This window comes from Hevea brasiliensis, chromosome 4 (assembly GCF_030052815.1).
Source record: "Hevea brasiliensis isolate MT/VB/25A 57/8 chromosome 4, ASM3005281v1, whole genome shotgun sequence".
NCBI lineage: Eukaryota > Viridiplantae > Streptophyta > Magnoliopsida > Malpighiales > Euphorbiaceae > Hevea > Hevea brasiliensis.
This window is the reverse complement of record NC_079496.1, coordinates 108,883,724-108,955,812: the sequence shown is the minus strand read 5'-3', so window position 1 is coordinate 108,955,812 and position 72,089 is coordinate 108,883,724. Positions and strand designations below refer to the sequence as shown.

The following is a 72,089-nucleotide window of genomic DNA, read 5'->3' as shown; positions in this document are numbered from 1 at the left end:
AGACCGACACTAGGACCTGGGCCAGCCTAAAGCTCCCGAGGCCCGTAGTAAGTCTAACTATTCCTCAACCCAATCCTAAGGCCCATTTGGGCCCAACTTCAAAAATTCAACCGGACAAAGTCCAGCCATAAAATGGACCATTCAATGGGGAGTTTTTTACTCGCCCGACCTGTAAACACAATATAAAATAAATTGGGGAGCTCAGCTCACCCTCCACATGCTCATAATATCAAAAATCCAATGGAAGCTCAACTCCCTCATCCAATCCAGTCATATATGCAATTAATAATCTTACAAATTCAACACCATATTATATTACAGACCCGAATTAATTAAAATACTCCTAACACATACAGAGTCTAAAATTTAACTCAATTATACGAAATACATTAGATACTACTAATTGACCTGCGAAGAAGGATAGCAGGTTAGTCACAATAAGTAATCCTCCTATAGCCTAGAAAAATAGATGAACAGGAGTGAGCGTTCGACTCAAAGAGTAAAATACTAATTTTAACTATAATTTCTATAGCTATCTAAAGCTAATGCATCCTAAGGAATGGAATGCAACATCATCATAAATTTCATACAAACCACATCATAACAGTAAAAAGGCAATTTGGAGCACTCACACACCCAACACTATTCAAACAGTACATATATGGGAGTTGATCCCCTATACAGCTCTCTTAAACCAACCTCTGCCAGTTAGTGTCTCTCAAGCTGGACTTTCGCTTAATAAACCAAATGCGGGTTCCCAGTGAGTGTCTCTCAAGCCGTGTCTACCCTGACTTATCCATAAAGGACCGAGTCCCAACGAGTGTCTCTCAAGCCGTGTCTACCCGTCCTGTCCATAACCAATACCATACCACACGCACGCCAATGCACGCATACTACTCCAAATTACCATAAACAACATCCATGGCACTTCATCAATTATGAATGCAATATAAAACGTGCCTAGTATTTAACTACATAGATACATATTTATAAGTGATGCATGGGCATGCTTGAACATATAATAATATTGAAATTATAATTAAAATTAATATTTTACTCACAGACTTAATCGCGGTCACTACGGTGGCTGAGCGGAGGAGGAAGGCTGTCCCAGCTCACCTGACAAATTTTATTGCAATTATTTAATATATTTGACTTGATACAAGCTTGGAAAAGACCAAAGACACCCTAAGTCGTGCAGAAAATCCTGTAGAGTCTCCCCTATACCTAGGACCTACCCAACCTGAAAAATGGTTCAAAATGCACTTCTATATTCACAAGCCACACATCCAAAACTCAATCACATCACATGGCCCCTCCTGGGCCTATCCAACAGTCAACAACCACAAGTTAGAAAATTATAATTTAAACCCTACAATTACCCCTTTTGCAAAAACTAACCAAATGAGCTCTAAAAATTTTAAAACTTTGCCTCGCGGTCCTTAACAATATTATAGAGCTAACGCAAAAGGAATTATATTTTTCTAACCTACCACAAATATTTTATAGATTTTTAATCAAAATCAGGCACTAGATAAGTAAGAAAAATGAGGGTTCTAGTTTACCTATGCCAATTCTGACCCTGAAGACGCGTCCAGTATGTCTAAAATCGGTGGGGTAGCCTATAGCCTCGGCCCAATTCAGAGACTTTTTCGGTAGCTTGTTACCCGGCTCGAAATTGCAGACCCGAGCAACTATTGAATTTTCGCGAATTGAAGGTACCTACACGAAGCCTACAACACAGTGGTTAGTAAATAATTTTTACGGAATTTTCTAAACTCATTTAATACTCGAAAAAATACTACAAAGTCTCACAGGACACACCGAAAAACGATATCGAAAAAATTTGAAATGGGTATTGTCACGAAGCTCTCGACGAATGGAGCACTCTGGCACTCCCAGATTTTTGGTGGGGTTTACGGTTTTCGAGAAATCTAGCCCAAAAGTCAAAATGGGCTAAAATTTTCCAGATAAAAATTGGGCAAACCGCTAGATGAATTTTGGTATTCTTAGTGTCTATGGAAAGCTCTCGAGGTGTAGAAGTGTTTTGAGACAAGACCAGGTCCGATTAGTGGCTAGATTGGCCAGAATCGGCCCGAGAAGGTGAAGCGGCGTGCTGCCCTTGTAAGCTTCTCTGGGCACGCTTTTTCGGCACTTCAGGCGGCGGCCGGAGACGGGGAAGGGCCGAGGTGATGCGCCGGCGTGTGGGGGACGGCCAGGTGGCAGTGGTCGGCGTAGAGGGAGAGGGAGGAGAGAGAAAACGCGAGAGAGAGGGAGGGTGTCGGGGGCGAGCGAAGAAGAAGAAGCAAAAAGAAAATGGGCCGGTCGGATTCGGCCGGTCTGATCTGATCTGGTTCGATTTAGCCGGTTCGATTCAAGATATCTGAATTTGAATTTTTACTCTGCCCTGGGACCAAAAACGAGGCCTAAAAATTTCAAAAAAATTCTAGAAAACTCAGAAAAATTCATAGAGTCCAAATATATTTTTAGTTTTGTCACGTGGTCTTTAAATTAATTTTTTGAAAATCATCAAAGTTTTATACTTTCGAAAAATTGAACCCGATTTCTAAAATTCAAAAATTTTTAAATAATTTTTTAAAATTTAAATAAAATAAAATATTAATATCTACCCATAAAATAATTAATTTAAAAATTAGGGTGTTACAAAATAGTCAAAATTTGCATGAGTGGTAACATGAATAGTAAACACAATGACACAAAATGCAAGAACTAAATTGCTAGAGAAAATTGAGGTATGAAATTTGAAATCCATGAAATGTTCATGGATTACTTAGATTAGGAATGATAATTCATATAAATTTTGTAATGAATAAATGAATCACATGAATGTGTGAATGGGACATTAGTTCTCATTATGAGAGAAAGGAAGAATGTTTTGAGTACAATGGTATGTGAAACAATTAATGTGAATTGTGATCAATGTATATAATATGATGAATGTATAAATTACGTAAGAATGCGATTTGAAAATTTTGCTTCCATCAGAATTAAAATTAAAATGTTATAAAATAGAAATAGAAATTATAATGAAATAATAAAACATATTAATGCTTAATGGTACCTATGTGCCCATGTATTACCTAGACACATGTGTCAGATTTGATAGATTGACATGCCAATAGAGTATTGTTTGAGTAGTACTGCGTAAGGCTTTATGCCTGTATTTATGGCTTTATCCCCTCATTCATGACTTGTATGCCCGATTATCTATTACCATGGCTTTTTAGCCATATTGATTGCATACGTGGTTGACGTTCTGTATTTCACGTCCCATGGTATAACGGCCCAAAATACCACAGTGTCTAGTGCCCAGTGGCCCCGCTTATCCAGTTTAGTCAGCCTGTCATAGGTTACTTAGGCAGTGAAATAAATTAAGAATATTAGAAATTAAATAAATGAGTTAGAAAGACTTGAAAAGATTTAGTTAGAATTAAGAATATTAGTTATTATGAAATGATCCAAACCACATAAAAATTGTTAAGTGATGAAAAATTAGCAAAAGTAGGTATAACTTAAATAAATATTACAAATGTACCTTCTATAACCATATGAATATAAACTTAGTATTTTTATTAATTTTGTATATTGTATATTATTACTGTAAAATTAGGAACTAAACGCTTCTAAAGAGGAACAAATTAGAACAAAAGTTAGTTAATACTAGAAATATGATATTAAATTAAATTAAATTAAATTCCTGAGTATCCAAATGATGCTTTATTTCTTTCTTTATTTGTATATATTATTTTCTTATTATATTATTGTACCACTAAGCAGCAATGCTTAGCGCGATGGATTGTTTCCTTTGCGCAGGTACTGAAGCTAAGACCCAGTGGATATTAGACTGTGATTTTTGGAGTCCGGATCTGTAGATGTCTCAGAAGTGTTCAAAGTTGTCACCTCTTCAGTAATGCATGTAGATAGGGCTCACAAAAGTCATATTATGTATTTTATGCATTATAATTACTTATTATGTCGAAATGTTAATTAAGGAATTGTAATTAATTTGTATATCATGTAAATTGTGAATTTATGTAATTGGTTTGTAAATTATGTAAATTAATGGAAATATGAGAATTTTGATATATGAATTAAGCATGAAAATGAGTTGCAAGAATTGAATGTGAAATGATTATGATGAGCATGGATGAGATTTTTATTGTAAAATATTATTGAAAATTTCAAGCGGGTGAATAGTAAAATATGCCAACTAGAAATAAAATAGGAGAAACTTCATTGGTTTCTCCTTAGAAAAATAATTAATATTAAAATATAATGAGAACAAAATTATTAAAGAAATAAAGTAAGATAAGATAGGGTGCTCCGGCACCGAGTGTGACATGCCTTGCTCGGCTACATGTAAACGGATGAGGGGTGTCACACCCCTAGCCAAAAGAAGAAGATCATAGCTACCTTTACCAGTTTTAATGGTGGTTTTCTATGAGAGCAAGAGGAGAGAGAAAATGGTTGTGGCAATGGCTTCCTAGCTAATTTCCTAGCGATTCAACCATCGAATCGATGATATGAGGCCACCGTTGAACTTAGCGTAACAAAACCTTCAAGATAGGACCAATCCTGCCCCAATCGGATACCTTTTGAAAAAGACGATTATCGAATGGTCAAGATAGATCGGTGAGATTTTCGAACCTTTTCAATCACGTGAATTAAATATAATTATATGATAATTATTAACAATTTATGGGCTTTATTTAGGTGAACCTATATTAGGATTCTTATAGTGTAATAAGATAGAAAATTTTTAAAAATAGATAATTTATAAATTAGACTATTATAATATTATTTTATTAAATAAATATATTCTATGAGATTATTTTTTTAAAGTTTTAAAATTTAACTTTCGAACTTTTAATTAAAATTTCTTTGATTGTGAAATTCTATAATTTTATGTTTTAGATATCTCAAATTTGATGTTATTATTATTATTATTATTATTATTATTTAATTCTAAATATATTAAATTAGAATTGGACTTAGTTGAAAAGAATTTTTGGACTTGTTTGAGAAGATTTAAAAAGTTTATGGATCAATTTATAATTTTACTTTTAAATTAAGAAAAAAAAACTCATAAGTTTAAAAAAAGGAACCACAATCCCCCCCCCCCCCACTCTCTCTCTCTCTCTCTCTCTCTCCTTCTTTTTCTTTTTCTAGCCATAACTTTCTTCTCCAGTCACTGTTTTCGGTGTTCTTGATATCAAAATGCTCCTCTCTTCATGGGCATCATGTAGATATCAAGTTTGCGCAGTATCATTTCCCGGTTTGTGCAAATCGAGTATACCAATTTTAGCCTATTTTGACTTCCGAACTAATCACTCAAACCAAAATTTTTCTCAAAAATCCGAGTATACCAGTGCATTATACACTTTGAAAGCTTTGAACAATATCAATTCGAGAATTTTTTGACACTAAAAATTTTCGAGACCCGCGAGCTTATTGGTGAGATTTTGGTTTTTAAAGTTGTCTTTTGAGTTAAATAAAAATTTTTGCTAACTCTTTATGTTGTGGGCTTCATATAGAACCTTTCACTTTAGAGGAATTTCACTGACACCCAGGACTGTAATTATAATCCAGACACGCAAGCTCCGAGACCTACCTAGAAAGTAGGTCAATATTACAGTTGTTCCTATCATTTTCAAATGCCCCGGACGCATTCCAAGTGTCAGAATTAGCGTAGGTAATCCCGAATGCAAATCACTCTTTTTACCTTAAGTTGAGCTATAGTTCGATACTCAACTCAACTCAACTCAACTAAGCCTTTATCCCAAAAATTTGGGGTCGGCTATATGGATTCGCTTTTTCCACTCTGAACGATTTTGGGTTAAATCCTCAGAAATGTGTAATGCTTCTAAGTCACGCTTTTTCCACTCTGGTCGGCTATAGTTCGATAATTAAAAAAATATTTGTGGGTGTTGAAGTGTTGTAATTTTAATTGTAATATTAAGATAATATTATTAAAGACCTCCATGAATATTTATAGAATTTTTGAAAGTGAATTGGATATTTTTGGACAATAATGAATTTTAAACCCTTGAGCTAAAGTTGAGCAATAACACTAGTTAATTGATTTTGGCAAGCCTTGAATGGGCATTGTATTGTGTTGTGTTGTGGACCTAAGATATTTGAGTTGTTGAGATATAAATTGTTTTTTCTTGCAGGGAGGTTAGGTCCTAGGTATAGAGGAATTTTCAGCGCGAACCTAAGAATTCTTTTATTTTTTTAATTAATTATTGTTTGTCTATTCTTAATAGTTCTTTGGTATGTTTGCTTAGGTGATCCAAATCAACCGTTTTCTTTTTCTCAGCAGAACTAATAAGCATTGGGTTGCACTGTGAGTTGGACATTGATTATATTTTATAATTTCAATATTATTTATATATTTTTAGCATGCTCATACATTTTATAAATATATTTACATGCTTATTTAAATAAATTAAGAGCACTCTTATTGCTGCATATTTATTTATTGATATTTACTTTTGTTTGCTACTCTGGGGATAATCTGGAGCTCTGTGTGTGTTATATATAGATATATATGGCATAAGATGGATATGGATTGGACAGGTAGTCACGGCTTGAGCTAGTCTCGCTGAAACCCTGTCCTTATGCATATAGAAAGTCAGGGTGAGGCACAGCTTTGAATTGATCTCGCTGGCCCCCGCACTTGGATTTAAGCGAAAGTCCAGTTTGAGTTGAGCTCACTGGCGGGTCTTGAATTAGGAGAGCTGAATAGGGGACCAGCTCCCATAGTTATGAATGAAAACACTTTACTGGGTGCGTGTTTGATGATTTACTTATTGTATATATTCGGTTTGCATTTCATACTTAGGGATGCATTAGTTGTAGATAGCTATAGAAATTATATTTATAATCAATATCTAAACTCTCAGAGTTGAGTGCTCACCCTTGTTCCATTATTTTTTTCTAGGTGACAGGTAGATATTATTTTGGAGTTAACCTGCTTTCTTTCTTGCAGGGAACTCGAAATGGTTAATGTATGAATTGTAAATTTTCTTATTTAAAACTAGAATTCTACATGATTGTAATGATATTCTTGTAATGCAAAACTAATGTATTTGGCTTAAGGTGCTTATGTGATGTTGTATTTAGGATGAGCTGAGCTCCTTATTTTGACATTGAATGTTGATTTGGTTTGTGAGAGTAAGCTGAGCTCCCCAATTATAATTTTGTTTGTGATACAGGTCGGGTGAGTTTTCTCCCCGTTGGATTGTCCATTTCATGGCTGGACTCTGTTCATTTGTTTTCTTGATTTTGGGCTTTGTTGTTGGGTCGTAGACTGCTTAGGCTTATTACGGGCTTCGGGAGCCTTATATAGACCTAAGGCCTAGTGCCACCTGTGGGATCAATACGTGTGTTATATTATCACTAAACTCTCTGAATCAAATACTCATTTCTGTTCAATATTTTTTCCCAAGTTGCAAAAGGAGCAAATTTTATTTTCGAATCTAACTTGTATTTTTCTCTGCAATTTGCGGTGCCTCATAGTTAGAAATTTTACTTTGCTTATTTGTTATTAATTAATCAATTAATTCTTAGAATTTTGTTGTAACACTGGTGTATAAATATATTATTTTAATTAATGGCATTAAATGGATTATTTATATTGGGTATAAAGGTTGAGCTGGACTCCTCTAGTTGTGTATGTATAATAGCTATTAGTGTGAGATGACCCAATTTTATTTATATTATTTTATTTTATCTAGTGTGATGGGCTCTAAATTTGGGTCTAGTTATGATTTGTAAACAACAAGACTTATTACGAATTTCGGAGACTTTATACTGGCCCAAGATCTAGTGCCCGTCTGGTCCATAGACTCGGATTGTGACAATTTACGTCATTGATTGATTCTGACTCCAAATTCATCACTAATTTTCATCATTTCCATCGCTATTTTTTATTATTTTCTAGGATTCCATCACTATTTTTGGTTATCATTTTACAATTTCATTGCTAATTATGTTGTCCATCAGTAATGTGTCCTTTATCCAGACAAATGTAGGGGTGAGCATGCAACGTTAAAACAAAAAAAACAAACCGAACGAATTTATTCAGTTTTTTAGTTTGAATTTTTTATGGTTCAGTTCAGTTTCAATTAGTATTTTTAAAAATATTTGATTTTTCAATTTATTTCGATAAATTCAGTAAAAAAACTGAATTAACCGAACCAAACTGATTTACTCTTACATAATACACTGTCATTTTAACATTTAACCTTAGATTTAAATATTAGGTTTTACCTTCCTAATCTCATCCAGCCACCCTCCCCTCTCATTCTACGTTCTACTTCTCCTTCCCTTATTCTTTCTCCTTCCCTTATTATTTCTTCTTCTTCCCTAATTCTTTTTCTTCTTCTTCATTCTTACTCACCTATAGAGACCCGATTCCTCTCGATTTTTGTCACAGAATGAATGATTCATGCTTGTTGATTCGTTATGTTGTTCAACCATGAGCCATGACGCTAATATTTGATTTCAGATCCTTCTGATTTGCTCACCCACGGGATTGATTTTTGCAAATACATGTATAACCCAGGACCAACGTTGATTTGCATCCCTGGTTCTTGATTTGGCATTTGACCCACGGCATCCATTCTCATTCTCTGTCTAGTTTAGTAGTTTGTAATTGATTTCAATTTGTAGAAATAGTTTTCTGTGAATTAAGATAATGGTTTAGACATGTCAATTTTGGGATAATTTTTTTCAATTTGTATAACAGTTGTGTAGTGTGTTGTGTTAAATATGGTGTAAATTTTGGGGACATGCAAATAGTTTGTATATTATGTTTTGAAAATTTCTGGAGAAATGTTGTGTTGCAAATTTCTGTATTTTTATTCTTAGATGTGGTGTTCTATATTTATAAAATGGACAATGAAGAATAGATAACAGAACAGACATTGGGAAGGGAACTGGGGAAGGGTTGAAACTTGAAAACTAGTAAAGTTTGGCTTGCATAAAAACCTACAGTTTAAAACTGAACTGAATCGAACAAATTTGGTTTGGTTTGATTCAGTTCTTTTTCAACTTCGATTAGTTCGGCTCTTATTTTTTATTTTTCCCATTTGGTTCAGTTTGGAATCGAACCAACCAACACCCCCACACAAATGTGTCACAACAATTCACAATTAAAGATAATACACTAATTACAACAGTCATTATTCTACATCATTAAAATTTATATATTATTTAAGTTAAATACTCTATATAAAATACTTAATGTCTGTTGAAAAAATAATTAAATTCACATTAAAAAAAAGTACAATTAGTATTTCACACATCATAAAAAGAAAATATAAAATATGAAAAAATATAATTTAATACCCTATGGTTCACATGTTTCATTAATAGCGATCTAAAGTTTTTTTTTTTTTGTTTACTTCAGGACTTTGTATTATCATACCGTTAACACTTAATAACAAAATTGCTAAACGACATCAATGTATGCTGAGGTGATAAGTCTCTTTATACTCTTAAACTGGAGTGGCAAGTGGGCTCACTTATTTGGGAATATATACGAGTATGCCCACTGATTTCTTCACAGCAAGGAAAAATGTCAGCATATTTTGCTTTCTTCCATTCTTCTCGCCTTGGCACTGGATGGATAACATAATTATATATAGCCAAATATATGAAATCCACTTGCCATACTAGCTTAAGAGCATAGGGAGAATTACCATGTCAATATAAATTAGCTCCATTTAATAATTTTTCCTTAAGTGCTAAAGGCATAATAAAACATGCCCTTAAATGCCAATAAAAAAAATCCTCAAACTCCTATTTATAAAACATGGATATTAAAATATAGTTTTCCTTGTAAAATAATATCTGATTCTAATCATCCTATGGAAGTGACAGTGAAGATGTGGTAAACTATCAATTATGGACTTGAACTCCTTACACACTTCCTCAAGTATTTTTAACCCTCATTTTACTTTTATATTCTTCTAGCAGCTGCTTTACTTGCTCCTATGTCATGAGAGGCTGTGCATGATTCATGTCTAACTATAAAGACTCCATATTTATTTTGATAAATTTATAAGCATGATTCATCTCTAATTTTTCCCAGCCACATCCTTTCAAGCAATTAATTAATATCTACCTATTTGCTTAATGTGGAAAATGAATGCCAACGAGACCTACTAATTAATTAATTTATTATATTCACACTGTAAAAGCACATAGAAAGGAAGCAAATAAATATGGATAGGAACAATAAAAATTTTTAGTTTTAATGTTCAAATAAAACTTCAATTAATTTAAAATTAAGATTTAGTTATTATTGTTCTTAATTATTTAAATAAAATTTAATATATATTGATAAAACCTGAAACTGTTACTTCATTAATATGGTTCCACTTTTATCGTCTTAGCTATAAGTAACTTACAAGCAAAGGAAAAATAATAAGAGATCCACTAGAGAGGTCCTTGATGAAGACTCTCCTGCACCCAAATTAAAGGAGTATTAATATGGTAAAGAAAGGAAAAAGAGAAGAGGTTTGAAAAAGATGAACCCTTTTCCATCCTTACCTACTCCTACTTATAAGAAAAAGTAATAGGAAAATATTCCTTGATATGTTCTAGAAAATATTTCTTAAGATGTATATTTTTAAATAAAAAGAATATATATTATATGTAATTATTTTATAGTGTATCATATATATATAAATGAAGTATAAATAAGTTTCCTCAGCACAGAGTTTCCCATTTCTTTCAGCTTCGCTGCTTGGAAAGCAACTCAAATGAGATTACCACTAGACTGTCATACACAAATAGATGGTTGTAATTTTTTTAAAAGTATTATAAAGACACCTGAAATCTGAAATTATTACAGGCAATAGAGAAGCTAAATTTTCAAGTTCCCTGAAGCAACAGAACCAATATATTTAACCTAATCACATGACATGATATCGGTTACAGTGGCTTGTCCAGTCCATTTGTCTAGATATAACTACAGTTTGAGAATAGTTGTTTGTCGTACATGAACTGTGTAATAATTAATTTCTGATACGTAGCCAAGGGCTGATGCCTGCAGGGAGTTGAAGAAATAATAGCCACAGATCTGTAATCACGAGGGAGAGGAAGCATAAAGAAAAGAAATGAAAAGAAAGAATTAGACTTGGAGATTGACTACAGCCCTTAATCTGTTGCAGAAATAATAATTGTAACATAAAAATGGAGATTGCATCTGTTGAGTTCCAAGTTCAGGCTTATAGTTATAGACTCCTGAGCATGGCTTGTAATAATTTAAATTTCCAGAGTATCTATTCATGCATGTTAGGGAAAAAAATGTGTCAATACCAAAGTGATGAGGTCTGACAAAACCAAAAACTCAACTCTCTGCCTAGTTTTGTTTTATTAATGTTATATTTTGTGACTTAAATTTTGAATATATTTTTCATGAATCCGAATTATGATCAGACCCAAAAGTTGGTGGAGGGTACGAGTATAAATATTGTAATATTCTATCCTTTGTGGTAAAGTTGTAAGATATTCGGGAAATACACTGAGGTTAGGGTCTGAGAGTTCTGATTGATTGTATCTTACTCTTTTCATCATAGTGAAACTTTTTCTCTTGCCTTGCCCGTGGATGCAAACCTTACGGTTGAACAACATTAAATCATGTATTATTCTTTTTCTCTTTTCAATACTATGTGATTGTACAATTTGTGTGTTCCTTACATTTATGTGTTTGTTATAACAATTAAATTTAAATTATATTTAATATTTTGATGCTTTAACTTAACTTATTTTAATTTAAATTTAATTTAATTTAATATGATAATATTAATAAATTTAAGTTGAATTCAAATTAAATTTAAACTCAAAAAGAGTTGAGCTTTATACAAACTCATCTAATTTGTAATATAAATGACTTTGAAATGAACCGGGCTCGAATCGAGGTTAATATATTTAGGTGTTTGTGCTTTAATTAATTGTTTTTATTATTTTGATCTAAATTATAGGCATGATTCTTTTCTGACATCTCATCATTAGAAAAGATAGAATTATCTCTCTTGATTGTGCATATCAATTTGAAAGACCTAGAACCACAAGACCATAAAATTTTATTGGTATCATGGATTCAGGTTGTCACGACCCAACCTATGGGCCGGACCGGCACTAGGACCTGGGCCAGCTTAAAGCCCCCGAGGCTCGTAGTAAGCCTAACTATTCATTAATTCAACTCTAAGGCCCATTTGGGCCCAATTTCAAGAAATCAACCGGACAGAGTCTGGCCATAAAGTAGACCTTTCAACGGGGAGTTTTTGACTCACCCGACCTGTAAACAAAATATATCATCAATTTGGGAGCTCAGCTCACCCTCCACATACTCATATCAACATAAAGATAAATGGGAGCTCAGGTCCCTCATCCAGTCCATCAAACATGCATATAAAAATTTTACAGGTCCACATAACAATTTATATTACAGACCCGAATCATTTAAACATTTCTAACACATGCGGAAATTCTATGAGTAAATAAAATTACACAAATATTGATAAACAACCTGCGAAGGAAAAGCAGGTTAACCACAATAAAATCCTCCTGTAGCCTGAAAAAAATATTGAACATGAGTGAGCGTTCGACTCAGAGAGTAAAATATCAATTTTAACCATAATTTCTATAACTATCTAAAACTAATGCACCCTGTGGAGTGAAATGCAGCATCAGCAATAAATTCACATCATAACAGCAATAAGGTAATTTGGAGCACTCACACACCCAATAATATTAATCATAATATATGGGAGCTGATCCCCTATACAGCTCTCTTAAATCCAACCTGGTGCCAGCAAAGAACTCAAGCCGGACTTTCGCTTAATAAACCAAATCGGGGTTCCAGCGAAAAACTCAAGCCGTGACTACCCCCGAAGGATCGGGTCCCAGCGAAGAACTCAAGCCGTGACTACCCGTCCTATCCATAGTCCACACCACATCACACGCACGCCAACGCACGCACACTGCTCCAAATTATCACAACAACATACATGGCATTTTCACAGTTATGAATGCAACATAAATCGTGCCTAAGATTTATCTACATAGATATATGCATATAAGTAATGCATGGGCATGCTTAAATATATAATAATATCGAAATTACAATAAAAATTAATATTTTACTCACAAACTTGACAACGGTCACTATGGCGGCTGGGCCGAGGAAGAAGGCTGTCCCAGTTCACCTGACAATTACATTACAATTATTTAATACAATTGACTCAATACAAATCATGAAAAGACCAAATACGTCCTAAGTCGTGCCGAAAATCCGACAGAGTCTCCCTTATACCTAGGACCTACCCAACCTGCAAAATGGCTCAAAACACACTTCTATATTCACAATCCATATATCCACAACTCAATCACCTCACACAGTCCCTCCTGGGCCCATCAAATCAGTCATCCATCACAATATGTAAAATTTCAATTTAGTCCTTATAATTGATCATTTTTGCAAAAACTGTCCAAATAAGCTCTAAAAATTCTAAAACTTTGCCCCGCCGTCCTTAGCAATATTACTAGGCTATTGCAAAAATAATCATAATTTTCTGAGCTACCACGAATATTTGATGGATTTTTAATCCTATTTAAGCACTAGAAAATTACGAAAAAGCAAGGTTCGGGTTTACCTTTGCCGATTCTGACCCTGGGGACGCGCTTAGGACGTCTGAAATGGAGGGGTAGCCAAAACCTCGGTCCAATTCGGAGACTTTTCCGGTAACGGGTCTGTCTGGCCGGAAATTCATAAACCAGGTCAACTGTCGAATTTCCGTGAATTGAGGATACCTACACGAAGCCCACAACACGGGGGTTAGTATATAAATTTTTCAGAATTTTTGAAACTCATTTAATGCTCGGAAAGACACTGCGAAGTTTCGTGGGACCCACCGAAAAAGGGTGTCGAAAAAATTTGAAATTTATGTCGCCGCGAAGCTCTCGACGAGTGGAGTGCTCTGGTACTCTCGATTTTCTCGTGGGATTCACGGTTTGCGAGAAATCTAGCCCGAAAGTCAAAATGGGCTAAAACTTCCCGGGCAAAAATTGGACAAACCACTCGATGGATTTCGGTGTTCTTGGTGTCTATGGAAAGCTCTCGATGAGTAGATGAATTTAAACACAAGACCCGGTCCGATTGGTGGCCGGATCGACCAGATTTTGGCCGGGAAGTCAAACGGTCGCCCGCGCGCGTCGCTCCACCTCAGGCGCCGTTTTCCAGCGTTCCAGGCGGTGGCCGGTGAGCTAGGATGGCTGGGGGTCGGCGCCTGCGAGCTGGAGTGGCAGGGGAGGCGGCAAGGGGAGGAGGGAGGAGAGAGAAAAAGAGAGAGAAAGAGAGAGGGGTCAGACGCGCGCGGGAAGGAGGAAGAAAAAGAAGAAGACAGGTCCGATTCGACCGGTCCGATCCAGTCTGGTTCGATTTCGCCGGTTCGATTCAGAATACAAAATTTTGAATTTTTACTTTGTCTCGGGACCGAAAACGAGGTCCAAAAATTCTGAAAAAATTTCAGAAAACTCAGAAAAATTCGTAGACTCCAAATATATTTTTAGTTTTGCCACGTGGTCTTTAAATAAATTTTTAAAAATCATCAAAGTTTATATTTTCAGAAAATCGAACCCGATTTTTAAAATCCGAAAAATATCAAATAATTTCTTAAAATTTAAATAAAATTAAAATATCAATAATATTCATAAAATAATAAAAAATTTAAAATTTTGGGGTGTTACACAGGTACGCTTCCGCATCCAGTTTAATTTCTTGATGATTTGGCATGATAGGTTATGGCTAGATGAAATTTAGGGTTTCTACAATAATTTGAGTTTCTACAACAAATTGGTATCAGAGCCACCTTTATGTTGATTCATTGAGATTTGATTTTTTGGGATTTGGTTTTCATGGCTCCCTTTGGTATATTTGTTATTGGTTATATATTATGTTTTAATGGCCATGAAATTCGTTGTTTTTTGTATAGCCTTGGACTTTGATATTTATGGTATTGCGGCATGTATGTATATATATATTTTATTAGTTTGTTATTTTTGAGATTTGCAACAACCATCTATTTAAGGTACAATAAATTTGGTTGGCCTTCTAAATGTTGTGACTGCAAGGATTTTTTTTTTTTTTTTTGGTTTCCTTCCTTTATAAAAAATAGAGGGCAGTAGGTTGAGTTTTTATATAAAGTGTAATGAACTTTTAGATTTTGTTTGGGATTTAAATTTGAATATAGGTGCGTGTGTGTGTGTGTGTGTGTATATATATATATATATATATATATATAATTTTTTTTTCGAGATGAATTAATTGATTCAATATGTTGCCAAAGTGATCTATGTGGAAATAAATTAATTTATTTTGAAATATATAAACGGTTGAGTGTATGTAATTTATGTGAATATTGATTGGCTCAAAGGAAAATCTATATTTAACATTATTGCATATGCACTTATGACAATAAACACCTGATAATTATTTAATTTTTATATGTGAATAATGAATTAGCCCAAAAAAAAATTTATTATTCAAAATATTATCTTATTATTAATGTTTAATTACTACATCAAAATATTACATATAATTAATATTTTATCCAAAGATTAAATATCAATAGCGTGCCCGGTATCTTGAGATAGGGGTGTGCAAACGGTCGGTTCGGTTCCGAACCGAACCAAACCGACAAAACCAAAAATCGAAAATCGAAAATTTTAAAAATCGAACCGATTGAGAAGATAAAACCGAACCGAATTGAACCGATGAATTTTGGTTCGGTTCGGTTTTAAACCGATCAAACTGAAATTTATAAAATTTCATATTTTTAACATTAAATCTAAATAATAAAAACATAAAAACAAAAAAAATTAGAAATCAAAACTCAAAAATCTAAAGGTTTGGTTCGGTTTTCTTTGATTTCGATTCGGTTCGATTCGGTGCGATTCAATTTGATTCGATTTTTTTTTCCTATATATATTTAATAATTTCGGTTCGATTCAATTTTTTTAATTTTTTTATAAAAATAACCGAACCGAATCGATTAATCGAAATTATCAAAATTATAAATCAAACCGATTAAATTTTAAAATCAAACCTATTAAACCAAATTAATCAATTCGATTCGATTTTTCAGTTTAACTTCTCTCCCCTATCTTGAGATAAGGTTTGCCATTATTTGAGTTTATTATTTCCTTTTTTTTTTATATTTTGGTACTTCTGTGAGTTTATTTGTTTTATTTGTTTTGTTCTTAATACAGTTTTATTCTGCTACTAATATCGCTGCTGGTATCAACTCCAGGTTCCATGCCTCGAAAGTCGAAATTGTTGATTGTCCGTCGGCGAGCACCGCCGTTGTGCGCTCCTCTCTGTGACTTTACATTCTCATCGGAGCTTATTCCATTTTGAGATTTCTTAAGTGTTTTAGTCAGAAAAGGAGAAGCTGAATTATATGGGAATTTCAAGGAACGCCCAATTGAGTTCTGACCCAGGGCCGAGTAGAGAATCGGTGCCTCCTCCTTCTCCTCCAGCGGTATTTGATCCCGGAGTTTCCCTTTGGCAGCTCTGCCGGAGATCATGAGAGCCGCCGAGAAGGACGACCAGTACGCCTCCTTCGTTTACGATGCCTGCCGCGATGCCTAATTGGTCCCTCTTCACCTTTTACCTCCTCCATTTCAACTAATTATTTTGTATTTTTGTGAAAATTTAATCCGTCCCTTTCCTGATTTTGTTATAGTTACAAGAATCGCTGTGCCTTATTAGAGTGAGGTTGAACAGATTTTGATAATTTATCGTTGAAAAGACCTCTTTTTCGTGGAACGATGATGAACTCAGATTTATGGCTCTGTTTTCATTCGTTTTAGCAGACAGCTTCTCGGGCAGATGCTTTATTACTTATTAACAACAGGTTCTGGGCAGCAAACGCTTGGGGAAAGATTACTGTGACGTTACTCAGGTTTTTTTGCTTCACCCTTTGTTTGTTTCGACCTTAATTTGGCACGGAAAATGAGAAAAAATTAAAGAAAAAAAATAAAAATAAATAAATTTAATTTACTCGGTGTTATTTGGATAAGTTATTATAATAGAGAAAAAAATATAATTTCTCCCATGGGAGAAATATTATATTCTCATTCTTTTTCTTATATTTATATTTATATTGTTGAAGGATATTGAAGTACTTTAATCATCATTTTTCTCCATTTATCACTAATTTGAAGGGAAATATTTTGAGTTAAAATTTCTATTCATTTCTCCTCATTTTTCTTCCTTTCTCTTCAATTCTTCCTTCTATCTGATGTCCAAACAAAAAATTTAAAGAAATCAAATTTCTTTTTTTTTTTTTCTCTCTCTATTTCTTTCAATCCAAACAAATGGTTAGATTTAGCTTTCTATTGTCTACAAATCAAATTTAAAATTCCCCCTGAATGTTGTACAATTCCATGTTTCTGAATTCTCTGTTCAACACTAATAAACTTCTATTTGTTTGGAAAAAAAAAATTTAAATATTTGTTAGAGATATTAAAAAATAATTTAAAATTACTCATTTAAATTCTAAAATAACAAATCAGTTTTTTTTAAGCATTTTTTACTCTCAGGCCACAATGCCAAACAGCACTAATAGATTAGGATTTAGGAGGTCAGTTATTATGCATCTGTCTATCTTGTGGCAAATAAAACTTACAAAGCGCTTGAATTTGTGGACTAGATTATTAGATTGTTACCATCTTGTTAAAACTTTGAAAACTATTTTGACATTGTGTTTGGAACAAATAGATATTTGAATCATTCGACTTGCTTATGAATTTTATTCAAATAAATTTGTTTCTGTATGAGTTCTTATCTTATGTTTTAAATATAGAATTCATTTGCAAATGCTGTCAGGTTTGGTAGACTTTGGCTCAAGTGTAGGTAATTATGTAGAATTAAAAGTGTAGAATTCTAATGAGTTTTTTTGCATACTGAACATATTAAATGTGGATTTATAAATAATTCCATAACTTTTCCTGAATTCATTTATATCGAACAAGCTTGAAGTTTTGCACTGTAAGACACAATTCGGGGGGAGGTGGGTTGGGGGGGGAAGGGGTTGTGGGATGAGTGAATTCTCAGTGCTTTGTTGTATTTTCGTCAACATTTTACCATTTCATTTGTTTGCTGATACTGATGGTGGTTTTGCTAGGTTGCAGGGCCACATGGACTTCCTCCAACACCTGCAAGCCATACTTTTTTCATTTTACGCCAGACGGCAGTTCCTTATATTGCAGAAAGAACAAGGTTCAATACTGCTTTCTTAGCTATTCTGTTCTCATATTCAGTTTTAACACTCATGAACATTGTTTTACTTATTGCTATGAAGCTTCCTTGAAGTTCTTAATTCTTTCTGCAGCTCAAGAGTTGCATCCCGTGGCATCACTCTTACTAATTCAATTTCGGATGAGCCTGACAGCAACTTTGCTTCAGGGAGCCGTCAGATCCAATCTTCTATAATGATTGACCTCTCATCTTTCTCCACAACGGGGGCATCAGTTTCTTTACTGTCAAGGATTAGGCAGAACTATAGTGGACAATGGTTGCATGCAGCTCAATGATGGCATGCGGTATACTTATGTTTAAGATTCTTTAGTCATGAAAGCCTTAGAAATGATCTTTTTTGTTTTTTGACCTCTAAAATAATATATTAAGGATATATGATGATTTTGCAATGAAGTCCTTTTATTTTTCTTGAAAATATTTTGCTACTCTTCTTTGAAAATTAAATAGTTAGTTGTTTTCTTAATCTTTACATCAATGAATTCTTGCCTGGAGCAATGTCCTTGTTTTCACACTTGATGCTTTGCATTACAACTGCATGGCATGGACTCCAATTGGTTCTGTGAACTCTCTGTTTAACACGTAATTTTAAGTAAAATTTCTTATCTTTGTTGCATTTAGGCGCTTCCCATAGCTCGTGAATAAAATTGATTCTACGAACCAACCTCATGTTTTTCCTTCTTTGAAGGTGATTCCATGTGTCAGATGATTGTATATTGCAATAGAAGTTCTAATAAATGCTTAGTTGAAAATTTTATCTCATAATCATTCTTCTTTCTGCAGGCCTATTATTATCATTTATTGAAATTTGTTTCTGGCATTCGTTATGTTTTCAATGGAAAGCCATCAAATGGAAGGCCCAGGTGAAGCTCTCATAATTGGTTATAAATTAAAATAAACTTATTTATTTTGAGGGTGTGTGTTTTTCTGCTGTCTCTTGCAGCTGGGTGCCACTTTTTGGTGTAGTCTCCTTTTTACCATTTAATGCTAAATATATGAACCCTTTGAATTTTCTTTTACCATCAGACCTCGTTCAAATATCAAAGTTCAGGTTACTACTCTTAAACATTTGCAAAATTTCATTATTATTTTTCTTTACAGATTAGACATATGACCTGATATTGTGGTTTATGATGGCACTTGTGCCTACTTTATGTTGTGCATTCTGCACGGCATTTGTGCTATAACCATTGTGCGTATAATCAAATGAAATGGGGTTTTGAGAGGAAGACTTGAACAAAGTCTGAGGATATTATGCCTCTCCTGCAGAAATGTTCCATTAATTTGGTAGCTGAAATTGCTTGCCTTAAAGAAAACATCTAAGTTAACCCTACCTGCAATTAGCAGTGTACATGGCTAAACAGGATAGACAGGATAACTGCATAGTACAACCGTGGCCTATGGCAATGCTGGAGGAGTAGCAGAAGTTGGATTCTCAACTTCTCGTTTTTGTGCGTTGGTTCTTTTTATGAAGTGTCAATGTTAGGTGAAATAAAACCCAAGATATGATGGAGCCTTTGTCAAAGATACATTCACCATACATTATACAAAAAGTGGGTCCAAATGCAAGTATTTATGTTGCATCTTATTTTCTCAATACATAGTCTTTTATCAAACTATATTATAATAGAACTCTACATGTGGGCTTATAGGGCAAGGTTTGCCTGTCTTAAATGAAGGTAATTTGATACCTATGGAAGCTAGTAGGGGAGGTTGGGTTTCAGATTCCACATCAACTTCAGAGGTAAATTTTCATTTTTCTCATTGAGCAACATATTTTCTTTGTCTTTGAAGCTAATATCTTTTTTCCCCTGATTCTCTTATTTCTATGCAGAAGTGCCTGGTTCTCAGGTTGTGGGTACTAGCAACCAAAATATGTGAAGAGAAAATTTTGGTAAAAGGAAAGTACAAAGATAATGTCAGTATAATGTTGAGGACCAAAGATATTTTTTTCATTAACCTCTTGCAAGAATATGGATGGATGTAATTGATAAGAAAGCTTAACCAACATGGAGTTTGCATTAATTTATCCAATTCAGATACAACTTAAAAAGACCAAAATTCTAGGAGTCTTGTCCTTAAAGCAAGGCACCACATAGGCCTTGCTATTTATGGTTTAAAGAGCAATTAAGTTCAGTGTTATCAAGGCGAAAGGCGACAGAGTATCCTATGACTTTTGACGAGAGGTGAGGTGAAAGCCTTTTTGAAGTAAGGCGCCATAGCCATGTTTGCATTAATTTATCCAATTTAGATACAACTTAGAAAGACCAAAATTCTAGGAGTCTTGTCCTTAAAGCAAGGCACCACATAGGCCTTGCTATTTATGGTTTAAATGGCAATTAAGTTTAGTGTTATCAAGGCGAAAGGTGACAGAGTATCCTATGGCCTTCGACGAGATGCAAAGTGAGGGCCTTTTTGAAGTAAGGTGCCATAGCCATAATTGCCTAAATTATATATATATATATATATATATATATATATATATATATATATATATATATATATATAATCTTAATTGGTTTGATAAGTAAAAAGGCATATTGAAAAGAAAAGAAAAAACATTATTTATACTATGTCTATATATAATATAAGAGAAATTGAAAATAGTGCGTACCTGCATTTTCAGCGTAAGTATAAGATGAAGTGTGATTGTGAAATTGTAAAATTGAAATATATAGCATAAGTAACAACACAAATAATAATAAGAGATGTTAGAAAAAGAAATAGTTTACACCTGCATTTTCAGCTTATGTATAAGATAAAAGTGATGTTATAAAATTATACATAATAAACAGAAAATTAGAAATTAGTCATAAGTCATAAAATAGAAAATATAAATTATAGAAGTTCAGACTTTAATAAATAAAAATAAGTTATAAGTTATAACAAATAAAATGCAAGAAGTACATAAAAAAACTTGCAACTAAAATTACTTATAATCAAGATTTTCAAAATCATCTTCATTTTCAACATTAGTCATCACAAATTTTTTCTCCTCTTCATCGTCATCAACTTGCGAAGAGGATGCACCTCTCATTGGACAAGGCCTTTGAAATGATGGAGTTTTAACTAGTGTTGATCTTGCTGCCGATCTCGATTTATAATGAGATTTAGAAACTCCAGTTGCCCTACCAACATCACTCCAGGTCAACACGTCATCCATGAAAACAAGATAATCATCATCATCATCATCCCCATCGCCTTTTTCTAATTCACCAAGCAACTACTCATTACTTTCAACAATATTTGCCAAATCAATAGGTGTTGTGATATCCCCGGCATAGCAACGTTCTATTGTACTTTATATACACCAAATTGTCTAAGCGTTCTTGAAGTAGCTAATTTCTTTTCTTATTATGAAGCTGCCATTAATTTTATAGTATATATATATATATATATATATATATATATATATATATATATATATATATATATATATTACTTACATGCTCAAGCACATTCCAATTTCTCTCGCAATCACTTGCACTACATGTGAAGTTCAGAACCTTTACAACAAACTTTTGTAAGTTTAGAGTTGAAGAATCATATGTTTTCCATTAAGCAACTATTAAAATATAGAATATATATACATTAGTTACAAGTACATTCCAATTTCTCTCGCAATCACTTACACTATATGTGAAGTTCAGAACCTTTATAGCAAACTTTTGTAGGTTTAGAGTTGAAGAACCATATATTTTCCATTAAGAAACTATTAAAATATAGAATCAATGATTGTTAAATTCATAATATAATTTAATAAATGAGCAAGATGAAAAATTAATAAGAATTTAAATTAATAACCTGAAGATTTGATTGTTCTTTCTCTAACACCAGAAGAAAAACTAAAAGTTTCCGTAGCTGCCTTGTATCTCTCAATTTCATCAAGAATCATGTTAACTTTTGCTGAATCTTTTTCCATTTTATGAATGCAAGAATGCAATCTTATATTCACCTCTTTATCAAACTCAATTCTCATCTTATTTAGATAAAAAAAAATTCAGAATTCAGAAAGTATCTGGCAGCATGCAAAGGACAATGCAATTGAAGTGACCATCTCACATCAATAATCTCAAAAATATTCTTGTATTTCTCTTCATTGCCATTGAGTGAGTTGGCAATGGCTTCTTAGCCCTATCCATGGCTTTATAAATATATCTCATGGCTGGTTTTTTTCAATATCAACTAGTCGAAGCACACGAACAAGAGGACCAGTAACCTTAAGAGCATAAACAAAATGATTCCAGAAGGCAGGACTCAAAATCGTCCTTTCATATTTCTTGCCTTTCACCTCTTTAGCCCATCTACTAGTTGTCTAGCTTTCCAAAATAAACATTTTTCTAATGTTGGTCTTCTAAAGATGAATCCTTCTCAGTGTAATAAAAGTAGTAGCAAATCTAGTTTGCCCTAGCCTTAGCAATTCTACTGCATTAATAAACTTCTGCAATATATTTAGAACTCCTGAAGAGCTGTATATGAAACCAATATGCTCAACAGTTTTGCGGAATATTTTTTTGAAAACACGGATCTTAAAAATATCCTCCAACATCAAATCTATACAATGAGCTGTGCATAGAATCCAGTATAGATGAGGAAAACTTGCTTCCAACATTCTCCTTGTCATAAACAAGTAGAAAATTCATTTAATTGATAATACAAATAAAGTGATATATTTTTTTTATTATTAGAAAATATTAGATAAAAATTTTACTTGCTACAACATTATTTGATGCATTATTTATAACCACTTGAACCACTTTTTTCAGGACCAATTTATATTAATTCTTTTTCAATTAAACTAGCCAACAACGCCACTGTCTTTGATTCTCACTTGCATCAACTGATTTAATAAATACGTTTCCCTTTGGACTATTAGTCAAGAAATTAATCAAGCTTCTCCCTTTTTTATTCGTCCATCTATCACACATCAATGAACATTGATAATTCTCTCATTCTTTTTAATGAGACTCAAAAAGATCATTTATGGTCTGCACTTCCTTTTTAAGTAACCGAACTCTAACCTCATAAAAACTTGGAAGTTTCATTTCACTCCTATAATTTCTAAATGCTTGAATCATTTCTTCGAAGCTATCATAATTCACAACATTAAAAGTTATTCCCATATCATATATCCATTGTGCTATGGCAACACAAGCACACTTCCTTAACTCCTTCTTAGCTAAACTATTTTCATTAATAGTAGTTTGCCTCATTTTTTCTTATAACAGCTGGTTTAGGGGAAAAATAACTATCAATAGGCCCTTGACTACTTTGTGTTGATAGAACTTTTGGCTTTTTTGAAGCACTGATATTAGTGCCACTAACATTAATTATTTGCCTTCATTTTTTACTACCAATTTCTTGCATCAACTCTTCCTCTTCCTCATTTTCATCAAATCCCAGTACTTCAATATCATCAAATTTAGGTGGTCTCTTCATATTTATAACTGATTTCTGCTTTTTTTTTTTTAGTAATGAATTTATGCATTTGATTCCTTATATCTTCTGGACATTTTGGACATTGAACTACATTTTTGTAACTTCCAGTAAGGTGTTGCTTGATTCTATTAAGTCTCCATTTATAAACTTTCATATAGTACATGCATTGAAGATCATTGGTATTATTTTCACTAACTTGAATTACATGTGCCCATCCTGGGTCTGTTCTTCTATTGCTAGTAGAAGATCCAGTTGTATTACCCTTATCACCTATCTATAATATAATAAAAAAATTAACAAGAATAAAAAATAAATTAAACAATTAATTAACAAAAAAAATAAGGTAATCAAATTAACAATCAATTAATAATACCCATATAAAATAAACAACTAATTAACAACTAATGTCTAACTAACAAGAAAAAAAAAAAGTAACACTAATCAAACTAACAACTAATTAACAAAAATAACAAGTAAAAAGTAAATTAATTAACAACAAATTAACAATGCCATATAAATTAAACAATTAATTAACAAGAACAATTAAACAACTAATTAATAACTAATGCCTAATTGACATGACAAAAAGTAAAACTAATCAAATTAACAAGAATAACAAGTTAAAAAGTAAACTAATTGCCAACAAATTAACAATTTCCATATAAATTAAACAATTAATTAACAAGAACAAAAAGTAAAATAATCAAATTAACAATAAATTAATATTTCCCATATAAATTAAACAACTAATTAACAACTAATGTCTAATTAACAAGACAAAAGCAAAACTAATCAAATTAACAAGAATAACAAGTAAAAAAGTAAACTAATTACCAACAAATTAAAAATGCCCATATAAATTAAACAATTAATTAACAAGAATAAAAAGTAAAATAATCAAATTAAGAATAAATTAATAATTCTCATATAAAATAAACAACTAATTAAAATTAACAATACCCATATTAATTAAACAATTAATTAATAAGAACAAAAAGTAAAATAATCAAATTAACAATAAATTAATAATTCCCATATAATATAAACAACTACTTAACAATTAATGTCTAAACAACAAGACAAAAAGCAAAACTAATCAAATTAACAAGAATAACAAGTAAAAAGTAAACTAATTACCAATAAATTAACAATATCCATATTAATTAATCAACTAATTAACAAGAATACAAAGTAAAATAATCAATTTAACAATACCCATATTATTTAAACAATTAATTAACAAGAATAAAAAGTAAAATAATTAAATTAACAACAAATAAATAACTAATTAATAATACCCAAGAAGAGAGAAGTAGGAGAGAGAGAGAGAGAGAGAGAGAGAGAGAGAGAGAGAGAGAGAATCTTTGCTATATGTGAGGAAAGAAAAGAATATGAGAGGGAGAGAGATAGGAAAACAGAGAAAAGAAGAAGAAGATAAGAGAGAGAGAGAGAGAGAGAGAGAGAGAGAGAGAGAGAGACCTAGAGTGTTGTGAGGAAGAGAGAAAGCAAGTAAGAGAGTTGTGTTGCCAGGTAAGTGGGCTCTAGGGTTTTACTAGTTTTTGTTTTAAAAAATAATTAAAAAAAAGTTACTGTTACGTTGAAGTAAAGTGCCGCCTCTCGCATCACCGGCCTAAGGCGTTGACTCTCGTAAAGCCAAGCTAGGCATCCCAGTCGAGGCGGCAGAGGGGTGCCTCGCCTCACCTGGCTCCTCGCTTGGGCGCCTCTTCCGCCTTTAATTACACTGATTAAGTTATTATTTGTCTTTGGGCTTTGTTAAATATGTTGATATTTTACAAAATACCTAATTGTGTCACATACATTATACTACTAATACAAGTGTCACCTTGCATACCTAACTTGTTCTGAAAATTTCTTATGCTGTGATGTTTATTTGTTTATTAGTTTTAAGGTTCCCTTATTAACGTTGTTATGCTATTATTTTGTCTGATTAGGTTAAAGGAGCAAATGGGTCGAGGAAATGCACACTTTGCTTTAATTGACAATACCCAACTGCTACAGATTGTGGTCACGTTTTCTGCTGGTTCTCTCTCCAATTTTTTTCCTCTCCATCTTGTTTGTAAGAAATAAGGTGAATTTTCTCATCTTTTTCAATGCATGCTTCGTTTTTTGAGGAATTGCATAATGGGATGGGGTAATCAAAAGCCTGGTTTGCTTATACCATTCAGACTTCTAGCATTTGACGAAAGATGAGTTTGGCCTTAATGAAGTACAGGAAAAGAATGCAATTGAAAGCAACCAGGCAAGGAGCCCCCTTTTTTTCTTCTTTTATTTTTTTTTTTTTATTTTACATAATGCTTTAGAGGAGCAATGAATATCCTATAGAATAAAAGCCGATTGAGATGAATAGTGAATTTTAAATTGATTTTATCAAATTAAATTACCCTTTTGTAAATTAAATTACACCTTTGTACACAGTCAATGAAGGGGTGTTTAGTTTTTAGTGGGGCTTTTGGGTAGGGTACTCCTTTTCCGCATGGGTTGGCTTCTTTTGAAAGGAGTTTTGGGTCTTTGTGATGTCCTCTGCCTAGTCTGTCGCTAATCTGTACCTAGTCCATTGCCACTCACCGAAACCGTTCCACTTCCTTTCTTTTGCTTTTTGCCCTTGCATTGTTCTTCAAAATACTGATGTTTCAAGGGCTGTTCGTCATTTTATAAGAGAATAAAAGAATAAAAGGCTTGAACTTTGCAATGAGATCATAATGTATTGATTCGTTTCAAGCAAGTTGAACCACACAAATCAAGCTTTCGATGATCGTTTTTTGATTTGTAAAAGCTATGATATGTTGGGTTAAACCTTAAATGCTGAATTTCACATTGAAAATGATAAAATGCCATATTGAAGATGGTAAATCAATTAGGATGCATTAACTCCTCAATTCTCGTGTGTATGCATTTGTCTTCTTTCGATAAAAAAAATCAGTTGGGATACAATTTTTCTTTTTGAGATGATAAAAAAAATTAATATTTTGTTTGGTTAATTTGTTATTTTTCAAAAGAAATAAAGTTTTAAAGCTTGTGTAGGTGTAATTGAATTTTATAAAAAGATTTCATGAACAGTTCAACAATTAACATATTTAGAATGTTTAAAAATCCATTTGAATTTTTTTTTTTAATTTTTAACTTTTATGACATTATTAAATTTAAGTTAAATCCTATCAAAAGTTATAAAATTGACAAATATAATGAGCCAATGACAAACATCATAAAACTTGAATGTGATATAATGCGATCCTACCATTGGGGAGATGGCCCATTGTAGCAGCTTGCCAACCTGCTAAACATGATAGGATTATTTGCTAACATTTACTGAAATATTCTTTTTCTAATGATAAGTTTCATTAAATTAAAAGTATTTCACGACCCCAAGACTCGATACACATATAGCAAAAAGGCTCAAGGTTTAAAAAAATATAGGCCACAACTTCACCATTTACCTACTCGAAAGTAGAATGGAGAGGAGGCGAAAAGCTTTAGGATTGCCAAACACTGGTTGTTGCAAGCTTGTACAAGTTAAAGACTCACCATCAAGCCTTCCATACATCAAAACCCTTAACCATCAAATCCCATAACCAGAAACAGCACTGGTAACTTTGGAAGGTGGCATGCGGCAGAGTTCACTACATTCTTCTTTTCATATAGTTTTAAGATTCGGCCTCCACTAGTCGGATAACATAAAACAAGACTATTCACAACTCAACTCGGAGGTGAAGAAGAAAGAACCTATACTTCGAGCTTAAGGAGGAGCTGTCCCCTATCCAGATGACACAGGAGAAATCCATGAAACAGTAACTCAAAGGAGAATGAAAACTTGGTCACATGCTATATAGTTAGACTATTTTAGTAATTTTATGTAATTTATTGTAGAAAAAGTTTGAGAGAATCATAAAAATAAAAACTAATTTGAGAATTTATTTTAATGGTATTAAGCTTCTTTAAAGAGATTAGAGGTTTTTGAAATTATAAATAGAGTTGTTATTAAAAAAATATATATTTGACATATATTAAAAGATATTAAGATTTTTTAAGAAATAAATTTAATATATTTTAACTATAAAATACTAAAATTTAAATAATAAAATAATTTTTAATTAGTTTTTTTAAATATTTTAAATAATATATTTTCTGAATTTTTTTATCATAAAATTAACAAAGATAAATTATAATGAAATCTTGAGGACATAAATTTATTAATAAAAGTAAAATATTGACGAAAATAAAATTTAAAGGTGAAATCGTTACCAAACTTATAAGGATTTAATTATAATTTACCCAACAGAATCACGATTTAAGAGCATCTATAAGGCATTGATGATCCTGACGGTTCAAAATAAAAGCCCCATCATCAACCGTCAGATCAGATCGCCTTTGTGACCCTATATATAATACCAACAGTCGTCGAATACTCGAATTCAATCTCTTCGCCAACGTTAGGGTTTCGCTTGCGAAGAAGCTCTTAAGCGCCGCACGGGTTCACTGCTTAAATTCTCGAAAACATGGCTGCCCAAATCAGTAAGAAACGAAAGGTAAGTCGATTTCTTGCTTCTCTCTCTCAGTTTTGTCTGGTTATATAATAATCCTTAGAAAAGGAAAGAAAATTCCCTGCAAAATTTATATGCAATTCTATTCACATTACGATGATTGATAAAGCTTTAGAGTTATTTTATTTTGTTTTAATCTGCTATATTAACACTTGAGAAACTGTAATCAAGTGTTTGAAATGGTAATCACTTTTGATTGGTTATTGATTGATCCGAAATCCAGTGATGAACTTTCCATGTCTTTAAGTTGCTTATGTGCTTTTTTTTTTTCCTGCAGTTTGTTGCAGATGGTGTTTTCTATGCGGAGCTAAATGAGGTACTGACCAGAGAACTGGCCGAGGATGGCTACTCTGGTGTTGAAGTTAGGGTTACTCCCATGCGCACTGAGATCATTATTAGGGCTACTCGTACCCAGAATGTTCTTGGTAAGTAATCACACCCCGCCAACACCCCCCCCCCCCCCCCCCCCTCTCTTTGCATGTCATTGTCTGTATATGGAATTTGAAAACAATCTAACTGAACCAAGCAATTGAGAATTTTTTTTTTTAAATTGTTATTTGATTTTATTGTGTTATCCAGTAATCTGGTGAGATAGTAAGCTGTTTTTTAATTTGAAATTTGATTCAACATAATGTAAGATAGTCTATTAGTATGGTGGTCTTACCCTAATTGTGGTGCTATAGGGAATGACCAATAGGCTTTGATAGTTTATGACCTTTTGTTTATCAGGTGAGAAGGGAAGAAGGATCAGGGAGCTGACATCTGTAGTACAGAAACGATTCAAGTTTCCTGAGAACAGTGTGGAACTCTATGCTGAGAAAGTTAACAACAGGGGCCTCTGTGCTATTGCACAGGCCGAGTCTCTGCGTTACAAGCTCCTTGGAGGCCTTGCTGTTCGGAGGTATGTTGCAAATATCAGGATTATATGCATAAGTTCTGCTGATGTTACATAAAATTTATCTTTTTATTGACATTTATAACTGTTCTTCGTGATACTTCATGATGTTGTTTATTTGTTGTTCTTTATGCTACTTAAATATTATGCTTCATAAAGTTGTGTTGTTATATGGTCTTTAATGCTATTTGATGTTGTTTATCTGCTTGGTCTGCCTATCTTCAGTGCACCTTGGTGTGCCTCATATGGTTTAAATTATCAACCATTGAGTCTGTTCATTTTCACTTTGTTAATTTTCTGAGGAGTTTCTGGTAATCCACTAACTTAACCTTCGTTGACAATCTTCTCTTGACCAAGTCATCTTTACAGCGAGTTGGTTTTCTACAAATACCATCTCTTGTCTGAGGATGACAATATCTGTGAATCCGATCTATCTTTCAAAACCCAAGGAATAATGGCCATATTCCTTGTATAGTATCTTAGATGGTAAATGTTAATTATCTATCATTGATCATCTATTTCTAGTCTGTATCTCATTATTGGGTGAAATATAAGAGTGAGTTTTTGTTAATGCAATAGATTTTGCATTATTATCTAAGCTACCTAATAAAGTCTTAAGATTCAAGTCGACACACGCAATCAATGACCACACATAGTGCTACATAACAGAAGAGTTTCACGTTTTTTTGTGCATAACTGTTGTGGGCTTGTCTACCTACTCCTGTGCTGAGTGATCTGGATGTTTAAGCATTGTCTTCCCCTCATTGCCTTTCCAAATGAGCCTTGACTTGAAGGTTTTCGTATCAATGCTTATATAGAAGGATGCTCTGGGAGTCTGTCAGACTTCTTGTGCTACTGTTGAGGTGCTTGGAGTTTGGAATATTCTCCCACATGCCCACCATTTTTTCTTATTGGGTGATTGACTTCTATTTGCATAAAACTAATGTTGTCTTTTCCTCGTATTTTTGTGAGGATGCCTTGGTGTATGAGCATTACCTGTCCCCTATTTGCTTCATGGACGACCCTGGGGGGAGGTTCCTTATCAATGCTTATACAAATCATTTGGGAGTTTGAAAGGTTTACTGTGATCCTTTTTAGGTTCTTGGAACTTGGATGTACTTGCCCTCTTTAGTGATTGCATTTGCATGTACTTGCATTTTTACGTTCTTGACTGATCGGATGTTTGAATAAGTTGTTTTGAACTTTGAACTTTTCTGGGATGGCTCTTGGAAGTGGATGTGGGATAGGAAACTATTTATTTATATTCTCTCTTTTTTTTTTTTTTTTTTTTTTTGGTCTTTGGAGAATTAACTGAACTCTATGTGCTTATACATTTGACATTTGAGCAATGTGATTTTGATAGTGGAATTTTTATATATTTCACAGGGCTTGCTATGGTGTCTTGAGATTTATAATGGAGAGTGGGGCAAAGGGATGTGAGGTAATACTCTTAGGCTCTTTATTTCTTTGCTTTCTCTTGTGTGCTTTTTCTTTTTGGTATGCTTACTTTTTCTTTTGTTTTTTTTTTTTTTTTCAATACGTTAATGTTCGTTTTTGTTCTTGCAGGTTATTGTGAGTGGGAAGCTCCGAGCGCAGCGTGCCAAGTCCATGAAATTCAAGGATGGGTACATGATCTCCTCTGGTCAACCTGTCAAGGAGTATATTGACTCTGCTGTCAGGCATGTTCTTCTAAGACAGGTTAGTTACTTCTTGTTGATTGTTATCCTGTATTCCAACCATGTCTGTAGTTGTTTATGTTTATCGTCTTTTGATTTTTTATTTTTATTTTTTGAGCCTTATATATGTTTTAAATTCTTACTTTCTTTGGTATTAGGGTGTGCTTGGTATCAAGGTAAAGATCATGCTTGACTGGGATCCTAAAGGCAAGGTGGGTCCAATGACACCATTGCCTGATCTGGTTACTATCCATCCTCCCAAGGAAGAAGAAGAGTACATTCCACCACCAGTACTAACAGCCAATATTGAGATTCCAGTTGCATAAATCCTGAATGTGGACTAAGTAAGTCTGTAGCACAGGTTTGATTGGTTTTTTGTTTTTTTTTATATATATATTTTTTAGGGGAGATACTAAATGCTTGTATGAACCAAGAGTTGGTTTTTACTCAAGTTTGTCTCGGTGGGAGTAATCATTACTAGTTTTGGACATTTTCTCCTTGTGCTTTGTTACTGTGAATTAGCTAGTTTTTTCATATTGATTATCATGGAATGCCCCATTTTGGTTGTCCAGTCTGATTCAGTGTTTTTAATCTCTAGGATATTTTTATTGAATTCAAGTCTTAGGATAATGACCATCCAAACGGTCTAATATTATTTAGTTGAGAGGTTTTTAATGTGGTCCAAGGGTTTTATGCAGTTTAAAACCTTGTATGCGAATACTCGAGTGGTTTTGATGCTCGAAGACCGAGTTTTTGTTTGGTATTGATTAAGTGTTTTTTTATTTAGTTTTGGGTAAACAGTTGTTGGATTAGCTTTTTATAAGTTGGGGTCAGCTCCAGTACTAATTCAATGGATGGAAGATAGTTTATCGGATTTTTTTTTCCAAAAAATAATTGATTACATGACTGGCGTCAATCGCCTTTGTAGGGGTTGTCGTTGTTCTGTGTTTTGAGGATGGCTGTCATGATGGGCTGAGGGCCTGGTTGATTGTTGCATGTCATCGGTGAAGATGGTTTTTTTTTTTTTTTTTTCCCTTCAAGTATGTGTACCAAAAAATACAAAGACGAAATTTGCGGTCAATCAGACTTCACATTTTAAAACAAACTTATTGTCAACAGAGTTTATTTTTCGATAACTTAAATTTTATGGGGCTCGCTAACACGTTATTAATCTACGAATTGAAATTGAAATTTTTCTTTATGCCTATCTTTCTCGAAAATTCCCTTTGAGATTTGGTGTTTCTGTTGGCAACAAGGTTAGCCATGAACTGATCAATGGCCGGCTGAATAAATTGGTCGGCCCGTTAGTCTCAAATTGGGAAACAAGGAGATCCTAATAAACTAGAGAGAAATTGCAAACAAATTTTTATCTGAGCACCCAATTTAGTTAGTCTTGGTGGAACTTTAAGGAATGTGGATGAGAACTTGAAAGAATGTGGTAAGACTCTCTGATCGTCGCATACATCCAACTGACTATCCATAGAATACACTACTAATTCCCTTAAATCAGCAAACTTCAATGCGTAATCAGATTCCAATTGCAACAACGAGGGTCATCTGTCATTGTTTGGAATTTTCACGCTGCATAATTTTTTCCCGCTCAACATAATTTAATTTTTTTTAATTGAGCATCTCAATGATTGTTGATTTTTAATTTTTGACATCTGCGGTCCAAATTCAAGTCGTTTAGTACAAAGGAAAGCTTTGCACAATCAAATGTGCTTGAGGCTTCAAAGTCGTAATAGAATGAGTGCCTACCATGAGATTTGTGAGGCTAAGTGAGTGACGAATGACGAAGTAGAAATATGCGGACTGGCCACCTCCTGTTGTTTTCTTAGTGAAGCTCCTATATCTTATCATGCATCCATGGGATTGTCGTTGGGTTTGGCCTCTGTCCCTTTGGTATTGTAATACATGGTACTTCCTTTGCATTTTTTGGTGGAGCACCTCCCATATCTTTTTACAATGCACAACATTCTTTTGTCTTTGACTTTTTTTTTTTTATTTACAGTTTGACATATGTTGATTTTATTTGCACTTTGATTAATCATAATTCAAATTAATTAAAAAATTTTTTATATTTAATTTATGTAATAATCAAGATTAATTTATCTTTGTAACGAGTTGATAACTTGTGTATTTATGAATAATTTCTTAAATATCAACAATAAAAATTAAAATTTAAAATAATAAATTAGGCAATAATTCTCATCACCATTTTAATTAGATCCCATGAGGCAAGGATCAAATAAAGAGGGTGATTTCAGTATAATGGTAAAATTACTCCATTTATTATATGAAAGTCATATATTTAAACTATGAAAATAATCTTTCTATAAAATAAAAATAAAATTGCGTATATTAATTCTCTTTTGAATATATAAATATATAATACGCTTTTCCAAATATATAAATATATAATATGCGTGGTATAATGAATTACCTTTTAGGAATAGAATAGAATGTACAAGTGTAATTTCAAAGAGCACATTAGCATATAGAAATGAAGACACATGGTCACCTGGGTAAAGCCTGAAAATCTTATCACGTTTAAGCATAGCCTTAGTTTTCAAGGTCGCATTCAAGCACTAGGAGCACGTGTGCCAGACAAATTTACGGCATCTCACTTGAGAAACCCTTGCTTTTTAGGACACAATGAGTGCCCAAAAAAGCACCAACTTAGCAGAATTGACAATACTTTCATTGTCCCCTACTTTCACTTTCACGTGCTTCATTCTTTGGCAGGGATAGGATTGGGGTGAGTTACCTTGAAAATCAACCTACGCGAATTTAAACCCGAATTTAAACCTGATTAATATTTTTAAAACTCGAATTCATCCTAAATTCGATTAAAATTTATTATCTGAACCAGTCCCAAACTCGATTGTTATTACCCAAAAAATATCTGGAGCAGTTTAATTTTATATATTTAATTAATAATCTATATAAAAAATTATTTTTATTAATAATTTATATTTTAAACATTTAATAATTTCATAAAATATTTCAATTTTATTTTATACAAAATAAAATATATAAAAATTTATAAATATTATTAAAAAATATATATTTTATATTTAATTAAATATTTATATAAACGGATTTGAGTAACGGATACCCAACATATAAAATCCGAACTCGAACCCGTCACGGGTATTAAATTTCAAACTCAATTATATACTATCCAAATCTATTCTATTAGGATTTGATCGGATCAGGTACCCGTAAAAACTCGACCCATTGCCATTCCATTCTTTAGGGTTATAAATGCTAGTGGGGAGCAATAACCACACCCATTAATAACATATGTGATTCGTCTTAGAAATTTATTTATACTAGTTATCTTTTAAATGTATGTTGTATATTTTTTTATATTTGTTGTATGTTTCATAATTATATTATTATAACATAATAATTTTTACTTTTTATGATATATATGTTGTATGTGAATTTATTATTTTTAGATTAGGTTAATAAAAATGAAAATATACCAATAAAAATAAGAAATTATTTTGATGAAATTTATTAAGAAAAATTTATTATTATAATATAGTTTTATAATTTAAGTGTTTTATGAATATGTAAATTTAATTATTTGTAATTTTATTGGTTTATATATTTTGTGTTAAATTTTTTCAATAATAAAATGCATGAATTTATCAAGACTAATTAATTTTTAGCATTATATAATTTTTTATAAAAAATATATAATTAGCATGAAAAATTTAAACTTTTTCCAATACTATTAAAGATTTTATACATATAATAGTAAAATAAATTCAATTTTGTATATTTTTATATAATGTTGAATTTTTACTTATTTTTTATTTTATTTTTTTATTTTGATAAAAATATTTATGGACAGTCATATCAATAAGAATCAATATTATTGATTTTTATTTGATATATAATATTTTTACTCAATTTTATATTTTCTTATAATATGAAGAAAAACTTTAAAAAATAAGATTGATAAATATATTGAACTAATAAATTATTTATAAATAATAAATTAATAACTAAAATTTTCTTTTGTTATAAAAATAAAAAATCAATGCTCATAGAATAAAAAAAATGATTTTAGTATATTATTATTATTAATTGGAATGATTATATTAAAAAATATATAGATAATTATTCAATTTACAATAAAATACTTTATCAGATTAACTTGTAATGTATTTTCAAATTAAATTTTTTATAATTATTTTTCTAAAAATAAACTTCAAATTTTAACAAAAAAAGTTGTTGAATCTAAATAAATAAAAAATTTATTAAATGATGTAATGCTTATATTCATATGACGGTTTTAAATCAAAATATCAATTTAAATTTGTATTTAAAACTAAAATTATTTAATTGAAATAAAAATTCCATAGTCAAAATATGATTCTTAATTTTTTTTTATATGTATTTGACTATTTGATATGCTAGAATAAGATTATAATATTAAAAAAATTAAAAAAAATTTATGTACATACATTAGCTTTTTTTAAAATTTTTAATAATATACTATTTAAAAAAATTAGTATAATAAATTTCAATCATTCTATTAATTATAGAAAATTAAACTAAAGCATAACATATTATGCTAATTATTAATTTTTAAATAATAGATTTATCTATTTATTTTTTTTCTCATATATATAATTTATTTTATATACTTTGTATGTAATTATATATTATTTAAAAACTTTATATTCATATAATTTTATTATATATTGCATACTAATAAAATATTTTTTATAAATCAACAAATATAAATGTTTTTATAATATTTTTCCGTTGTTATATATATATATATATATATATATATATAATTATCAATAAATGTAGTAGTATTTATAAATTTAATTTTAATTAAAATTATGAGATACTTAAGAATTTTGGAAATATATCTACAATTAAAAAATATAAATTTATTTTATATGAGATAATTTTGAAATTAACTTATAAGAAATTAAATTAAAAGAAAACTTAAAAATATTAATAAAAAAATTTATATGTTTAGCTGGTAAAAATTAATTTATTTTTGTTTATTTACATAAATTTAAATATAATTGTATTAAAATATTTTTACATAAATAATTATAAGATGGAAATAGAAATATATTAGGATTCATTAAAAAAGTAATTCATATAAACAAAATACTTTCATATTTTTATAAATAATATAAATCATGAAAGTAATTTTATAAAATTTTATTTTAAATTATATTATAGTAAAAATTTAATTAAGTATAATTTAAATATAAGTACAACAAAGAATTTTAGAGTTATATAAATTCTAAAATTATATAAATAATTAAATTTTAAGACATAAAAATTTTAAATTTATATAAATTATAAAATTAAATTAAATTATAATCAAATAATTGTGAGTGTTAGAAATAATGAAAGGCAATTTGAATAAAACTAATATTTCTTACTTCCTTCACACATTTATATATCATATAGATTTGTAAGGTTTTATGTTAAATAAATTAATTTAACATAATAAACGAAAATTAATCAGTTATATCTCATTATGACAATAAAAATAAATAAATAAATGAAAGAAGGTTGAAGATGAAAGGGGAGCAAATCCCAGCGACAGGGGAGTAAGTTTGGATGAATTTCAAAGCCTAATGGTGAAATTAAATTTCTTGATGCAGAAGAATGGCCATGAAGACTTATAACATCGACTGGTTTTGCCTACGCTTGCAATTTCAAGATTTTATAATTTTTTTTTCTTTAAAAATAATGATTAAAATGGCATAAATCATTATTAGAAGTTGGAAACTTATTGAACACAGACATTAAGGGAGTAAATTACTGTAAGATCCTTGTAATTTGTTAAAATTAAATAATTAGAACGTACTGTATTTTATAAAATTTAATTAATTTATTTTAACATTAAATATTTATACTTTTTAATCTTTTTATTTTTAATTATTCATATTATTTAATTTTTATAATTTTAAATTATTTATACTATTTAGTGCCTTTATTAATGTCAAAATAAATTGATTAATTTTTTTTTTATAGAAATCTAAAAGAAGAATTAAAAATTTTAATTTTATAAAATACGGATACATTTAATTGAATTTTTAAAAAATAAAAATTAAATAATTAATTATAATAAAATACAAAAACTTAATAATAATTTACCTAAATAAGATAGGAAAAAGGGCTTTTGACCCACTTCGGGACGTCACCTTCATAAGATTATTATTTAATCCATTAAAAAAAATAATATAAAGTAAATAGCACACAGGTTATGAAAAAGATAGCGAGCCGCCCTTACAATCGACAATGAACAGAACACCTCACGGATGTGTCGCTCCATTATGGGCAATAAGGTTCCAACAAGTGATCACTTCTTTTTTTGTGCTCTGCTATATATCTTTTCTTTACCCTTTTGCCCCTATCAAGACCTCTTTATTATCCAATTATCCTCAAATTAATCATTTTCATTTATTCTCCTGTAAATGATAAGTTAGTCAATTTGATGGGTTTTACAGTAAGAGATGATTTTATTTTTTTATTATATTATAATAATAATAAATAACCTCAGAAATCAGAAATTTTCCTATTCTTTACAATTTTTAAGAGGATAATTTTTATAATTTATTCTTAAATTTTATTTAGTATTTTATTTTTTTAACTTTAATTTCAAAAAAATCTTATTAATATGTAATACTAGGTTTTCATATTATAAATTCTTTCTAAGTTATATGACGTTTACTATTACAGTTTTAATACTTTCCAGTAAAGGATAATTTTTCTGTCATATAAGAAGTAAATCCTATGATGACATGATAAGTGTTGAAACAATTAATTTTTTTTTAGTTTGAGAGAAAATAAAATAAAAAAAAAATTTACCATTTATTTAAACCTAAAAACATGTTATAATAAATTACAAGAATTTTTATGAAATAAAATTAAAATTTAAAATTTTTTTAATAATAAATTAAAATTAAAGGAGGAAAATCGATTACTCCATTCTGCAAATAATTATTCATAAATCAATTTAGTCTTGTTTGACTTTTCTTCTCATTATTTTTTAGTTTGATTGAAATAAAAATTTAATATTTACAAATTATAAACAAATTATGACTTTAAATTATTTATGTTAATTATATATTGTCAAAATAAAAAATTTATATATAATTTGTTTCTTAAGACCTATGCTAAAAAAATTTATAATTAGTTATTAGTTATTTATTGAAAATATTATTATAATTAATACAAATTTATAAATTATATTTTTATTAAATAATAAACAGCTTTTATTTTTTATAAATAATATATTTTATTAATTTTATATAATAAAAAATTTTAAAAATATTATAAATCATAATTAACATTTGTTACAATAATTTTTCTATTGTTAGTTAGAGATTAGTCTTTAAATAATTTATTTATCGTTTGAGAATTAAATAGTAATGCGTCATAGAGAAATTAAATTAAAATTTCACAATTTAAATGGATAGAAATATTTTAAAACTAATTAATGTTTTAGAATAATAATTTATAATTATTATAAATAATAATTAAAAACTTTAACTTTATAGTGAGAAAATAAATAAAATTAATTTTTTAACTTTAATATTTAATCTATTTTCATAATTATAATAAATTCAATTTTAAATATTAAATTTGCTAAAATTATTTTTTAATTAGGAAATAAAATTTTGAAACGTTAAATAAATTAATTATTAAATTTAAGATTTTTAATAATTTAAATAAATATAAAAAAAAATTAAAAATTTTATATCTAACATTTTTTTTTTGCTTCTTACCAACAAGGTTTTGCACTTGGGTGGAACCTGTATATTTTAATGTGATTATTTTTCTTATGTAACTTGCTATGCATATTATTGATACTAATTATTAGTATTTGTAATTTAATTTTGTTCATATGTAATTTTTTTAATAATTTTAATATATTATATCAGATTAATATTATTTAATTAAAAAAATAATTTATTAAATATAAAAAATTTTAAATTTATAGTATTTTAAAATATTAAATTTTATAATGAAAATTAAAAACAATTTTTAGCTAAAAACTCTACCACATAATAATAACAATAATAATTTTATCTCTACACATTTTCAATTATTCTCTTTATAATTTACATATAAATATTAAATGCTAAATTTCATTATTTAAATTAAAATAATAATATTAATGTTAATTTAACTAATTTTATAAATAAAAATGTTTATTGAATTAAAAATTATAAAATATCTATTAATTTAAAATTTATTATATTTTTAATTAGATTATATTTTAATAGAAAGTTATCTGTTATAATTTAATTTAATTATTAATATGTAATAAATAAATAAATAAATATACCAATTATAACAATGTTATCTCAATTTAGAGGAATTATGAAATTGAAATAAAAATTTTAACATTATTATAATTCTATAACAATATAGTTTCATAATATATGAAGGATTTATTTAATTTTTGTTATCATCAATGTGTTATATGAAATTCTAAACTTTTAAAATTTAAGTTATAATTATGTTAGAATTATAACTATAATTATAGTTATAGAATTATAATTTTACATATGAATATTTTGCCATTAATAATTTTTTGACATAATTTTCAATCACAAATTAATTTGAGCAAATAAATATAATAACAATTATTAAAATAATTAGTATTAAATAAAAAATAAACATAATAATAATTATTATGAATAATCAATCAATTTTTATGATAATTACCAGTATGAAGAATTTTAATTAGAGTTTATTAAAAAAAATTAATAATATACTAATTTATTAAGTAATTAGTGTATAGTAAATTAGAGTTTAATATTTTTCTATGCTTAGCTATATACTTGTATGTTGTAAATAAAATTTAAACTCTCATGATTTTTTGATATATATATATTAGAAGTATAATTTGAAAAATATTAATAAAAAATTATAGTAGCCAACTAAATTTAATTCTTCATTGTAATAATATTAAATTACTAGGGGCATTTTAGCCAATCTTAATGTTCTTTCCTCCTTTATATATTTATATATTATATAGATTTAGGGTATGTTTAGTTTAACTATTAGATGTATCTGATAAACGATAGCTTATAACTATTATTTATAGTCGATAATAACTAATTTATGTTAAATGTTTGATAAAATCATGTTTAACTGTTACTGTTAATGAATAAAATGATTAATAAGGGTATATATAATATTTTTATTTTACTATTGAAATAAATTATTATTAATTTATTATAACATATAATATTTTTATTAAAATAATCATATAATTATTAATTTACTATATCATATTATTTATTTATTATTAAATAAAATATACTTATTGATTTATTATATCATATTAGTTATTATATAAATAAATAAAAATTAAATAATAAAAAATATAATTATAAAATAATTCATTATTTTCATGCACTTAAAATATACATAATCTAAATTTAAAACAGTAGTAAATAACATTTATTAATAAAAATTAAAATTATTGTTGTGGATTCTCATGTTGCGGTGTTCAAGGTATTAAAGATGAATAAATTTTTATATTTATAAATTATATTTAAAGTATGTATCATTAAACTCATTCCAAAATATAATAATTTTTTTCTAATATCTAAAGATTTGGATATAGAATTGCACATCATAAGTTTTATTGAATAAAAAGGTAACAGTTATTTTTGTCAAAAAATAAAAAAATTATATAATTATTCATGAACAGCTCTATAATTAGAGCTAATAAAAACAGTAATTAATAGACATCTTATCGATTATCTATCGGCTAATTATTATGTTTTTTAAATTTTATCAACCACCTAAATTCAATTGTTTAGATGCCTATCAACTGAACCAAACACCCTTTTACTTTCTTTCATCACTTTTTTTTTTAATACTCGTGGTCAGATACTTTTATGTTAGATTTCGCATATCAAAACTTAATTTATGCTTCGGGTGATTTTAATAATGCACTTATCTATATTGACCTTAATAATGCACTTATTCATATTGATCTGATGTATTTAAAATAAATAATTCTGAAATATTTCTTAGTAGAGCCAAACCTTAAATAGAGAAGGAAGGAGAGCTTGGTTAATTAACTAATAAAGTTCTTCATCACTTTAATTCCATTAAAATATTTATTCTATTAATGCATAAAAAAGAATATCTAGGTTAACAAATAAATTTACTCATCTTATTAACAAAATTAATGTAAATTCCACTTCAATTTTCTCATTATTCTTCACACATTTAAAACTCTATTTTGGAAGTATTTCATCTAATCACTATTTTTTTTTAAGTAAGCAGGTTTAAATCATTAACAGATTTCGAAAGCGGAAGATAATCACCTTAAATATTTTAAAAAATCTTTAACAAATATTATATAATAAAAAAAATTCTATCATTTACTATTATTTAACTTTTTTACTTTTTTTAAATTTTTATTCAAAATAGAAAGTATAATTTTTTAATTCAAAATTAAATTTTTAATTAAATCAATGAAGAGTATAATTATCAAATTTTAACAAATATAATATATTTTTAATTATAATAAACTCATAATTGTAGAAAATAAATAATCGTTTTTAAGATAATGTAATGAAATTGTTTGTTCTTGATATGTTTTTAGATTATATAAGTTGATTTAATGCTGAAAATACTTTTATAGTTACAAATAAATGTTATTTTGAAGATTTCTCTAAGTGAAAAATGTTACATGTAAAAGTTTCAGCTAAACTCACTTTTCAAATTTGATGTTGAGCGAAAATTGTACTTTTAAATGGCATCAATAATTTTAAAATTTTATTAAATTTTATTAACGACAAAAAAATTTAAAAAAATCCCTTATTGATAGATTAATCGATTTATACTAACTTTATGTGTATATATATATATACACACACACACAATTTCTATGGTAATAGTCAAAACAAGATTGTGCAACAAGATGAGGGTGATTTTCTTACCAACTCATTGATTAATTACTCGAGAAGGATATTACTAAATAATTTGATATTAATTTAATTATTGATGTATTTGATGAAAAAAAAAATGATAAACACAATTTTAACTATTGGTAGATATACATCAAATTATTATTATTATTATTATTATTATTATTATTATTATTATTATTATTATTATTATTATTATTATTATTATTAAGGGTGCAAATAAATATGGTTTTCTTTGTGATAAAAGGGAGCAGAACACGTAAAACAATTATGCTACACAATTGCAAGCATCATAAATACCAAATAGATCATGAATGTAATATCCTGAAGTTGACGAGGGCGAACATAAAATTAGGCTCTGTAGGCAAGCTTTTAGTTGAAAAAGAGAAGAAATGAACCGTCCCACATGAAAAGGGAGGGGCAGGTTAAGGTACATATAAGGATGAATTATCCCACATTAGAAAAGGAGGAAAAGGTTAAGGTATACATAAGGACGTGACTTAACCTAGCACTCCAAAGTACTAACTTTTGAATTAAAATCACCAAAAAATGGAGACTTCACTAAGAAATATCACTACCATTAATTCGATTCCCTGCACAAGTATTATCAAATTTCAATATAACCTTCTAAAAGCCCTTCCTTTGAGCTAGTTGAAGTACTTCATACACAGTCTGCAACTTTACCCTCATGATCATACAACACCCTAAGTTAGTGACAAATCAACCACACCATTGTCTAGAGGCATCTCTCAATGAATCTCCCATTGAAAGCTATAGATTTTATTAACCTTGCAACCATTGTTAGTATATAATTTGACCCAATTGGACAAAAGTCATTGCCCACTAACCCAAAATTTGCTACGCTCCAACATATAAGTGTTCACGATACTCAACTTCGTATCTACCTTATGAAACTCCACACAATTCAAAATAATTGAAATGATATCACAATATTCAACAAAACCCTCTCTAAACAGAATATGATTATGTCATCACCAAAGGAATTAGCAAGCTACCCCAAATAGAGTTGCGCCAATCACATTGTTCCAATGACTAGAAGGAGAAGATAAATTCTTAGTGAACTAACCAACAAACCTTGATCTATAAACTCATCCCACAATTTAAAAGGGAATAAATAAATCCAAACCTAAATGGTGAGAACATAGTAACGCAAAAATTCACCATAAATTCAACATGCCCTAAGCATAGCTTACACTATGTAGAGAAAACCAAATGCCTCCTATCTCTCTCACAAATTGATTAATAACCGATCATGCATTGCAAGCTAAAGAAATGTCCTAGTATGCTGCATCCATGACTATGTCAAACCAATTTCCACGTAAGAAAAGAATCATTCCACTCAGTATCCACTAACGAAGCATAAGCAAAATGAATAAAGATGAAACTAGATCACTATAACCCTATTAACCTCATCACATATGGTAGTACCTACCATGCTCCACTAATGATGATAAAAGCCAACTTATAAACCATCGGCTCTTAAAGCCTTCAAAGACTTCATCTCAAACAAAGTTTGCTTGACCTTAGCTGCCTTAATTAGTTCACGCAAAGACTCTAATAAACTTGAAGGACAAGAAGGGAGAAAAAAAAAAAAAAAATCCTCTCTATAACAAATGTAGAAATCAACCACTTGGCCTCTTAACGTATCCTGGTTGTCTACTCACTCTCCCACTTTATTATGAAGCATCAAAATTTATTCTTCTTTTATCTATTTAATGTATTCAAATGAAAATAGGTTATGTTCCTATTACTCCCATCAAATCCACTTCCTACACAATTTTTTATACCAGATCAACTCTTCCTATGCCATAAATTGATCTAACTCTAGCCTTAATGCACAGTCAAGATTCTTACTAGGTATGCTGAATATTTGTGCTTAAGAACCTTTTTCATATTTTCTATTTGAGCAAGAAGATTTTTTTTGTCCAAACACATTATCAAAAGCCTATGTATTCCAATCTCAAACTTTGTCAGTGAACTCTCCAATCGTGTGCACAAATAAATGTCCTGACACCCAATTCTCACTAACAAATTGAGGAAACTTACCATTTGTAACCCAACTTGCCATGAATCAAAATGGGTGTAAAGAATCCTTTGGAGTAAAGAAACTGTTCAACAGTAACAAAATAGGCTTATTGTCTGACTTCACCTTAGGAAGATACAGATGCGACGCCTCAAGAAACTCTACCTCCACTATGAATTATATAGAGTTCTATCTAACCACTCATGCAAACCTCCTTTAGACTAAGTAAAGTGAGACCCATTGAATCCAATATCAATTAGACTAGAACTTGAAAACTAGGACTTGAACTTCCCACAAACCTTAGAATGAGCCCGAGACCGCCCTCTATTCTCCACTATTGGGAATCCAAGTCCTACATTAGGAATAAACAAAAATTAAATAGTAAATATAAGCGATTGAATTGTAAAATTAACATGACTAGTCATTTGGATGTATAAAATAATCTAATCATTTATATAAGCCTCAATTGTAAGGAATTATATTGTAATTTGATCAAACTCTCTCCAGATTTAACATCCATCATATTAAGGAGAGCATTAAAATCCCCTCTGAGAACCCGAGGGTTCTTATGATCTAGCTAAAGGTTGTGCAAATAGTACCATAATGATTCCTTTCCATTAGGAACTAGATACTCAGAGACTGATGTAAATTCCATCAATAATAACCCAACCACAAAGATATGAAGATGGACAAAGTATCACTGATTTTGTAATAAAATTCTAATAAATAAAATTCTAGGTTATCAAAAAAAAAAATAGTGATTTTCCACGACCATAACGTTCCAAACTTGGTTCTAGAGAATCCAAATACTGTTTAAAAAAATTCAGCAGCCTCCACTTGATGAGAGAGCTGAAAACCAATATGTTCAATAACTCAGTCTCCATGCATCCCACTAATTATAGGCTACAAAAGAACAATGACTAGAGGTTAATGTTGTTGAATATACATACATAAAACAAGATAAAATATTTTACTATTTGTACCTTGACAATTCAAAATAAAACACAACAAATCAAAATGGGCAATAAGAAAACTACTACCTGCCCATGTGTGTGTATGTATATATATATATATATACACCCACACGTTGTGGCGGATCCACTGCAATAAAAGAGGGTCAATTGACCCCTCTTCTTTCATAAGATACTATTATATATTTATATATATATATTTATTTAAATTGATCCCTCATAAATTTAAATATTGAACTTCTTTTTTTTTTTCAATGGAGAATGTTAGTTGACCTTATATATTGAGCAAAATTATTGTGTATTTATAATATAAGTATACATTCACCCACAAAAGGTATGGATCTTATTTTTCTATATAAGAATGTAGTGCATCAAATATATTATGTCATTTGCTTATATATTGATCCTGAAAAAAAATTTTGTTTTCTAGATCTCTCTCTATATATATATATATAATTAACTATTTTATATGTATTTTTCACCTATAATTTTTTTTTTTTGAAAAAGCAATTAAAAAATACAAGGAACAATTTTAGAAATGGCAACTCCTTCAAAATCAAGACCATAAATTTAAAAAACTGATATACACCACTTACCTAAATTCTTTTTTTTTTTTTTTTTAATGGCAACTTTTGCATTACAAGACCCAATGGGCAAATATTAAACTAGATGTGCAAAAAATATAGAACTTTGAAACCCAAAATACCAGCCCATTACAATATTCTCTAAACCCAAGAAACAAACCCTTTGCAAAACAAAACCAAGTAGCATATTCCTTGCATCACCGACGATCTTTCAAGGTGTTGGAGCTAGTTCAACAAACTGGGAAAGAAGAGAAGAGCTTACACAGCTACACAAGCCCACAAGCTTCCAAATCACAATCTATATCTTTAAACGCAGCTAGCTGTTGGGCTTTAAGAAGCCGCCACATATAGCCTTCAATAGGGATCTCCAGGGAGGGGATGATGGGTAGAGTTCTCAGCATCTCAATCTCTTATAGCTGGGAGGGTTGACAGCCGCCATGGAAGACAGGCTTAAAGACCCCGAGGTACCCACCATCGCCTATGCCATAGACCCTCCAAGGAGATAGCAACCACCATTGACAGCTGGATCTGCTCAATACAATCCCATATCTGCCATCACAATTTGCTCCTAACTTGTAGAGACAACATACAACAAAATCATATACACCAAACCCAGTTGGGCGAGGGCTAACCCTCAGCTAGGCCGTGGAGAACAAAATCTTTACTTGCCCTTCTGGGCAGAGAAAGCCAATGTTGAGAGAAACTTGACGACTTCAAAAGATGAAAAAAAAAGTGAAACAAATTGAGAGGAAATTTCTCTTCCTAAAACCTAGAGAGAGACTATTCTAATGTTTTACTTATGTAAATTCAAGATCTAATAATTTTAAAATTAATATCATTATAAAAAAAAAAAAAAAGAAAGAAAGAAAGAAAGAAAGCTGATTAAGGCTGCCGGTAGTGGCGAGTGGGATATGGTACAATCCACTAAGTCACACTCCAACTTCAACTACTAATTATAAGGAGTAAGGATACTTATTAAAAATTTTTAGTTATAAAAAGAGTAAACAAGAATTCCATTTGTCCAGTAGTAGAAAGCCAAGTGTCATTTCTGTTGTCCACGTGCTCAAAATTATCCCATGCGGACTGCTCTTTTCCACCTTATAATATACTAAATATATTCAACAAAATTTTTACCTAAATTTACTTATTATAAATATTTTTATTTAGTAAAATATAAAATTTATCATAATTAATTATTATATTGAAATTAATATACATATACCAATTTTTTTATATAATTTTTTTTATTATATAATTTAAAAATAATTATATAAAATTTATATATTTAATAAATAAATTACACAAAATTCATAAATCTAACTCATTTATTACCAATTTCGCCAATGCTCTAATTCATCCTTAAAAAAAAAAAAAAAAAAAAAAATTTTCACACGTTCATTGCCTTCCTTTTAGAAAATCTCAATATCCCTTTTTCTAACATCACTTTACTTCTGCCTCTATAAATTGGAGTCTCTTTCTTTTTCTTCCATATCCCATTTTCCTAACATCTTAATTTATTATTAATATCCTTTCTTCTTCATATTTCTTTGTGTAGCATGGGCGAGGTTGCTGAGATCATCTACACTAATGGTTTCTCTAAACTTGGCAATCAAAATCATGATCAATCTTCCTGGCAGGAAGAAACCATTGATGGAGATCTCAAATGGTCTTTTGCTTTGAGCAGGTTTGTTTTGATTCATTAATTAACAACTCTCTCTCTCTCTCTCTCTCCCCATGAAAATAACCAGCCTATTATAGCCATGTTCATAATTTTTATCTGCCAACAGTGTGCTACATAAGGGTACTAGCAAGTTTCAAGACATTGCTCTCTTGGACACAAAGCGCTTTGGCAAGGTCTGCAACTGTTTCCTACTTAATCGTGCATGTGTCTGTGTATATATATATATATATAGAATCTCTTATTGCGAGTAATATTGCAAATATTATACAGGTTTTGGTGATTGATGGGAAGATGCAGAGTGCCGAAATCGACGAATTCATTTATCATGAATGCTTAATCCATCCTGCTCTTCTGTGCCACTCTCTGTGAGTCTTTTGCCGCCGCTCCTCCTCCTCCTCCTCCTCCTCTTGTAGCGGTTGTTTTTTTTTTTTAATAATTGGTGACGTTCGAGATTCGAACTTCAAATTTTAAAACAGTTTTAAAGAAAGAATTATTGAATTAAAATTTATTGCGTATTATGAGTTACTTAATGGCTGATTTATTTATTGCAAACTGTTAAGTTAGTTAAATCTAAAAGAGAGAATCAAATCCAGCCTGATTGTATTATAAATTGATCATCTTAATAAAACAAATCTAACAGCAAATAAAATTCCAAACTTTTACTAGCAACTAGAATGACTCCATTTGGACGTCACTTAATTTTTTTTCCCTTCAAATATGAGTTATTGTGTGCATCGAATGCAATTAATGCAAAACCTCAAGTCTTAGATTTGATAAATTAAATTCTAGCCTCCATATCTAAATAAAATTAATAAAACAAAAAAAATCAATAAATACCATAAATAGATATAATTTACATACAAGGACCCTTCATAACTATATATTGAGACTCCTTAATTATTTATATGACACTTTTGCTTTGAGGAATCAAAACTAATTGTTGTTTCATATTAATTTGAGATAAAATATTTGAACTAAATATGAAACTTGAGTAAACCTACTCTTTTTGAACTAGTTTTTGAGTGGAGTTAAATTTTTTGATCAATTATCAGAGTTTACTTTGCTTTAATATTGAGCTAGTAGTATATATGTTTACTTACAAATTTTACATTTCAGATATTTATATCTAAATGTGAGGGGATATATTATCCCGTATTAGTTTAGAATAAAGTATTTGACCTAAATATAATATTTTTCTATGCTAATTATATAATAGACATATATACTTTATTTTTAATTAATGTCCGAATACTTGAAAGTCATTTCATCCCATTTAATACATAAACTTTTATTTAATATTAAATTCTAAACTTATAAAAATGTAATTATTAAACTCTTGAACTTTATAAAAATATAATAAAAAGTTAAAATGCATGTAAGTCATATATGCGCATTTATCAATTATAAAGATTAAATAATTAAATTTTTATAAAATTTAAATATTAAATAGGACGTAATTAAAAGTGCATAACTTGCATTACAGTGAATTGAATATGATCTCTACCAGATAGACGTAGGCCTTACCTAGTGCATGAAAATGCATATTATAATTTTTTTGTCTATCAATAACTGTATGTATCGTGCAATAAATATGAAGAAGGAAACCATTACCTCGGCAATAACGAGCCAAGCTAATATATACAGTGAAGGGTCCTGATAAAAAAATAAAAAAAAAAAGCTTTCAGCCTTAGTTAGGTGGATGAATAAATTTTTATCCGACCACAACTTTTTTTTCATCTCCGAGAAAGAAGAAAAAATGATGTGTTTATCTAACGTGAAGTAATACTTTAACAGCCCTCGAAATGAGTTCATAATGGGAGGTGGGGAAGGTTCAGCTGCAAGAGAAGCCCTCAAGCACAAGTCAGTAGAGAAAGTGGTCATGTGTGATATTGATCAGGTAATTAAAAATTTAATTCAATAATTATTTTTTTATAAAATTAAGCAATTGTTTTGATATAGCCCTTTACATATAATAATAGTCATTTCCTCTTTTGCGGGAAGTGGTGAATTTCTGCCGCACATATCTGACAGTAAATCAAGATGCATTTTGTAACAAGAAGCTCAATCTAGTCATTAATGATGCTAAGTAAAATTTACTTTCTAAAATTTCCTAATTTTTTTACGAGATTTTTTTTTTTTTAAATTCAATTCGTTTAGATAAGAAAAATTCTTTGCTTTAATTATATGGGCTAAAAAGTTTGTTTAATTTGGTGTTGAAAGGGCTGAGTTGGAGAAGAGGAATGACAAATTTGATATTATAATTGGAGACTCGGCTGACCCAGTTGAAGGAGGGCCTTGTTACCAGCTCTACACTAAATCTTTCTATGAGCAAGGTCTCAAGCCTAAGCTCAACGGCAATGGCATTACTCAGGTAGGAACCCAAGTAGGTTTTAAAAAATGGGCCTATTCTTGAACCCAAAATTTCAATTAATGTGTTCTCTTTTGCAGGCTGGACCAGCGGGCATTTTCACCCAAAGGAGGTCTTCTCATCTATTTACAACACAATTAAGCAGGTCTTCAAATGTAGGTTTCTAAACAGAAAGGGCAGCTTTTAGAGCTTGATTAATTAGTAATTGTCCTTAATCTTCTCTCTATGTGGGCAGATGTGGTCGCACATAGTGCTCATGTGCCTTCTTTTGCTGATACATTGGGACGGGTAATGGTTGGTAAATGCAAATTGATGATTTCCATAGAGAACAATCTCTGAGTAATTACTGTTGTTTTCATTTAATAATACATGTGTTTGTGTTAATTAATGTAGGCCTCAGATCAACCCTTCTCCATACATGCTGAAGGGATAGACAGGAGAATTGAAGAAAGAATTGAGGGTGAATTAATTTATTTGAATGGTGCTGCATTTCTCTCCTCTGCAACCTTGAACAAGACTGTTTCTCAGTCGTAAGTTACTCTTCTTCTCCCTTTGGCTAATAGGTGAAAATACTTGCTGATTAAGAGCGTTAATTTATTTGTTGCTTCAGGCTGTTGAATGAGACGCATGTCTACACTGAGGATGATGCAAGATTTATTCCGGGGCATGGACTTGGTTACAGAACTTGAGGCTTCAAACCTCTGGGGCCGGAGGGAATTGCTGTATAGAGAAAACTGTACATATATTTACATGTTTCAAATGCCTCAAAAGAAATCAAACAATTGTTAAAAGTGTTTGCTTTTAGATTATATATATATATGGCAGCTTCATTGGGCTGTTTATATGACTCAATATCTCAAAAACATGTGAAAGCTTTGTCTAAATTTAATCATTTATGAGGCATTCCTCCATTCAGAGCGACCTATTATTTCCATGGTTAATGTAGTTATCTCTTATACGGTGCACGTGAACATTGAACATTTATTTCCAACATAAATGAGCTGAAAGGCCAGTAGAGTACTATAAACATTATCCATCAAAAAGAAAATTTCAAGATTCTCTTTATATTCAGCTTCTTTGAACAGGAACGAAGTTGACAACTGCAATAAAACCCCACCAGCTTTGCTAAACACTATGTTCTTTAGACATAGAGATATGCCAGGACCTGCTGCTTCTGGCATTACCACAGAAGCTGTTAACGCAGCTCTTTTGAGGGACAATAATGGCAAGGTGAATGTCAATTGCTGCCACATTTGAATCTCCTGGAATGTACCATAAAGAGCTTCAAAAGGAATCGTGTGTATTGCTGAATGATATGACAAATCCCTGTCAAAGGTAGCCAATTGACTTAACTGTGAAGAGAATCGCCTACAGCACAATGTTGGAACGTCTTTAAGCTTCTATTGGCCATCTTAGTTTGGCTATCTTTCTGAGGGTGATAGGCAGTCGAATATTGAAGTCCTACTCCTTGTAAAGCAAACAATTCTTTCCAAAACTAAGGAAGAGGGAGTATCTATCTGATAATGGTTTGTGGCATGCCATGGGGTTAAAACACGCCATCCATGAAACTTGGGCCATCATCTGTGTTAGAATATAGCTGTCATTGACCCAAAATTACAAGCCTCAATTTAGAATTTATTCTAGGCCTTATTTTTTGCTATCAACTTTCTTACTATACTTAGCTCTCTTATTCTTTTATATATAGATCTCTACTATAACTCATTGTAACACACAAATATATAATACAGATATACATTCTTTCATAGTATCAGAGCCGTAATTTTATAGTTGTGAGATATTTGCTTTGGGTCTTTTGGGGTATTTGATTACTTTGTTTTTTTTTTTTTAGGCTTTCTTTGATGGATTTTCATCTTCTCATTCCATCTTTTGTCCAGTAGTAATTATTCATTGTATCCATTTATTTTCACTTTGGCTTTATCTCACAATTCTAATTTCATGGAAAAATTTGATATGTCATAGCCTATTGGCACCATTTTGAATGGATCCAATTATGTTCTTTGGTCCCAAGAAATGTCTAGCTTTCTCAAAAGCTAGAAGCTATGGCGTTATGTGTGGGAGGGGGGCAAGGGTCTACATTATGTCACTGGTGATGCCACGAAACCCACTGTGATCAAAGGTGAAGATGAATCCAAATATGCCGACCACCTTGAAGAATGGGATTGTAAGAATCATCAAATTCTTACTTGGCTACGCAACACCTGTGTTCCATCCATCAAATTTCAATTTGGACGATTTGACACTGCCAAAGAAGTTTGGGACTTACTGGTCAAGCGTTACTCCACTACGAATGATATTCATCGATTTCAACTCTATGGTACTCTTCACTGCATGCACCAAAAATTAGGTCAGTTTATTAATGATTTTTTGTCTGAAATGATTGCTCTATGGGATCAATTGTCAGCATTTGAACCACTTTGGCATGACACCCCTGATGCTGAACACTATGCTAAATAAAGAGATGAATTTCAGGCATACCAATTTACCTTGGCTTTAAATAATGAATTTGAGTCGGTCATATCCTCTCTGTTACATAGGGATCCTTTTTCCAAACTTGAGACTATAGTTATAGAATTATTGGCTGAAGAAGCTCGTTTTGCTACCTTGAAATCTCAGCAGTCCATTATCACTACTGACACAGTTTTACCAACACCAGCATCTTCTCAATCACAAAAAGTGACTTGCAGGTATTATCGCAAGCCAGGGCATCTTATTTCCAATTGCTTTAAGTTGCAGTCCAAGCAAGGAACTGGATGAAATAATTAATCACAATTTAAGTCTAGTAAGGCTTCTTATCACACTGCTGTTGCTGCCACAGAAAGTTGGTCTTCTGGTGAAATATCTACCTTAGATAAACTTCTTAACCAAATAAATATTGATACTTTAAAACAAGCCTTAGCCCACTCTATCACTGGTGTCTCCACTTGCACTGCTTCGTCAGTCACTCCAGGTGCATCTTCTTCTTGGTTTTTTGACTCTGCTTGCTGTAACCATATGACAGCTGACTCTCATCTTTTCAAAACAAAACATACCATATCTCATTCTCCTGTTATTCATACTGCTGATAACTCATGCATGTTTGTCAGTCATATTGGTGATGTTTCTGCTTAAGCTTTGTCTTTACCTAATACCATTCTTGTTCCTAAACTGTCTCTCAATCTTATTTCTATTAGACAATTATGTGATCTTGGTCTTAATTTACATTTTTCTTGTCATGGTTGTTATGTGCAGAATCCGCAGACAGGACAGTTCCTTGGGACCGGCCGTAAAGTTGAACGTCTGTTTGAATTGACATCTCTTCACCTTCCCTCACATACTGCATCTCTTCCTATCCCTCCATCACAATGTGCTGCCTTTGTGTCTACCTCTACCTGGCATTCTTGACTTGGTCATGTCTCCTCTTCTAGACTAAAATCTTTATGTTCTAGTGGTCTTTTAGGAAATATTAAATATAAGAATTTTGATTGTGCTTCATGTGAACTTAGGAATCATCGTGCTTTACCTTTTAATAATAGTGCTTCTATTTCCCTTTCTATCTTTGATCTTGTGCATACTGATATATGGGGTCCCTTTCCTATTCCCACCATGGGCAATGCCACTTACTTTGTGATATTTGTGGATGATTACTCTAGATTTACTTGGATTTATTTTATGAAAAACCATTCACAATTGTCTCAGATTTATGCTAATTTTACTGCTCTTGTCAAAACTCAATTTTCCTGTACCATTAGAACTCTTCGAACAGATAATGCCATGGAGTATAAAGATATTGCGTTCCTCAATCTTCTCGCTCAATATGGCACTACTATTCATCAATCTTGTCTAGGTACTTCTCAATAAAATGGTCGTGCAGAACGCAAACACAGACACATTCTTGACACTATACGCACTCTTTTAATTTCTTTTTCTTACCCAGAACGTTTTTGGGGATAAGCTGCTCTTACAGCTGTCTACACCATCAACCGCATTCCTTCTGTGACAATCGGTAATCAAACTCCTTATAAACGTTTGTATGGTCTCTCTCCTGATTACAGTCTTCTTCGTGTTTCTGGGTGTGCTTGTTTTGTTCTTCTTCAGCCACATGAACGCTCAAAATTGGAACCTCGTGCTCGGTTATGTTGTTTTTTGGGCTATGGTATTGAGCATAAAAGGGTATCGATGTTGGGATCCTATATCTAAGTGTCTTCGTATCTCTCGTCATGTCACTTTTTTGGGAACATAAAATGTTTTCCATCCTCTCTAAATTTCAATGTTCAGACAATCACTCACCTTTCTTCACTAATTTGTCTATTGAGCTATTCCCTGATACATCTTTTCTTAATGACGACAAGACTCTCCTTCCTAACATCTTTAATGCAAGACAAACAGATGATCAACCTATGGTATCGCCTGAGAGATCTAGTTCATCTGCAGATTCTGTCTCTCCATCCACAGTTCCTATTTCTTCTGATGTTGTAACTCCTAGAGTACGTCGCCCACCATCTTATCTTCATGATTATCATTGCTACTCTACTATAGTTTCTTTGCATGAACCTTCCTCTTATAGGGAAGTTAGTACTAATCCTCTTTGACAGCAAGTAATGCAAGACGAATTGCAAGCCTTATCAAAGACCTATACTTGGAACTTGGTTGATTTACCGCCTGGTAAAACTGCTATAGGATGCAAATGGGTTTATAAAATCAAAACTTGAGCAGATGGCTCAGTGGAATGTTACAAAGCTCGATTAGTGGCAAAGGGCTTTACTCGGGAGTATGGTATTGACTATGAAGAGACTTTTGCTCCTATAGCTCGTCTCACATCTATTTGTAGCCTCATAGCTCTTGCAGTTGTGCGTAAATGGACACTCTTTCAGATGGATGTGAAAAATGCCTTTTTTAATGGGGATCGTTCCGAAGAAGTTTACATGCAACCTCCACCTGGTTATGATCATCCTCCTGGTAAGGTTTGCCATCTTCAAAAGGCTCTGTATGGTTTTAAATAGGCCCCTAGAGCATGGTTTGCAAAATTTAGCTCCACAATCAGCAAATTGGGTTTCTCTTTCAGCTCTTTTGACACTACTCTCTTTGTTCGCAAAACTGATAAGGGCTACACTCTCTTGTTGTTATATGTGGATGATATGATAATCACTGGAGATGATTTGCAAGGAATTGAAGAAGTGAAAAAATTTCTTGGCACTCAGTTTGAAATGAAAGATCTTGGTCATTTGAGTTATTTTCTTAGGTTGGAAGTCTCTTCTGATGATACAAGCTATTATTTTTCTCAAGCAAAATATGCCACTAATCTTCTTTGTCGAGCAGATTTGACAGATAATAAAATTGCTAATACTCCACTTGAGGCAAATGTCAAACTTTCACCTACTGATGGAGCCATTTTGGATGATCTGAACCTTTATAGGCAGTTGGTTGGGAGTCTTATCTATCTCACTGCCACTCGTCTAGACATAGCATATGCAGTTCATATTGTTAGCTAGTTCATGGCTGCTCCTCGCACTTCTCACTTTACTACGATTCTTCGTATCCTTCGATACATCAAAAGCACTTCGTTCCATGGTTTTCATTTCTCTGCTCAGTCATCTCTTAAACTAAAAGTATATTCTGATGCTGATTGGGCTGGTGACCCTACTGATAGATGATCTACCACTGGTTATTGTTTCTTTCTCGGAGATTCACTCACCTTGTAGCGTAGTAAAAAGCAAACAGTAGTTTCTCGCTCTAGTACAGAAGCAGAGTACAGGGCACTAGCTGACACTACTTCTGAACTTCCCTGGTTAAGATGGCTATTACAAGACATGGGTGTCTCTCAATCTGACATTGCTACAAACATCTATTGTGACAATTAAAGTGCCATCCAAATTGCCCACAGTGATGTATTTCATGAACGTATAAAGCACATTGAGATTGATTGCTATTTCGTTCGTCATCATCTTGTTAGAGGCACTCTTCGTCTCATTTTGGTTTCTTCTACTAATCAGATAGCTGATATCTTCACCAAAGCTCATCCACCTGGGCGATTCAAGACTTATCTTGCAAACTCAAGTTAGCAAATACTTTGCCTACTTGAAGGCAGATGTTAGAATACAGCTGTCATTGACCCAAAATTACAGGCCTCAATTTAAGATTTATTCTAGGCCTTATTTTTTGCTACCAACTTTCTTACTATACTTAGCTCTCTTATTCTTGTATATATAGATCTCTGTTGTAACTCATTGTAACGCACAAATATATAATACAAATATACCTTCTTTCAATCTGTGTCATATAAAGGCCATATAAGGCAAAGATATGGCTAAACTTAGTAATCTATCCACTATTACAAAGATAACTAATTTGCCATGAGATTTAGATAAACCATCAATGAAGTCCATTATGAGGTCTGTAGATATGGTGGTAGGAATTTACAAAGGTTGCAGTTAAACTTGGGGAGGCTACAATCTTGTGCTTGTGTAGCTGGCAAGTGTCACAATATTGTTTGAGGTTCCTCATTGATTTTCATAATCCAGGACAATGGGCAACAGAAGATAACCTTCGAGCTATAGCTTGGTCACAAGAGTGCCCACCTACAAGAGAATCATTGAACAATTTTAACATCCATTGAAGGGAAAATTCTAGCATGCACTCAAAGTACTAAAAAATAGTGCTCTTATAGACAGTAATTATGATAATTCCTTGAATTAGGGAGTAGTGAGTCCCATGTCTTGTGAGAGAAGGAGCATATACTCAAGAAACACACAATAATCTCAACATAATCTAGAAATTGGCCATGTTTTTAGATGTGTTTTTAAGGTTCTTAAAGGATCAAACCAATTTTACGAAGAGTTTTTCGAGAGTCATAGTTTTTGAAACAGTAACTAAACTAGGTAGGTAGTTTCTAAAATTCAGTAACTAGCTTTTGTTCTGCTTCAGACAGTAACAAAATTAGGGATTTAATTTCCAAAACTAGCTAATTAATTTCACCATGGTTTTACAGAATAGCCAAATTTTCACAAAATCTGAAGCAATTAAAGTTTCGCAAGTTCTGATAGAATAATGGCTAGGTTTTTTGAAAAATAGATCCTTGGGCCTTATTTTATATTATAACAACCCGTTTCAAATTTTAAGCACATAATATAATAAATATTATATCATAATATTCAAATATATTATATAAGTAAATATAACTAAAATATATTTGATATTTAAATAAGTATGTACATTATATTTAAATATATATTGCATATTTATTTCAAATATGTTATTTAATTTAAATAATTTTTTTTTAAATTAAATATAATTAATATATTTTTATTGTATTTCAAATATTTATTTTATAATATTTATTATATAAAATATATATCAAATATATAAATATATTATCTTACGAACTGTATTTATTATACATAATAAATATAAAATATATTCACTATTTAAATAAAAAATTTAAATCAATTGACTATTTTATTAATAAAATAAAATTTTAGAAACTTAATTATTTTATATTAAAAATGGAGTTAAAGACATTTTAATTATTTTTATTATAATTAATAGTAATTTAAATGAAGGAACTAATTTATATAAATAATAAAAAATGAAAGACTAAATTATTCGACTTTGAAAATATAAAGACTAAGATGGTGTTTGTCTTAATTAAATTTTAAAAATAAATTTACTTATTTATTTATATCATTTTTGTAATATATAAGCTAAAAAAAAGTTGGGACTGATTTTTCAATTTAGTGCTTATAAATCATGTACTTATAAGTTGCTTTGATAAAATATTTTATTAAATTTTTTTTTAATTTTTTAAATTTTATCAAAAATTTTATTTAATATTTTTTTAACTATTTTAATAATAAATATATTTATAAGCTCTTTTTATTAAACACATCAATTATTTATGTCTCACTTATTTAATTAAACATATAACTATTTAAAATTTTAAATATTTTATAAATTAAATTAACTTATAAGAACTTGATTTTCATAACTCAAATAATCTTTAAATTATTAATTTTATAAAATATGAAAAACTATATTATAATTTATCCATAAAATTGAAATGGCTAACTGGCACCTTATTGTTCATCTACCTTTGACAACACGAATATTTAAAGTTGGTATCAGATTTAAAAATTCAAAGCACCATGAGTGTTGTATAGACCCTTCTTTTTCTTTTAATATCAAAAACTGTGTATAGTTTTATAGAATAAGGTAGAAACTGGAGTATTAAACTATCAACGAAATGCCAAGATTGTGCTATATGCTTTTCTTTCCTTCCTAAATAATTCTTCATACGCAATAATAATTATTATAATAATCTCCGTCTATGTATATAAATGTAAGAAAATAAAAGTTGGTAACGATGGCATGGGAACAGACCTCGGGATCGCAAATTACAAGGCCTTTGTCTTCTATCTCTGCAAAGCAAAAGTGCAAACTATAGTGGACCATCTCTCTCTCCCTATTACCTAAGCTACTATTCTCGTTATTTCTCCTTTGCCAACTTTTACGTGGCTTTGTTAAAATTTTCTTATCGGCCGTGATCGAGTGTGAGGTCCAAGTTACTGTCGTTTCTTTCATGACCTTTTCATTTTAAGATAAATTTTGATAATTATTTTAAATTTATTTAATTATAATATTATATTTTTTTAATTTAAAATTATAATATTATATTTTTTAATTTAAAAATATAATATAATTTTTTTAATTTTTAAATTTTATACAATAAAATCTCTCTAATATCTAATTATTAATTTTTTAATTAATCACTTATTTAAATAGTTTTAATATAAAATTTAATCAATATTTTTTTTTTCTTAAATTATATGTAAATTAAATTTTTATTCTCTCTATAGTTAAAATAATTTTTCATGTATAAAGAGAATAATTTTATACTTTACATAAAAGATGAGAGAGAAATATTAATTAAACACTATACGAGAACTATTTACATTAATTTTTAATTAAAAAATTAATAATTAAAAATTAAAAAAATTTTACTATATAAAATTTAAAAATTTTAAAAATTTTATATTATATTTTAAAATTAAAAAATTATAATATTATAATTATATAAATTAAAAAACAATTATTAAAATTTATCCTTTTCTTTTTATCTTTTCTTCACTATCCTTTCCAGTTTTGTAGGTTTATGGTAAAGTTTTCCACTGCTGGATACCATGTAATTATACTCTGGACCATAACAATTTCGCCATTTATTTTTCTGGGGTGACTATTTTTTCACAGATCCTCTGTGCGATTTTGTATGCCGTTATATATATATCATGGGCAGTAATTTTGCAAAATGTTATCACCCACAAGAAACACTCATCTTTTCCAGGAAAAGGACAAGAAAATCATTAAACCTAACATAAAAGTGGATCAAAGAACAGATGCAACCGCTGCCAGATATGTCCAGAAAGATTTATATAATAGAAATTTTTAATGAGCAAAAATAGTAGCATTTATGTACAATAAATAGGCACCAGCTCAGTCGGCGACGATAAAAGCTCTCTGTAATGAACTGTCAGGTTTTGGGAAAATTCACTGTTGTTCATTAATTAATTCCAGTACCCAAGAAAAGAAAAAAACAGGTGCGCAGGAAAAAAAAAAAAAAGAAAAACAGTGTGCAGAAAACCTTACATTTTAGATTTTTCCCTTCTTTGTAAATTCAAAGCTTAGAAGAATCAAAATTCTGTGAATCAGTACGAAACTTGTTGGTTTTATATACAATTGACTACTTGAAATGTGTTTTAATTTCTTGGAAATGTTATAGTTTTGAGACATCGAATCTCCTGATTTTATCATGAAGTACAATTAATTAAGTTTAATAAATGATATAAAATGCCTTAAAAATCTAATTTTTTCATCAATAAGTCGTTTTAAGGGATGTGTTCAAATAAAACATGAAATGTTTAGATAAGATAAAATGTATTCGGTTGATATGTGATATGTTAGGAGAAAATGAGTTCGGATAAGAGATAAAAAGTTTGAATGAAATACATTATACTCTTACAATGTAGGATATTTAGATATAATTTAAAAATTAAATGCATGCCGATAGGTTTGATTATGTTTCCGTCGAGAATATCACTAGACTATAGGTGATGCTGTCATAATACATGAAAGAAAATGATTGGATATGAGCTCTCAAAATCTTGATTAGAGCAAAAAAGGCACTATACCCTGTAAATATGATTATAACACAGATCAAGGTATTCAATTTAATTCTATTAATATTTTTCAATATTTATTTTTTTTTTAATATTTACTGAATTGAGTCGTTTGGGCCATCGATATAATATTTTTCATAGTTGCTGGCAGTTTTAGAACTATTTACTAACCCAAAAATCTCAGACAACATTAATTAAAAAAAATTATTTCATAAATGAATTGATAAAAAAATTAATTAGAAATTTGTTATATATATATATATATATATATATATATATATATATATATATATATATATATATATGTGTGTAGTATTTAAATTGCTGAAAAAAAATAAATTCTGAATTTTTTTAAAATTTATTAATGATCACTAGTTTCTATTATAATCACAAATTATATTCCATGGATATATACAATTTAATTAGGTGATTGGAATATTAATTATGATTATGGTGGAAGGTTTGTCAAACAAAAATTTGGTGGTGGATTAAACCAACATTATTCTTCTCATGGTTGCAGCCAACTTGTCCCACTCCACACCCACTGTACGGAATCTCCAACTAGGGAAGATTAGAAGAATCATCATAACCCATAAATATTATTATTTTTTATCAAAATTAAAAAAAAATTATTTTATTAATTAAAAATAGAGTATAAAAAAATAAATTAATATATTATGTTTTTATAAAGATAAAATTAATCACTTATATAAAAATTTAAAAAATTCAATAAATAACCTCTGAGTTTAAATTTTTTATTCTATACACCTCATAGAGTGATATTTAAAAAAAAATAAAATATTTTAATAATAAAAATGGATAATAACCCTATTAAAGAAAAGAAAACACAATAAAATTTTAAGTTTATCCATGAGAATATATCTGAAGATTAGTTCACTCATTAACAGTGATCAATTATAGTTTGAAGGAAATATAAAAAAAATTTGTTCTAAATGAATATAAATATAAAAATTATTAAATTTTTTTTTAAAAATTAATATAAAAGAAAGAAGAGAGATTACTATGAATAAAATTATTCTAAAAAAAGAAAAATTATATAATAAAATTAATATATATATATAACGATTTCATTATAATTATTAATTATGATGAATCTCACATAGTTTCATTATGATTAATTATTATAATTAAATTATTATATGAATAATAGTTATATAAAAAAATTAAAAAAATATAAAGGGCTAAGAAGGATAACCCATAAATCTTAATCTTATCTTAATCATTTAACACCAGAAAAACCCCTTCATTAATTATATTTAACACATCAAACTACAAAGTTGTTTCATTTTTATAGAATAAGTTACAACTCCACCAAGCAATTAATTAAACAAATTAATATAGATTCTAATCATATGGGTGGCGTAAAATTTTGATCACACACACAATTTTTTTAATAGTTGCGGACTGACCCATTTCACATTACTAACCTCTGCATGCCTGTCACGTAAATTAATCATATTTTTGTAGGCAATTATTAGGTCTACCATCAATAAACCAGATCTTGTTATTTTATAATTCTTTATGCTTCAGTTTGCTGTCTCCGTCCGCTTAATTTCAACTTCAGCTTGTACTTCTAGCCGCTTAATAATCATTACTTCTAAACCAATTAATCTTGTGATATAGAAATTTAATAAAAAAATAATTATTATTTAATGTTAATATTAAATCTATTTAAAATTTTTTAATTAATTGTTTTAAAATTATTATATATAAAATATGTAAATTTTAAATTAAAAATTTTACTTAATATATTTTTAAAAATATTTATTTTATTAATAGTTTTAACAAACAATTCCTTATTGTATTTTATATTATATTATATCTAACATCTTCTCAATATCTCTTATTCTTTTGTGCTCATCGTAAGCATCATAAGATTCCACAAAAAAGGAAAAATGTATATTAGATAGGAAATTTTGTGTAGGTTGGCATATTTATTTATATTAATTAATACCTATATTTGGAAATAACATTCTGTTGACAGTAATGGGCGTGATAGAAGCTTTTAAGTCGTCGTAAATCACTTTTTTTTTAATATTAATTATTTTTATCATATTATTATAGAGTTATGATAATATATTTACATATATAATAGATTTAAAAATTTTCAGACAATAATTTTTAAAAATTTCTCTTGAAAATTTTTTATATAAACAGAATTTTAAAGAAAAAGAAATTAAAGAAGTGAATAATAAAAAGTAACGACACCTCTATAAATAGATATATTTTTTTTTAATTCTAATAAATATGATTTTTTAAAACTAATTAAATAAGTATCTCAATGTCTATTTTTAATAGACATTATCTTTTTATGAATAGACATATCTATTTATTATTAAACATAACTATTAAGATTTATTTTTAAAAATAAAATAATAAAAATAAAATTAATTATTTTAAAACATGCCAAATGCCTATATATATATATATATATATATATATATATATATATATATATATATATATATATATATATATATATATATATATATATATATATATCTTTTTCTTCACTTTTTTCCCTCTAATTTTTATTTTATTTAAATTATCCTTTTCCATATTATAAATACTAAAAGCTTTTTATATTTTAGTAATATAAAATTTTTTTCTCATTTTATTATCTTTATTATCTAATGTGTAAGCTATTTATATCACATTCCTTCTGTAATGGTGTCTTGTTTCGACTATGAATTATAAGATTTACATGAACACGCCCCATAGTTTTAATTAATGAAAGTTGCAGGATGATACATTTTTACAAAAGCAATATATAATATGTACAAATTAATTTATTCCAAGATTTATTTTATACTTGGTTTGTATAACGTGAGCAAGCCCTTGAGCCACAATGCCACATGCCTTCTAGATGGCAATAAAATTGAATCAAACATAGAAATGTGCAATGAAATAATTTGAGTGCACTTGATAACATTTTTTACAAATAATTTTGATTGTGGTTCAAATTTGAGAGTTTTCGAACTTAAAAATAATTCTAATACCATAAATTAAAATTGATTAGTTTACTTCATGTAAACATTAAGATTACCATATTTAGTTTTTTTTTTTTTAATTTTCTATTTGAAATTTAATATTTTATAAAAATTCAATTCAATTAATTTTTTTTATCAATTTTTATATTTATAATAAAAAAAATTAATTCTTTTTTAACTTTTAAAAAAATCAATTAAAAAATGAAAATAAATACAGCTGTGCCTGAATTGAATTAAATTGAATTCTTTTCTTACAAATGATTTATTTCAAATGGACTGTTTGGACATTAAAAATTGAAAGATTAAAAATTTAAATTTAATTTTATCATATTAGTAATATATTTTTAATTATTGGACAATTCAAGCTTGGTATGTTTGGTTTCTTTCTGTTTTGTGTATGTGTGTGAATGCTGGTGAATGAGCAACTTTTTTTTATTATAAAAAAGTTTAGGGTAGGAAGGTATTCTCATTCCAGAGTCAGAGAGTCTATAACACTGTGAATGTAGATGCTTGGGCAACTTTGGGGTTAACTAAAATGGTAATATAGAAGAATACTAAATTTGGTTAGGTTTTAGAGGAAGCTGGTCCATGGCTAACCAACCACCCTCCTTTGATAATTTGTAGTTTTATAGCCCTCCACTCCCCCCATTTTCTGTTCTTTACCTTTCAAATTTGCACGAAGTTCATACATAAGCAACTAATCATAGACCTACAAGTCATTAGATTCATTAACTTTGCTAATTAAAATATACTAAGTATAACACTCCTTTACATGATGATTTTTATAATGCAAATGCTTATAAATATACTAGCTATGCCAATTCATTTTTGAACATGAAAAACTTTCAATGGAAAGAAATTGTCAAAATCTAAATCCTCTTTAATGCTAAAATATAATTAATCAGTTGGACTATTAATTTAATAATTTGGTTAATCTAATTTTAATTATTTTATAGTTTTATTACGATTATTAGATTAATAGTTTAGCGAGTGTCTAATTATAATACAAAAAGTCAAATATTTGGAGTTTTTATATTTTTAAAAAAATTTTAAATTTTTTAAAAATATGTATATATATAAGGAAATAATTATTATGTACACTAAAGTGTGTCTAATATTGTTTTGTTTATACCATTGATGTTTGATATAAGTGTTTCGGTATTCTTAACTAACTTTTAAGTGAGATCAAGTATTCGATTTTCATGAATAGAAACGATGTTCGTTTATTAGGCTGGAAAAACATATGCAATATGCAAAAATATTGTTTGATTCATGCAAATGATTTGACAATTATATATTGAATTAATATAGAATAATTAAGTACTTAATTATTTTGCTACTAATGCCAGCTTCTTATCATGTTTTTATGCTTACTTGTCTAGCTTTTGTTGTCACACATCCATCGATATAAGGGAAAACATAAAGATTTTAACAATCATCTCCTTAAGTTAGATTTTGGAATTTAATTAGATTTAATTTATTTTTTTTTACATAGTATTAAAGTTAATTTATTATTTTGATGTTGAGCCATCAATGCAGATCTTCAGTCCTATGAATTTGCCTCAAATGTTTAAGTTAGACAACCTATTATAGATAGTCTTTCCAATTTTACGTTTTAGATTTTTATACCTGAATATGAGGGATGTTTTATCTTCCTATGCATACACACATGAGATAGCTCAAAAATGAATAATTAATAAAAAAAATATAAATGGAAATGAATACTTTGGGAGAAGGAAAAAATCTGGTTTGTTGGGGAGTTGGACTGGGAAATGGGAATGGTGAATGGTGATGATGGTAAAGCAATGTTCAAGTAATTGGAGGCCACCACAAAAATCTACAAAATCCAATTTCTGAGAAAGAGAGAGAGAGAGAGAGAGAGAGAGAGAGAGAGAGAGAGAGAAGGAAAGCAAAAGCCCTCACTTTCTCTATTCCCATGGGCGACGATCTGCCTTTGCCTTTACCATCAGACCCTCTCATTTTGCTTGTGATTAGGATCTCGAATCTTTCGTTTTCCTTCCTCTTTTATTTTCTCTTTCTTTCCTTTCCTTTCCTCTCTTTCTTTCTTTTCCTCACTTGCATCAAAAACTAAACTGTACTGTCAGTATCTCTCTCAGTTTAGATCATCATCTCAATGATTTACTTTCCTTTCACTAAAAAAAAATATTCTCTCTTCTTTATTCTATTTAAATACACTAGTGTATGATTTATTTCTTGACGTACATCTACATATGTGCATTATCAGTAATATTAGTGTCGCCTTTAAAATTGTCTTCAAACAAGTCAGAAAATTGGATCTTAATATTAGAAAAACAGAACTGAGAAAATAGAAAAAGAAAAAAAAATTGATAAATATTTTTGCTCTATACGATATTCTTGAAAACTACATTATTAAGCCATTAGCTATGGCACGATTAGTATCAACATGAGTAGTTTCATACACAGGAAGCTCTTGACAATACCTATCCTTTCCAATTACCGAAAGATGATCGAGTTCGAACAAATCTGAACTCGAACAACTTATATCATCGTCATCAATATCATCATCTTCATCCTGCAAATGATCATTGTAATTGCAGAAAACATTCCTCATAATAAGATCATCATTTTTCTTCTGGTTTTGATGATAATCTTTCAAGAACTCTCTTGCGACTTCCTCCACTTTCCTAGTCTTTTCCATTACTTGGTACTTGAGCTCATCATCCACTTTTCTTGATGGAGATTTCCCAACTTTCCATGCATTCGGCGGAGAAACAGACATGAGACTGGATGATTCTTCTTCGTGGTATAAGGATTTGTGTCCACATGGTCTGCAATCTTCGTCAACGATAACACTAACAGGATAAAATCGAACAGACCTTTTAACCCCATTGCGAAGTTTTTCCCTTGTGGATGGTGAACTCTTGCTTAAGCATGATCTTGAGAAGGATGAAGCAGAAGAGCAAGTTGATGTTGCCTGTCCTGGCTTCGATTTCCAATCTTCATCAGAATTGCTAATGGAAGAAGAACTCTTTGATTTCTTTGTGTTTCCAGTTGTGAATATAGAATTGATGAAGTTTGCAAGCTTACCACCTGGTGAAATTGGCTGTTTCACCTTCTTTAGATTGTTGTAAATCTTTAAGGCTCTTGATTTCGACTTGATTACGTTCTCTTCAACCCTTGCTGTCTGCTCTGTAACGGAGCTGTAGTGATAATCACTAAACATATGCAATTCCCTCTGTTCATAAAACAGAGTCCCTCCTGTTCTCTCTGTTTTCTCTGTTTTTTCTGATAGAGTTGAGACGCTGGTCCTCACAGGCTTAGGCCTTGGTGGGAAGAAGGAAGAAGACCTTGATCTTGCACCGTTGAAGGATTCTGAATCAGAGGATGAGAATCCACCGGAGCTAGAATCTGAGGAGCTAGAAGTGGAACTAAAGAACAGAACATCCTGGTCTAGATCATGTTCAAGTTGTGATTTTCTTTCGAATTCCGTCAACTTATTTCTGCTATGTTGCGTGCTGACCTTTTGGCTCACCTTGTAGTCCATCCATTTCTCGATCAAACAAGCTCGGCGAAGAGCTTCCATTTCTTTATTCTCTTCAATGGCTCTACCACTTTCTAAACTGGAACCTTTACTGTGCTTCTTGGCCATTATTGTTTCACTGTAAAATTTCAAATCTTCATGCTTCGTGTCACCTTCACCGGTGGAACGGTAGATTTCATCGAGAAGACTGGAAGAGAAAGATGGGTTCTTGCCCTTGTGCTTGTATCGATCTTCTCTCATCGCTTTCTCCCACCTATGCATGGTTTCTCTGTGGAAATGTGCAAAACAAGGATTACACACACACACGCACAGAGTTATGTGGAAACAGAGAGAGAAACAAGAAGAGGCCTTGAGATTGGGTTCTCTTTTTTTGTCTGTTTAGAGAGGCCGAAAGGCTGCAATAGAGAGAGAGAGAGAGAGAGAGAGAGAAGTGATATCAAATCATGTGAAAAAAGAAAATGGGCACGATTGAAGCAAAGATTTGTTTATGGTACTAAAAATTATCTGGGTTTTTAGCTTGAGATAAAGAAGAAGGAAACATGAAGAAAAAGAGGGGGAGAGGAGAGCAATGACTAACGCTCCAATGAGAAACAAAATGGCATTCCTTCCTTCCCCAAAAACCCAAGAAGGGAAAATTAAAAAAAAAAAAAATTGAAAATGGCATATTGCTTACATGGCATCAATAAGGAATATTATTACATTGGCATCCCTTGAACCTCCACTTTCCAAATTCGAATTTCAAGCCTTTGATCACGTAGACGAACAAGAAGAGCAGAAGACAGGCAATTATAGCATGCAAATACTAGTACATGAACATAATGGGTCCATTTGTCGGTATGAGTAAGGGATCAGACTCTTGTTACAGATATAACTACTGGATTTAATTACTACAATTTTGGAGTGGAAAAGCTGGAACTGCTTTGATTTTGGGAGAGATTTTGGAATCCCCATTACTTTTGGTTCAACTATTAATTGGAATAGGGAAGATGAGCTGTTAATATTATTATTGCCATTAACACATTCATTCATAATCAAAGTAATTAAAATTTGGTAAAATGGTTGCATTTTATTAACATGGAAACTTGTCAAAGCAAAATTTTCAACTAATTAAGTTTCATTTGTTTCGCATAAAATGTTCTACTAAAAAATATTTTTATATTTTTTATTGTTTGATAAAAAAAATATAAGAATAAGTATGAAAAAAAATAATTTTTAAGTTTGAGAAAATGAGTTTTTGTTTCAAAATTGGGAAGTGTCTCCCTTGAAATTTACGTGAATCATTAATATATATTTTTTTTGAGTTCATTTAAGCTTTTGGATCACCAAAATTTGTGATCAATTAGTGTCTTTAGTTGTTCTTGTTGTCGTTTCACTTAGTTTTTTTTAATAAATTTAATTATTTTCAACATATTCTTAATTTTATATCAAACAATAAAAATTAATATATTATTTTAAAAAATAATTTAGTTATAGAAAATATATTTTCTATAAATAAATTATTTTTTTACAAGATAGTTAAGAAATTAATCTATTAAACTACCCACCGGTGAGATTCAAAGTCTCTAAAGATTGAAATTAATTATTTTATTTAGAGAAAATGAATGAAAAAAAAAGGGTGGAAATAATTAATTAATAATATGTGATTCAATGCTCTTGTTTGGTGAATTGAGTTGGTATACTCATAATAAATTAGTACAACAAATTTAGAAAATATTCAATACAAATGAATTAAATCTTCTTTTTTTTATAGTTTTCACTTGGTTAATTGGAGCTTATTTTTTCTTGATATTAGTAGCCATGGAATAATTTTTGCCTATTATTTATTATGGAGTATGGAGAGATTTAAGAATATATATATATATATATATATATAACTCTGTCAAATAAGTAATTTATTTTTAATTATTAAATTATATCAGACTAATCATATAAGATGATATCTTTGAGTTGATAAGTGCAAATAAAAAGATTACAATATTTAGTGTGAGATATGAGAGATACAAACTTGAATTATTGTGCTATATGAATTTGTTAAATCATTGAAAATGGGTCATTTAGTGGGAGATTAGACATCATAATGGAACCATTTGAATTATCTAAGCAGATTTTTATACATTTTTTTAATTTCAAAAAATTATTAATTAAGTTTTAAATTTGTAATTTTATACAAATAATATTTAATTATTAATTAAATAATAATTATCTAAATAAATAAATAAAATTTTATGAGCACATATAGTATATCATATTTTTCTTTTTTTTTTTTTCTTTTTATACACAATAGAAAAGGAAAACATAATTATAAAAGCACATGAAAATCTACGGATTCTCCCTGTACACTATGAATTGAGTTATTGTACATGAGCCACTTGATATGGACCCTATTTAGCTTTTGTCGTGATCTTTTGAATTTGAAATAAGGCAGAAGCTCAATTACCCAAGTGTAGAAATGACAGTTTGATAAGTGTGGGTGAAAGGATTGCCTTTAATCATGGAAAAACTTGGCCTTTAACCATGGAGGTAATTAATCATGAGGAGGAAGAGGAGCCTGTAAAAAACTTCTTGTTACTCTTTTTCGTTATTAAAAAGGTGAGATTCAAATCTGGGTTTGTCAAATGAGACTTAAATCAGGTTTCAACCACTAATTTTCGCTTAGTTATTAATAAAGTTGCTTAATTAGTTTTTAGCTAGTCAAAATAATAACCTTATTGCACGTTGCATGATTTTTTTTTCCAACATAATGGAAGGAAGAAGCTCATAATTTTCATCCAACTTATAGGATAATTATTATATATAAAATAGATAGTGGTCCTTTAAAGAAAAAAAAATAGTTTTTTCTTGATTTTAGAAAAGTGAGACCTAAAAATGTAAGATTTATGTACTTAATAGATAAATCTCATCATGCATCTTGTATTTTAGATTATTTGGTTGATGTGGCCCAACTGCAAGTACACTGATCATACAAATAGTATAGAAAAGATATCGTTCCCTTGAAGAGTTATATTAATGATTGAATTTTTAATATAAGAATTGACTAATTTGAACTATTTTTGAAATTCAAGCAATATATTGATAGATATTGAAGTGTAAAATCTATATATGCAAAATTAATAATCTAATTAACAATGTTAAGGTTCAACTAAATTTGTGGTAAATTAAAATAAATAAATTAAAATATGGCAAGATTTAAAATGGCAAACAATTAAATTCGATTAGAAATTAACAATGATAAAAGGGCGATTTCGGAGTTTAGGAGTTCATATTCAAGTTATTTTAGAATTTTTAAGTTGTTTATCCAATCTTGTGAAAATTATGGGTTTTAAAAAGATTAATTCTTAAATCCCTTGAATACTCTTTCGAGTGAGACAAAGAGTGTCTTAATCAATCTAATCCTACTTTCGTGGAGTTAAAATTAATCAAGATCCATTAAGTTCCTTAATTAATCTGTACATCTTCTTAATCCCTAGTCTATTTTTAGATCTAAGTTAATTAAGTCCAATTTCTTAATTATTTATCATAAGATTTTCTCCTTTCGGTGCTTCAACTATGAATTAAGAACAATACTTAATGAGATCCTACACTAAGCATATCATTGAGCATACAAGAAATGGATAAAACTTCATTAAAACCACAAAATATGGATTACCCAATCAAAATTCATAAAATATTTCAAATATTATATTCCAACTTCAGAATCTAATAAAAACTACTTACTATCCATAATATTTACAAGAAATTCTGAGTAAATATGGAAATAAAACTTGAATCTATGCTAAGAACTAAGAAACGCAATGCAAGAAAGGTAGAAACTAGGGAAGAAAGGAAGAAAACTTCAAATCTGATTCAGAAATGGAGAAGTGATGTTTATGCTCTGTTTTCCTAACTCCTCCTCTGCTGCTGCTCTTTTCTTCTTTTTCTCCCTCCCCTTCTGAAATGAGATAAGGATATATTTATATCTTTCTGACAAGTAGCCCTAAAATGGTGTGTTTGACGTGAAGTTCACGTGAGGTAGTCTTTTGCTAGCTCATTATGAAGAGTTGCACAAGTTGTGCAAGTTTCTTATGCAGATTCCATGCAAAATTGGTGGTTTCAGGTGCTTCCCGTGATGTTGCATAAGCTATGCAGGTTGGTTGTGCAGTTTTTTTCAAGCTTTGGAGTCCTCTATGAAACTGCATAAGTTATGTAGGCTCTCATGCAGTTTTTGGCAGGTTTAGGGCTCTCTGCGTGAAGCTGCATAAGTAAAGAATGGATCTGCATAAGTTATGCAGTAGCTTATGCAAGTTTTGGCCATTTTGATTGTCTCTTCCGTGAAGCTGCATAAGCAGAGTGCGAGACTGTATAAGTTATGCAGTTTTCCGTGAAGCTGCATAAGCAAGGAGTAAATCTACATAGGTTATGTGGCAAGTTATACACATTTCCGTGAAGCTACATAAGCAAGAAGTAAATCTACATAAGTCATGCAGTAACTTATGCAGGTTTCGACATGTTTGGGAAATTACTTCTTCTCCCTGTGCAGAACTGCACAACTTATGCAGTAAGTTATGCACATTTCGGCCATTTTGCATTCTTCAACTTTCAAGCTTTATTTTTAATATCTTTGGTTGTAGGAATCACTCCTCATTGGCATAATTTCTCTTTAGTCCATCAAAAACATCATTTTTCCTACAAAACAAAGCAAAGCAAAATTATAAATTAATCTAAAAATTGACAATTATGGAAAACTATCCAAATAACTAATAAAATTGGCTAAAAGTGACTAACAAGTGAATGAAATGGCCATAAAATTTAACCTAAATGACTATACAAAATGCATGTATCAAATACCCCCAAACTCAAATCTTTACTTGTCCTCAAGCAAACTTTAAAATATAATACAATTTTTTTAGGGGTACCTTGTCCAAAAAGCTATGAAAATCACCTATTAAAGTAACTTAACATACCTTTAGCCATACCAACAATCCATATACCCATCCTTCAAGATGCAAAGAATCTAATGCTTATCCAAGCTTTCACCGCTTAGCCATCAAGTCAATTATCATCCAAAATTCCCAAACCAACCAATCAAAAGAGAAAGTCATGCTTAAAAGGAATTCTAGAACAATCAATAATCAAAGTGTCTCTATATAGAATCATGGAATTTAATGAGTGAATGAATGAATTTCCAATCCCATAGGCAAACTCCCTACTCCTATCTCCACTAATGTAGCAAGTACTATCAAGAGATCAAAGGTCTTTTAGGGATGCAATGGGACTATGGGGTTCAAAATGAGGTTAATAAGGAAAAGGGTGAAAGGGATTCAAATCATGAGAATATTTTCAATCTTGAAGACATAAGATACATTTTTTTTTTTTAATAAAAAGGAGAGAGATACACAATAAGAATTTTTTTTCAAGTGCTAGCATATTTTACAAAATACATAAAATGGAGGGACACTTTGATATTTTAAACTTGTATCTTGTATTTTCTCTTGATGATTGTCCCTAAAAATACCACCCCTAAACTCATTTCCTTTAATTACTTTGGGTGGATTTCTTCCAATTTGAATGACAATAGTGAAAAGTATATATGCTAGCACTTTTACAAGATGACAAGCATTTCTTCTCCCTTTCATTATTATATATTTTTCTCTCTTTTTTTTTAATATATATATATATATATATATATATATATATATATATATATATATATATATATATATGTACCTAATATTAAAAATAGTTATTCTCATGAAAAGGGTTGGAGTGTTTGGTTCATTGGCTAGGTAGCAATAAGGGTTTTAAGAATAATTTGGAATATAAAGGCTCAAAGGGGTTTTCAAGAGTTAGTTGTAATAAAAGGGAAGGTTAAAAGTTTAAAATAAG

The 72,089-nt window shown here is 30.1% G+C and overlaps 2 protein-coding genes, 1 long non-coding RNA gene and 1 pseudogene across 11 annotated transcripts; 3 read left to right on the top strand and 1 right to left on the bottom strand.

Annotated features, from left to right (window-relative positions):
• Positions 1-16,284: 16,284 nt before the first annotated feature.
• On the top strand, positions 16,285-20,416 carry LOC131179310 (uncharacterized). 9 transcript variants are annotated; one of them, XR_009148314.1, is made up of 8 exons: positions 16,285-17,000; positions 18,225-18,319; positions 18,432-18,642; positions 18,977-19,043; positions 19,139-19,218; positions 19,703-19,908; positions 20,008-20,099; positions 20,190-20,416. It is a non-coding gene; the product is annotated as an uncharacterized LOC131179310 (long non-coding RNA). The 9 variants fall into 9 exon arrangements; XR_009148316.1 differs by lacking the exon at positions 18,977-19,043; XR_009148315.1 differs by lacking the exon at positions 19,703-19,908 and having other exon boundaries at positions 20,035-20,099.
• A 7,765-nt stretch (positions 20,417-28,181) lies between these two features.
• LOC110652693 (40S ribosomal protein S3-3) lies at positions 28,182-31,495 on the top strand. The gene is made up of 6 exons (XM_021808308.2): positions 28,182-28,338; positions 28,631-28,778; positions 29,083-29,254; positions 30,635-30,689; positions 30,815-30,946; positions 31,083-31,495. Exons 1-6 carry the CDS (start codon positions 28,309-28,311, stop codon positions 31,248-31,250), a joined length of 705 nt encoding a protein of 234 aa, XP_021664000.2. The 5' UTR covers positions 28,182-28,308; the 3' UTR covers positions 31,251-31,495.
• A 15,539-nt stretch (positions 31,496-47,034) lies between these two features.
• Positions 47,035-50,216, top strand: LOC110642641 (thermospermine synthase ACAULIS5-like; annotated as a pseudogene).
• Positions 50,217-65,049: 14,833 nt separating this feature from the next.
• Positions 65,050-66,839, bottom strand: LOC110659398 (protein BIG GRAIN 1-like B). The gene has a single exon (XM_058145856.1). The coding sequence runs from the start codon at positions 66,486-66,488 to the stop codon at positions 65,088-65,090; it is 1,401 nt and encodes a 466-aa protein (XP_058001839.1). The 5' UTR covers positions 66,489-66,839; the 3' UTR covers positions 65,050-65,087.
• Between the last annotated feature and the right edge of the window lie 5,250 nt (positions 66,840-72,089).

Coding starts and splice junctions, on each gene's coding strand:
- LOC110659398 (XM_058145856.1), bottom strand. CDS start 66,488: ATGCATAGGTGGGAGAAAGCGATGAGAGAAGATCGATACAAGCACAAG.
- LOC110652693 (XM_021808308.2), top strand. CDS start 28,309: ATGGCTGCCCAAATCAGTAAGAAACGAAAG. Junction 28,339..28,630: donor AAATCAGTAAGAAACGAAAG/GTAAGTCGATTT, acceptor TTTTTCCTGCAG/TTTGTTGCAGATGGTGTTTT. Junction 29,255..30,634: donor GGAGGCCTTGCTGTTCGGAG/GTATGTTGCAAA, acceptor TATATTTCACAG/GGCTTGCTATGGTGTCTTGA.